Genomic DNA, 72,089 nt, shown 5'->3' with positions numbered 1-72,089 from the left:
GATGGAACTCGAAGAAATTCGAAAAAAAACCCGAGATACAAAATAACGACCACACACCTCAAAAACCTTCAATGGACACGCCTATATCTAGGAGATCCGAGAGGACTTCTAGACCTCCTGTTCGATATGGTCTTCTTCTTGAAGGGGATCAAAGTGAACCCGAAATTGGATGTGATCGAAGAAACTTCAAGGAAGAAATTTCTGATGCGGATTCTAATTTATGGTTTGATGCTATGCAGTCGAAAATAGACTCGATGCATACAAACCAAGTTTGGTCTTTAGTAGATCCTCCCGATGGAATTTTTCCAATAGGATGTAAATGGATCTACAAGAGAAAACTTGGGCCGGATGGCAAGGTACTAACCTACAAGGCATGATTGGTAGCAAAAGGTTATACTCAAAGACAAGGAGTTGACTATGATGAAACCTTTTCACCAGTCGTAATGTTCAAGTCCATAAGAATCCTTATTGCCATAGCAGCATGGTATGACTATGAGATATGGCAAATGGATGTGAAGACTGCATTTCTTAATGGAAACATTAAGGAAGAAATCTATATGATGTTGCCCGAGGTATTCGCATCCATGGGAAGCGAGCATAAGGTATGCAAGCTTCAGAGATCAATTTATGGTCTCAAACAAGCATCAAGAAGTTGGAACCAGAAATTTGATGAAACAATAAAGGACTTTGGTTTCATCAAAAACCCGGAGGAACCGTGCGTGTACAAGAAAGTAGTTAAGGATGCGGTGACGTTCTTAGTGCTTTATGTTGATGACATCCTACTCATTGGGAATGACGTAGGGATGTTGCAGTCAACAAAGATATGGTTATCAGGGAGATTCTCGATGAAGGATTTGGGTGAAGCCTCCTATATTCTAGGGATACAGATCTATAGAGATAGATCTAAGAGAATGATAGGACTCACTCAAGCAACCTACATCGACACCATATTGAAAAGGTTTTCTATGGATGAGTCCAAGAGAGGACATCTACCTATGTGTCATGGAGTTTCTCTATCCAAGTCTATGTGTCCCAAGACTGATGAAGAGATAGAGAAAATGACACACATACCATATGCGTCAGCCATAGGTAGTATTATGTATGGGATGATATCTACCAGACCGGATGTAGCCTTTGCTCTGAGTGTCACGAGCAGATATCAGGCCAACCCCGGCCAAATGCATTGAAAAGCCGTGAAGGATATTCTTAAGTATTTGATAAGGACTAAGAATATATTCATGGTTTATGGAGGAAGAGAATTGAAATTGGAAGGCTATACCGACTCTAGCTTCCAAAGCGACGTGGATGACTCGAAGTCAACCTTTGGATTTGTATTTGTGCTCAATGGCGGTGCTGTCTCTTGGAAGAGTTCCAAGCAGGACACCACAGCGGATTCCACCACTGAGGCAGAATACATTGCAGCATCAGCTGCTGCTAAAGAGACCGTTTGGATGAGGAATTTCGTCCAAGAGTTGGGCGTAATTCTTGAAGCTGTTGGTCCAGTTCCGGTGTACTGCGACAACACTGGTGCCGTTGCTCAGGCAAAGGAACCAAGGTCTCATCAAAGATCCAAACACGTACTGAGGAAATACAACATCATCCTGGAGATTGTGGAAAGAGGAGACATCACTGTCGAGAGAGTGGCCTCTACAGACAATATCGCTGATCCACTTACTAAGCCCTTGTCAGGACCATTGTTTGACAAACATCGCGAAGAAATGGGATTGCGTAGTGTGACTAGTTGGCTTAAGGGCAAGTGGGAGATTGAAAGAGTGGGTGCCCGGTTAGCCAACTTGTGGCTAAGGGCTTTTGTGACTCTATGTATAAACAATCTTTGTTTAATATAATTTACATTCATTAATGGCATTTTTTTTGTCTTTCTTCATATTGTTATATTGTGATATACTATTGATGTTTTGATAAGACCTTGAATATACTATAGTGTAAGTAAGATGAGATAGTGAATAAAGCGAGATCGCTATTATGAAACACATCTTATAGTCACTGTATATTCTAAACAGTTCCTAGTCAATTGAGTTGTCTGCTAATAAGGATAAGGATCGCTCGAGATTGAGACTAGCATTTATGATGCCAAGTACCACGTTTCATTGGTAATGGACATGGAGATGTTCAAAGCATGCAAATGGATATTCATATGATGAATGATCGAACTACCCTATTCGGACTTTCCAAGTGGTTATCACTTATCGAGTGGATAAAGTCCGCGGTTTTGGTTGTACACCATTAGTCCTTACTACTTGAAACATTATTGAGACTCTATATGCTAGTACCGTACTTTGACTCGTTTACCGACTCTATTGGGGTCATCAGGTGTCGGGATTAGGTACAGTTACGACACATATAGGAGTCGATGCTTTGTTGTCAAGGATTCACCACATACTTGCGAGTGTGGATATCCTATGCGATCTGAGGAGATATTAGTGTGATGAATCTCTGGCCAGAGTACATGATGTGTTTTAGGTTACTCGGTTTTCCTAGTAACACATGCGATGTCACTATTTGATCTCCAAGACGTAATGCATAGTTATCGAATCTCGAACGACTCTCGATGTACCAATGGTTGTTGATTCGATCGGGATATTTGGATGAAGGGACCGTACTGTACGCTAACCAAAATCTACTGGTTCTTGCAGACACTATCAGTGATACCTAGGGAATAATGGGGCGATGTTGCTAGACGCTCTTACCATGATTCGTTGGGCAAGTCGGAAATTGTTGTTCCGAATCACAAGGAGTTGTGAGCCCACGACTAGCTATATCCCTGAACCATTGAGGGTCACACAAGTAATGGATTACTAAACCCCGTTGAGATAGTTAAATTTAAAGAGTTAAATTTAATGAAAGAGAAGTTGGACTTCTTAACTAAAAGGGAGTGGAATTTCCTAAAATGACATAGGGATGGGCATTTTTGAAAATCACTGAATTCGGATTCAGAAAAATTATCTTGACTTTAAAAGGTGCAGAAATGGTTTCTGTACACATTGGTGAAATCGGTTTATCAATCGGAGTCATGATGAATTTTATATTAATTTCTATAACAACGGGCTTGACTTGTTGGGCTTAAGTTATGGATTGTAGGCCCTAAGGAGTTAGAGTCTTAATACAATTATAACTTAATCTAGTCTAGAAATTATCTATAAATACATGTGTAGTGTTCGAAAATTGACACAATTAATTCTAGCAATTTTCGAAATTCACATAAAATAATTCAAGGGGATTTTCAAAAATCCTCTGTCCCTTTTTGAAAAAATTCGGTCTGTGATTTTTGTGAAAAATTACATTCCGAATTAACAGATCAAATCTGTTTATTCTCTTTGATAAACATCTGATTGATTTTTAGTGCAATCAATCAGAGGGTTTCTGTTTTCTGTTCATGGACCTTATTCCGGTGATTGATCGTGAAGCCATCGGTTCCCGGGATATACAAGAAGAGCAGATTAAATTATGTTGGTGTCCATAATCAAGCCGTTGCTTGAATAGGTAAAAATTTAATTGTGATTTTATTTTTACTTGCATAAATTTAATCGTAAAGTTTTGATACCCAGGATATGGAATCGTTACATATCGAAAAATAAACATTTTTAAACTTCCGCTGCACCGGGTATCAATTTTTAATTGATCTGAACACGATTTCCAACAATGTGTCCCACACTTCAAGAGGAATCTACTGAACAAGTCAATGCAGCAGAAGGATTTCCCGGGCCACCACAGCAGAAGTATGATCCTTACTCGAATACATTCAATCAAGGTTGGAAGGATCATCCCAACTTTAGATATGGAAACTCTCCAATGAATCAGCCTGCACCTCACGTACAACCGAATGCTCAAGCTTATAGGTCACCGTATCCTCCACAACCACAGCGTCCTCAAGTTCCAATGCCTGTTGAGTTTCTAGAAAAGATTGTTAAGGATCTTGCTACTAATACTGTAACTTTTCAACAGGAAACTCGAGCAAGTATCCAACACTTGAACACTCAGGTGGGGCAGTTGGCAACAACAATAAACAGGTTGGAGGCACAAAATTCTAGCAGCTTACCATCACAGACAGTGGTGAATCCAAAGGAGAATGTGAGTGCAATCACCTTGAGGAGTGGAAGAGAGTTGAAGGTCCATGAGGAGGAGGTACAAACACAGGTAAAGAATGAACATGAGGAGAAATCCGAGTTAGAGGAGGAAGAAATAATTCAAGAAGCACCAAAATGTAAGTTTTCCCCCCTTTCTGAGTATAAACCGGTAGCCCCTTTTCCATTAGCATTGAAAGAGTCTAGGAAGGATGAAGGAATCAAGGGATTGTATGAAATTTTTCGTAGATGTGAGGTAAATATTCCTTTGTTAGATGCTATTAAGTAAGTACCTCGTTATGCTAAATTTTTAAAAGAGTTGTGTACTATGAAGAGAAAACAAAAATTGAAGGGATGTCAGAGAGTTGAATTGGGAGAACAGGTTTCTACTGTCATTCAAAGAAAGGTACCCACAAAATGCAAGGATCCAGGTATGTTTTCTATTCCTTGTAAGATAGGAGATATTCAGCTTGATAAAGACATGCTAGACTTAGGAGCGTCGATTAATGTCATGTCATATTCTGTTTATGCTTCCTTAAAACTAGGGCCCTTGAATGAGACTACAATTGTTGTTCAGATGGCTGATAAATCTACTATTTTTCCTAGAGGAGTGATAGAGGATGTTCTTGTACAAGTTGCTAAATTGGTTTTTCCTGTTGATTTTTATGTCCTTGACATGAAAAACAATTATTTGAATAGTCCAATTTTGCTAGGAATACCATTTTTGAAAACTTCAAAGTTTATTTTAGATGTCAATAATGGTACTCTTACTATAAAGTTTGATGGGGAGATTGTTAAGTTTCATATTTTTGATACCCTGAAAATTCCTGGCAGTGAAAGTGTTGTTAATAACATTGATATCAATGATCACTTGTCACAAGAACACACGAAGGATGTGAATGAGGATAAGTTGAAGGAAGTTATTGCACAACCTGCTAAAAATTCTATTGCTGAAATTTTTCTCTCTGATTTGCAGGTACCTAAAATTGGGACAAAACTTCCTCCAAATCGAGCAAAAGGAATGCCTAAGGAAAAAGAAAGAAATCGTCCAGAGATGGAGATACCCAAGAAGAGAAAGCATAGAAAGAAAATAACTGCAAAACTATTCAGATGGGTGAAGGTGGACAAGAAAACCAGATATGAACCTCCATGAGGATCTGAAGCATACAGTCGGGCCGATGACTGTAAACAGAGGCGCTTCTTGGGAGGCAACCCAAGGGGAGTATTTTCTTTCATTCTTAGTTTTTATTTATTTTTGTTTTGCATTTTTGCATACATTGGGGGCAATGTAAGATTTTAAGTATGGGGCAGAGGACTTAGCCAGTCATTGAGAGAATTTAGCCATTTTTATAAGGAAAAAAAAAATTAGAGCTCATAGTTTGTGATGAATTTGACTGTTGAAAATCACTAGCCCATGATGATATCTAATTGATGACGTGAATGCTTTTGAAAATAGATGATTTGCTAACCTTGGAACACTTTGATATCCAATGCAAATTATACTTTGATATGATTCTTGAATATTCTTTAGCACGCATGAGTCATGGCTTGTGAATTGTATATGATATAGTGAAGGTCGTGTGAGACTTGTGATAGTCTTAGGAAGTCGCTAGCCTATCAACCTCCCTTTTGAGCTTAATCAAAAAAAAATAAAATAAAGAAAAACAGCAAAGAATGGAGTTAGTAAAGTGAGGGGAGACATTGGAATGAGGATTGAAATTCTAGTCCTATAAATTCCAAGAGCTAAATTTGGAGGAGACTGTACGGAGTTGAGGATAATCCGGTGCAATTACTCGGACAAGTGAAAAGACTATAAAATTTCTCAATGATTTAATTTGATTTGTTGGTGTGCAACTTGAGCTATTGTGGGGTTTTACATTGAATAGATCTGTGAATTGTGCATGACACTGGCTAATGACCAAACACACACACACGTTCGGGGCTATATGTGTAGTTGAAATGTCTGGATATTGAACTTGTTCCGTTGTTAGCATTTTAACGCCTTTCTTGATCATGCATTGAGTTTATTCCTGAGGCACAAATGTGAAGATCATGGTTATTTTTGTTATGGATTATGAGTTCGAGCTTATTTTTTGTTTTGTGTTACTCGATGGCGAGCAAGGATTAAGTAGGGGGAGTTTGATGTGATTGTATTTTCCTATGTTTGATTGAGTTAATTTGTGATGATTAGGTGTATTTTTATTGGCTAAGTTCATGTTATATTTCATAATCATTGTATGTGATTTGATATAGGAAAAGAGAAGAAATGGAGCTAAAGATGGAAGGAAAGAGCCAGATAAGAGAAGAATTACGAAGCAGCAATGGTCAAAAAATAATTTTTAATTTTAGAAGAACCTAAATCCAATCTTCACTATTCAGAATGAATTTCAAGATATTTTGAAGCAGCTGTTCAAATTTCAGCTCAATCCGATGGTTAGATCTCTGAATATAAATTTTTCAAAATCGCTGCTTGTAGAACATAAGTCGCACTCGATCCGTCAAACTCAACGGATCGAGCGCGAGAAGGAATTTGCAAACAGTAAGTTGGATATTTTTACGCGCTCGATCCATCCAACTCAACGGATCGAGCGCGCCCATGAGAACGCGCAGGCAGTAGGCTCGTATATTTTCTGGCGCTCGATCCTCCCAACTCGCGCGATCGAGCGCGATGACTTTTCTGGGAAATTGTAGTAAATTAGGAAACTTATTTCTTTAGGACTCTCGTCATATTTAAGGGTTTTTTTATCTCGATTTTTTGGGAATTCTGAATCAGATTAGATGGCTTGGAACGTGAGAAACACATTGGCGGCTAGGTTTCTTCTCTCTTTTCTTAGATTTAATTTTTCTTTCATGAATTTTTATGTAGAATTCATGAATATTTTTGGCTAAGTTTTTAGTACTTGGTTGAGGAAGACAAACCCTTGAGTTATTTTATTTGTGAGATTCAGTTTTCTATTGTTTAATTCCAAATTATGTATCAAGAGTTCTTTTGGATTGATTTCCATGCTTGTATGTGAGATTTTAGGATTGATCACCTTAGAATTTTGCTATACAATCTAATGCTAAATTAGAATTCAAATCCGTAATTGTTTGAATCATCTGATTTGTGAAGCAACTATGATTAATATTTTCTACTGTTGAATTTGTTAAATCGTAGGAACAACAATTGACTAGGCTAAATACAATCGTTGGTATTTGTGTTGTCTAGATTTGTCAGTTTTACTCATTTGAATGCTACCGTGGATTTAAATCTAATCGCTGGTATTGAGTTAATTTATGGGGTAAGGGTTAACTTAGAATGCTGGTGTCTAGTTAACTAAAATTAAGGTGAAACTGGAATTAAATTTCCAATGATGAATATTCAATGTGAATTAATTATTTTTAGGAAATCGATGATCGAATGAATAATTTCAAGGGTGTAGTCGACCGATACCAAGTCTCGTTATTTATTTGATCTTTCTTATTTTAATTCTTGCATAGTAGTTAGTAAAATCTCAAAAACCCCTTTATTTTATTTTAGAACACTTTTTAATTTTACTTTCCTCCTGGAAACGATCCCTACTCACACTACTGCATATTTTGTTATCTGATTTGAGTTGGGTAATTTGGGCATGACATGACTAAGCGCTACCAGTGTTTTGTTATGTCTCTTGTTAATCATAGATCTGTTTTGCGTGTAACATGCTATGTTAATTGCCTCTGCCCAAAGTCTTTGAGAGACATTAGAATCAGCAATCATAGTTCTAGCTGCCTCTTAAAGAGTACGATTCCTTCGCTCAGCAATACCATTTTTTTGTGGAGTCCATGCAGCTGATAACTCATGATTGATTCTCTGGTCATCTAGATAGGATCCAAGGGTTTTGTTTAATAACTCAGTGCCTCTATCACTCTTGATCTGATCTATCCCAGTACATTTCTCATTTTGCAAAAGTTTTAGTATTTTAATCAAGTGAGTAGCTGTTTGATCTTTATAGGACAAAAAGATTACCAAGGTAAACCGAGAATAATCGTCCACAATGACTAGAGTATATTTCATTCCCCCTATACTTTTGATTGGTATAGGACCAAATAGATCCATGTGCAATAATTCTAAGCATTTGGACGAAGACATACACCCTTTCATTTTAAAAGTAGCTCTCACTTATTTGCCTAGCTGACAGGCAGAACAGACTTTATCCTTCTTGAAGTCTCCTTTGGGCAAGCCAAGAACCAGTTCATGTTTGCTCAGAAGTTTAATGGACTTAAAATTTAAATGGTTCAAACGCTTGTGTCATAGCCAATGTTTATCACCTTGAGCAACAAAACATGTAGGGAAAGATGGTTGATCACATTGCCCATTTATCATGTATGTGTTTTGTTCTCTTAATCCGGTTAGCATAATTTCACCTTTACTAGATTTGATTGTGCATGTGAGTTTGTGGAATTCAACAATATGACCATTATCACACAATTTACTGATGCTAATCAGATTATAGCATAAATTATCGACAAGTAGCACGTCATTTATAATGATGTTACCATGGGTAATCTTATCCTTACCCACAGTCTTATATTTTGAGTTATCACCAAAAATTATTTTTGGTCCTTTGTAGTATATGATTTCAGATAATAAGTCATTGTTTCCAGTCATGTGTCTCGAATATCCACTGTCGAGATACCATGTTGTCTTTTCTACTATTTTGTTTCTCTCGATCGATTTTACTGATAATACCTGCAAAAAGAAAATATGACTATGGTACCCTTTTCTATTTGGGTTCGAACTGAATTAGTTCTTTCGAGACCCACACCCAAATTACCCTAACGGGCTTACGCGTGTTTGCATCCAAAAAGTGAATCAGTCGAGGGGTCTGATGTGTTTTTGTATGTGATCTAGATACTATCGTGTGTTGTTTGAAATTTTGATCTTTGTTGTTCAATCTGTATCGCTTTTGAACAGGCCTGCAGTTGAAGTACCGGTTCTGTATCACCTGATGATTCATGTAATTAGATTGACTTGGTTCAAAACTTGACAGTTTGAACTTAGATCGATTTCCCTTTCTTTGTTCATTCAGTTTAGGTCTGACCCATGTTTCTCCTTTCCATGGATTCTGAGGTTCCACATATCCCAGCCCTCTGTGCTTAGCCTTGCTCTCATAGCGTATTGGTTGTTCTACATTGATCTCAAGCTCATTGTGTTCATATATCGTACTAGATCGGACAAATCTTATGACATTAGGATTGTCCTTACTAGGATATGATTGAGTACCTTCCTCAGTAAGAGTGCAGTCATTTGAATCATATCCTAGGCCGGTTTTGTCACCTGCCAGTTTCTGGTTCTCATGTATCTTACTTAACGAGGTAGAAGCATTATTCCAAGAGTTGATTGTTTTAAAAAACTTTTGATTTTCATACAAAGTGGCTTGGAATACTCGTCTCATGTTATCATTCTCAGTTGCTAGCAGGTTTAGCTTAGTCTTTAGATTGTCAAGATCCTTTCGATGTGAACAGCTAGATTCTCTTAACTTGGAAATGAGACTTTCTTTTTCGGCATTTACTTCCTTGAATGATATAGAGAGATTTTGATACTCATTTACCATGTCATTAAGTGCTTGTACTAAGTCCTCGCGTGTAAATTCAGATGAGTTAAAGTCAAATACCTCAGTATCGTCATCTCTTAATTGAGATTTGTCCATTAGACACTGAACTTATTCCTTCTCACTTTCTTCAGATGAGCTGTCTGAGTCAGATGACTCAGATTCAGTTTCTGTCCACTTGCTTTTTCCTTCGTCAACAACTAGCACTCTTTGTTCTTTCTTCTTCTTGATAGTTCTTCTTACTTATTTTCCTTTCTTCTTCTCATAGTGCTGTTTCTTCTCATATTTCTTGGGCTTGGTACAATCTGCAATGAAGTGACATTTCTTTCCACATTAAAGCACGAGGGGCCATCGTCTATATGGTCTTATTTGTAGTAAGGTTTATTGAATTTTGGTTGATTCTTACGCATAAACTTACCAAATTTCTTAATGAAGAGAAACATTGTTTCATTGCTCATTTTGTAATGGAGTGGGCTGGCCCAGCCATTCTTGCACTCATGGTCTTCTCCCCCTTGGTGGGGAGTTTTTGCCCTCCCCAGGAATCGAACCTTATACCCCAGACTTAAATACAAACTTTTATGATTCCTGGGGAGGGCAAAAACTCCCCATCAGGGGGGAGAATACCATGAGTGCAAGAATGGCTGGGCCAGCCCAGTCCATTACAAAAAAGGACGCACACCCAGAAATTTGTCACGTAAATTCGCATGCATAACTAGGGGATTTTAATAATTTTAAAAATAAAGTGAAAATGTGTTAAATAGTTTTTTGAATTATTATGTGAATTATGTGATTTATTGGCATATTTTAAATATTGTTTCGGCATTTAAATCGGTATGATATGATTTATGAATTTATTTGATAATGTTTATTTTATGATCGCGTAGGCGGGACCATGGACGGACGAGATATTTTTTTTCACCCAAAATATTTTATGAGATTTTTAGGAGCCTTAAAATATTATTTTAAGCTATAATTTGAAGAAAATTATGGTATTTATATATATGTATATTTAGATATCCGGTTTTACCCAAAATAAGTTATCTTAATGACTTTTATTAAGTTTTAAAAATTCCCTATTTTATTATTTCGAGATTTATTAAGTTTTAACAAATTAGCATGTATTTTTTTTAAAATTTTAAATTATAGTAATTATCTATCCAAAGTATTTATTTAAATATTTAACCTAGACTACCCAAAATATTATCCTAAGATTTTCTACCCTAATCCACCTACCCCTTACCCTACGTAAAATCACCTTTGAGCCGCCTCCATCATTCATCAGAAACCTCCTTCACTTCAGAACACAGCACACACGATTTTCTTGAGGTTTTTTCGGCAAGGTTTTACGAGTCGTTCGTCCCGGCGAGCCCGATACGCGTCGATTTCTTTGTTTTGTCCAAATCTTCAACAAGGCATGTTTGAATCCCTTCTTTTCTCACCGTTTAAATCGTAATACACTGATTTATGCATAAAATATTGGATGTTGCATGTGTATGTGGTTTTAGAATAAAGATCTTCATGTTCATGCCAAGTATTCACGTTTTTATGACATGTTGATTTGTTTATGCATGTTTCTTATCCATGGGCTGTTCGAGGGGCTAACCATCGGTTCAAGGTCTGATCTAGGGTCCTTAGGGTTGGTTTTGGCTAGGTGGTTCAAGGCTAGAAGGGCTGGAACCATGTGAGATTTGGCCATGACAGCAGCTAGACGAGCAGGGTGTTTCTGTCGGGTTTAGGAGCCTTGGCCGAGCCATGCAAGGCTTGGCTCAAGCCAGGGCTGGTCCTGGAGTTGCACCTGGACCCTGGGGTGGTCTAGGTATCGGGGGTCTGGCCATAAGTGGCCGGAACAGATCGGAAAAGGGCAAGGGGAGTGAAGGGTGCTGGGCGCAGGTTGTGTTTGTGAAGTGCCAGCCTTGGCCGAGCCATGCACTGCATGGTGAGGTCCTGTGGGCGGGGCTCTGGTCAGGGGCGGCCTGAGCAAGGCGGGTGAAGGGCTAAGGCGGCAGCTGCCGCATGGGGTTGCGGATTAGTGTAGGGTCGGCAGTTTCGGGATTCCCGAATCGTGTGTCGCTAGGGCGGTGTAGGGATCGGTTCAAGACGAGGCTTGGTTCGTTGGAGCTGCCCAGACGTGGGCTACGTCTGGGCGGTGGAGTTCCGGCCATTCGGCGGCCGGAACTAGCCGGCAGCAGGCCATAAAGCCTGCTGCTACATGGCTTAGAGTAAAGAACATGGGGGGAAGTCTGTACGTACGTTATATGGGTTGGGAAATTGGTTTATTTTTTTTATTAATTATTTCGGGTTATGGGTTTTTAGGCGGGCCGGGCTTGGGTCTTGGGTCCGGGTCCGGGTCGGGTCACATCTTGATTGGTCAAATTAATTTTAGTCCGGGTCTAGATTTTTAATAATTAGACTTGGATATTTTATTTTAATTAATTAAGTGTTTAAGTTAGTAATTTATGGGTTGGGCTTGATTAAATTAATTAATCGGATTAATTTAATGGGCTTAAAGTATGTTTTAAGTGAGCCCATTAGTTTTCATGGGCCTGGGGGGCCCATGAAACTTAATGGGCCAGGTCAGGTTGGATTTTTGGGTTTTTGAGTTTTTGAGTCAGTCTAGGAATTTTTGGGTTTAAGTCAAGGGGTCAGCAGCTCGAACAAGTCATTGGAAAAATAAACGTCCGTAAATATATATTTAATTCATGCATGCATTTTTATTAGATATATAAGTATGATTTTTAAGAAAATAAATTAAATATATATTTACGGGCAAATTTTCATGAGATAAATAAATAAGTGAAAATTTTCAAGTTCATGCATCATGTAAGAATTTTTATGATAAGTTTAAATGCAAGTTAAGAAAAATAAATTTTTCATGGAAGTTGAAGTGAAGGTGGAAAGTGATGTGGTTGAAGGCCGGGATACCTGGGCCCGGTGACCTTCCTAATAATGTTTATGTATGATGAGCTTATGGATCCAGCTGAGAGGGCTGGTGAAGTGGCAGCACAGAGGTGGAAACCTCACCGCCGCGTACGTTGGTTTTTAGATTGATCAATCGCTTAGTATGATGCCACCGACATGGATACGACCTGTTAAAGAAACTAAGAAATCTTGTTAAGTTATTTTATGAGATTTATTAGTATGATGATATATGTTTAGCATGATGATAAATCAGTATAATTATTTTATTTTATGTTTATATGCATAAAATTTTAAGATCATGCACATATATTTATATTCACGTATTTTATATGATGTGTGCTTGTGTGTGATTTTATTTTGTTATGTAAGGATAGAATGTGCTGAGCCTCTAGGCTTGCTAGATTTAAATGGTGCAGGTGAGCAAAATGTCAATAAAGATAATGTGTTCTCGACTGGCGGCGAGGGCGTATGAGTATCCAGGCAGCTAGAACCCGTGGCCATTGCTCTAAAATGAATTTTATGTTGAGACTAGAACGTTTATTTCCGCATATGTTTTATTATTATAGATTTTCAGTATATGCATGAAATTTAGATTTGAGTATTTATTTTCTAAGTTTTCATGAATTTTTGTGAAATAAATATTATTTAGGAATTTTATTATGGCATTCTTATACATTATTATTTAGTAATTAATTTTAAGTATTTAATTGCATGTGTGTACTTTTATTGTATCTTTTGTGTATTTGTATTTTAAATTAAGTAAAGTTATTTTTAAGTATGATATATATATGTATGAGCATATATATATTTATATTCATTATTTTTTTATCAGAGAGTTTTTTTTAAAAAAAAATCAGTAGAAGTTTTAGGGCGTTTCACATTTGCTCAGCTGTCTTTTTTGCTGATGCTTTCTCAATCGGTTGAGGTACGGCAGTTGAGGTCAATGCTTTAGTAGGATTAGAAGTGGATGGTTCTTCTTCAGTTCTGATTCCGAGTTCAAACTCGTAGGCTTTGAGATCAGCAAAAAAATCATGAAGCTCCATTTTGCTTAGGTCTTTTGATTCACTTATGGATGTAGTTTTGACATCCCATTCTCTGGGCAGTGCTCGCATAACTTTCAAAGAAATTTCACGGTTAGAGTAAATCTTGCCAAGAGAAATAATTTCACAGACAATATTACTAAATTTTTCATCAAACTCAGCCATGGTTTCTCCTGGCTTCATCTTGGCATTATCAAACTTCTGAATGGCCACTGTGATCTTGTTCTCTTTGGTTTGGTCATTGTCCTCGCATAGTTGAGTGAGTTCTCCCAGATTTCCTTGGCGGTTGAACAAGTCTTGATCTTGCTGAACATATTTTTGTCCAACGTCTTATATAGAATGTCCTTGGCTACGTTGTCAAGATTTGCTTTCTTCTTGTCTTCAGCACTCCACTATGCTCTAGGTTTCTCAACCATCTGTGGTTCACCACCTGAAATGGCTACAACTGTATTGACTTTGAGGATCTTCATTGGGCCATCAGTGATGATGTACCACATATCATCGTCTTGTGCAAATAGATGTATCTGCATACGTATTTTCCAATCATCATAATCTTCCTTAGAGAACATAGGAATTTTGTTTAGAGAAGTCATGATGCAAGAGTAAAAATCAGTAGCTGAGAAAGAAACCCTCTCTGATACCACTTGTTGGGGATCAGGTGTGTGCATAGAGGAGGGTGAATACACACTTTAAAATTTTTTTACTTAAAATAACTGAGGTTAAATAAATGTTAGTCTATTTAACAGGTTTTCCTCAACTTCCTAGATGAATAAGAGCTACTATAGAATAGTGCGAAAATGGCTCTCACTAAGCTAGGTGATAAAAATGAAAATATGATGCAATGTAGTGATATGAATGTGAACAGAATTGTTTATGGATGTTCAGAGATCAATCTTCTACGTCACCGCTTCATCCTCACGATAAGAATATACTAGAAGACTTTGGCTATTTCAACGTCTTGTAATACACCCAATCCAAATTAGGACTTATCCCTGCCTAAAATGAAACTCTTAGATTTTACACTGATAAGATTCTAAGTTCTTATCAAACTTCTTTGGATGATGATGATGTATATGACCAAGCTTGTAAAAGATCAGATTCTCAAATTCTTGGAGTATGATCAATGCTCTTCAATCAGCAACTTGGATCTGAGTAACCCTTAGAAAAGATATCTTGAAGATCAGATTTGTTTATGCTTAGCGAAGGGTTAAGTGAGCAATAAAATATTGAGAAAGTTCGTGTGCTCGAATGATTTGATAATGTGTTAGCTGTAATTCGTTCTGTTTATTTCTTGCTTCGACTAACTCTGATATATATATATATATATATATCAATCTTCAACGTCTCTTTTTCTTTGACATAAGCACTCCATCTTAGTTTCTTTTGACAATGGTAAGAGATGTCTTTTCAAGCAGATAATTAGCATACTATTTTTCCTCTTTAAGTGGAGTAAAATCTGCTTTAACACTTTATCAGAAAGCTCCTTAAATGCTTGTATTTTTGCATTTAAGTTGTCTTGTCAAAGACTCGTTACTCGGCTCTTGTGGCTTAGAGGATTGGTAGGCAACCATGATAAATATAGTCTTGTATTTCGGTTGACTTCAAAACTTGTAATACATGACTTTGATCGGTTGACGTACGTCTGAGCGGTTGATGCCTTCATATCAGTAGACGTCTTCAATTCGATAGATTTTTACCTGTTAATACATTTGAAAGGCGGCAGTTCTATAACAATGATATATTGTTTTGTTATCATAAAAAGTTAAGATTCAATAAACAGTACTTTCGTACCTCATAATATTAGATAAGCTACACCAGCTCTACTGTTCAAACCTATAATCACCAGATTACTATATCACTAATCGTCATCTAAAAGTCTTAACTAAGCTAATAGATACTCCAAAACTTATTTATAAAAACTCGGATTATACCTTCGTCCGTCATTAGCCCGTTATTGTAGATTGCCCCAAAACTTGGGCACAACTCCGCCACAAATCCGGAGACATCTCGCCAAGGCCCGTCCCTCAACAAAGAAGGATGGAAATCCCCTAAATCACTCAAGAAACAAGAGACTATTTTGGTGAATTATCAAAGAAAATGGGCTCCCGGATGCCCTAGTTATAGGCGGAGATCGGATGATCCGATCCCTACTTCAGACGATCCGACCTTGCATGTAGGCCATGTTGCAGCAATGCACAGTTCGAATGCTCCGATCCCATCTTCGAACGATCCGAACTCCTGCGTATCCAAACAACGATGACACCTCAACAATTTCATGTCCTAACTACGATCGGACAATCCGATCTCGTTCGGACAATCTGAACTCGTTCGTAGCTTCCGAACTGCTTTGTTACCTCCAATCTCTTCGAACCATCCGATCTTTACAGGGCTTGAGTTCAGACCATCCGAACTACCCGAGCCCAAATAAGTCCATTAACCATTTTTGGACATTTTGGATCCGATTTCTAGGTCCGTTTGATCATATAAAAATATCTTAATCAAGTTTTAATCATTCTAAACATGTTTAAATCACTTAATCTAATAAAATGGGACTGGGTGACTAAAGTATCCATCCCAAAATTGAGAGAGCAAACAAAAAAGAAACACAAAAAGATTTCTTGAGTGTTCTCTTGTGTGAGTTAGAGAAATATTTTCTTGATAATACTCGAGGTTTTGGGTTATAAGTGTTCTGTATACACATGTAATATTTTTCCATTTAATAAAGATTTGCAGTAGCTCCGTGAACGTAGCCTGTATTGGGTGAACCACGTAAATTCTTGGTGTTTTTATTGAATATTTTATTCTGTAATTTTATTATCATGATCTATTTGGTATAATCCATAACAATTGGTATCAAAGTTGTTACAGTGTCCGAGAGCCTTGGTGATTTTTTTTTAAAATTCTGAGTATCCTATATGGTTGTAGCTTTGACTGATCTTCCACATCAGAAAAGATTTTTTGAAATTTTATTAAGTTCGAATGAGAAACGTGATGAATCTTGTTTTTGTGCTACACGCACCTTCCAACTGCAAATATCATCTACACATCTTACCGAATAAAGAGTTTTAGTGGACTTTAAAACTCTCATATGAAATGAATCTTTCATTTGAATACTATGCAATTCTCTTTAAACGCTTTTTTTTTTTTTGTTATCAAACTCTTTACCAACTGAAAAATTAGATTCATCGGAAAAATTTTAAAGTACATTCTCACTACCAGAACCAAGCAACAAAAAGTCCTAACTGTCATTGACTACTGCTTCACAATTGTCAAAATTCAACCCAACACTTCTTTTAACTCCATTCTCACTAATATTTGCCTCAATATATTTTTATTTTTTCCCACATCCATCATCATTTACTACAAAATCATCATCAAAATGTGCATCTTGATAAAGTTCAACTTTATTATGATCACCATGGTCATCATATTGATTATCACCACAATCATGCACCACCAAATACAGAATCAAAAGAATCATCACAAGAGTTCTTATCAGAGACCAAATCAAATTTAAGACAATCAAAATCAATACTATCATGTGAACCAAATCCATGAACATTACTGTCAGAAATAATTCGAACTTTGTTCTCTGTTTCCACGTGAAGCAAAGGACTATGATGTACACCAAGTAATAGATATGCCAATAGTTCATTAGTCAAATATATTGGGTCAAAAATATGATCACAACTATGTGTTAAGAAACTGAATTTCAATTCAATCTCACTCTTATCCAATTCACACTTCCTGTATACCTCATCTTTCAGTCTCGATATAGTTGCTCTAGTTTCGCCAAAATTTATGGCTCCCGTTTAACCCCGAATACCACGCAGGTTCTCCTTGTTGATTGTTTGTCCATACTCCATATACCAAAATAGAATAACATTTGCGTCATTTTTCTGTTACAAAAAATATATATGTCTTTGAGTAAAATAAATAGGTCATTGAAAATAAGTTTAACTAAAATTATAAGTTTCGGATTATTAAAATTATGAGTTTTATGTATTTATGCAATCTATTCAATTAAATAGAATTTAAATAAAATTAAAAACCATCATTTAATGTATGTTTAACAAAAAAATTTATTTCACTCAAAGCAAGCAGAAATGGAGAATTTGTTCATACAATTTTTATTGAATTTTAAATAAATTAATAAATCTAATGGTAGGCATATGATTGAGATTTGAGCTCACACACTTCACTTTCTTTCACAATTTATTTGCATCATTAATCCCTTAATTTATTAGAATGTCAGTTCTTCACACAATTTTAAAACAAAGGAATAGACACCAAAAATTAAAAAAAAATAAAAGAATAAAAATTAAATAAATATAAAAAACAAAAAAAACAAAAGTATGTACAATGACTGTAGCACTGAGTGGATGATTCGGAATGTAGTTTTTTTTTTTTTTTTTGTCTTGGAAATGGAGAAAATGGAAAATGACAGAATTTTAAGAGAGAAAAATATATAAATAAAAAACTAAAAAAACAAACAAATAAAGAAAAAAATAAGGTGAAAACAATGCTGAGGAGGGAAAACTAGGGATTTGGGTGAGTAGTCCAAGTGGATTAAATACTAAATAGCATAAAGAGTAGTTTGGACATATTTAAATTAAAACTCATTTAGAAGGTTAGTTTACAAAATAAAATATTAAAAAGGTTAAAATTCTAAGTAAAGAGTAAAAGATGGTTAATTTCAAATTATCCCATGAAATAATAAATCAAATTCTAAATTCATACAATACTTATTTACACATTAGTTACGTAATAGAATAAATTTCAAATAACATAATTTTTTATGGATTTGAAATTCACCCTAATTAAACATGAAAATAGTGGATTTGAAATTTATAATGTTACTTCTCTAACCAACAAAAATACATATAAATATATTTGAAATTTATGAATTTAAAATCATTTTATCTAAGCACATTAAGTCCCGACTCTTCGTGTTGAACAGCAGCACCACTCTTCAATCTTACGGGAAAGTTGTATCTAATTCTAAACGTGTCCCACATAGATTTAATCTAAGAGTCAATTATGAATAAATCCCCAAACCCAAACCTTTCTTTCTCCCAACTCCCTCCCTTAAAGATTCTTTCTTTGCACTCCCTAAGGAGCACAAAACTTGATTATTTTAATATTTAATTCTTGTACTCAATATGGGTTGTTTTGTACTTAGATCTGAAGGTTTTATACTTATATCTAAAAATCTATGTGCTTATATCTCATGTTTTAATGCTTATTTTGGTACAAAGAATTATGTGCAAAAAATGGTATCAGAGCTTTAGGTTAAATATTCAGACTTAATATTATTCGTTAACTCATACTTTTCTTTGTTGAGGAGAAGATTTTTTACAAAAGATAACTTCAAACGAAGGTTTGAATCAAGAGGATTTTATTTATATGAAATCCTATAAACAAGTTAATCTGTTCACAATAGATTACTTACGACAGAAAGATGATTTCTAACTCTCAATTTTTAGAAATTACCCCAGATTCCTCTAAACTCTCCGGAGATCTTAGAAAAATTCAAAAGACGGTACAATATTACAACAATCAGCTGTATGAAATACCTTGACAGATTGAAGGAATCCTTAAGAAACAAGAAGAAATATTTGTAACCCTAAAGGATCTTCAAACTAAAATCACAAATCTAGAACAAACTTCAGGTTCTAGAAAAGGAAATACAGGATGAAGGTTACCACTCTCGTTTGGTACCGAACCGTTGTTACATCAGAAAGGTAAAACCAAAATGGTTCAAAAACCTTTAACTGATGATGAAAGGATGATTAATCTTATAAAAGCAGTATCAGAGAAAAACACTATCTGATGACTACTTTAGAGAGATTAAATCTCGAGGATCTACAAGATCTCGCGGATTCTTTTGCGACTCTCAAAGTAGTAGATCTAAAAATGAACTCTCCTGAGGGTGAACAACCCATAGGGAATCCCCCAAGATATGCGGTTAAAACAGAAGAACCACATAGTGAGTTTCAGGTTGGAGAAAATTCACATCCAGCAGGAACCAGATCAAGAAGGAGTAAAATCCCACTCCATCAAACTCCTTACGGAAAAACTGTTTTAGATCCAATACATCCTTACGGGGTTATGTTAAACCTTGATGTTTTGGACTTCAAAAACAGAGAAGATCTTATAGATGATTGGACGTCAGCTATGAGAATTGCATCCGGGACATTAGATCTCAATAAAGAAGGATTCATTAAACTTATAGAAATGAGTCTAATGGGATCTGTCAAGATTTCTTGGGAGATGACTATGCCAGATACGAAGGAATCAATCTTAGCAGGAGAATCCCTCAGCGAAATTGGAGAAAGAATGGCCACCCTATTTAAAGCACAATTAATAGGGGTAGACTATTTCAACAATCAAGATACAGAGAAAAATAGAAGATATACTCAAGCTCTGTATAGCCTCGAGTTACATGATATCTGTTTAGTTGATGAATACATTATGTTATTCACTAAATACAGATGGAATTCAGGAGTCGAAGAAAATTTAGCTATTCAGCTATTTTTCGCAAAAATGCCAAGTCCCTGGAGAGAAATGCTGATTAAAGAATACGTTCCAGGTCATCTTGACACTTTGGCAAGACGCGCGTCCTTTTTGAAAGGAAAATTGGCAGAATGGTGCCATATGGCAGCATTACAGAAGAACTACAAAAAAATAAGGGGTATAAATAAACGTACACCTTTATGTTGTAAAGATAATGATCTTCCAACGATCATTGGAAACAGATCATAGGGATTTAAAAGAAAGAAATTCAGAAGTAATCCCTACAATAAAAGAATGAGAAGTTCTTGGAAACCAAGAACATTTTGGTCCAAACAAAAGGCCAGATCTTATAGGTCAGGAAGAAGAAGTGGACCTACAAGAACATCCCCAGTAACAAGCTCATCACAAAGCAGGGGAAGAACACCATCAAGAAGAACTTTCAGAAGAACTCATACAAGAGCAAGTGAAAGTTTCAAGGATTGCAACTGCTGGACATGTGGAGCAAAAGGACATATATCTACAAATTGTCCAGAAAACAAGAAAAAAGGAGTTAAACTCTTTGAAGCAACACCAGATATGGATGATGTGGTCTTCTTTCAAGATCTAGTCCAAGTATATCAATTTGAGGATATCCCCTCAGATGAAAGCATATACGAAGAAGAGATATTGTTTAGTCAAGAAGATTCTGAGGATGGATCAGAATCAGAATCAGAATAAAGAAGAAGTGTTTCGGCATGAAACACATGAAAGTTTGGCTGGATTCTTTAGCCAAACCACGATATCTCATAATATGGTCCAAAGGATTATGAGAGAAAATCCAACGTCACAAAAGTACCAGGGATTTTCGGCAGGACAAGTAGAAAGAGTCTTAGGCAACCTAGGGCTTAGACAAAGAAGACATAATTTGATTTACAAAGTATCCAGAAGGGAAATGGCAATCCCCATGGAGTTAACAAGTAATCAAATAGAGATGCAGTTAATTCCTTTTGAAGAAATAAGAGAGAAATTGCAAAAGTTGAAAGGTGAGGTAGCAAGGAAGATGTCTTGGATTCATATTGGAGCAATCCAAATAATGATCAAGGCAACTTTTAAAGAAGGAATAGATTCACCCATAGATATCGTAGTATGCGATAAAAGAATGGGGAATATTCAAGATGTTGTCATGGGTACTATCTCAGGAAATCTTTGTGCAGGAAAAATTGTAGGAGTTATCTATCCAAGAATAGCCTACAATTTAGCTGACAGAGACTTTAGTCGAGCCTTGACGTTGCATCAAAACTTCAAGGAAAAGAGACTAATGAAGGAAGGTAATAGACCATATTCTATTACATATCAAATTTCATATGCTCTTTCTAATACTCATCATTCTGAATTATTTATTAGAAATGAGTTCATTGAAATTCCAGAGATCTTTGGGAAAGTTGCTCATGCAATATACCCAGAAAGAATCGAGTTTCCTTTAATTCAGGAAACAGACATTCAAATTCAAGACAGATCGGTTCTATACAGAGACCTTAAAATAGAACCTCGAAGGTTATCTTTTCAAGGAAACCGAATGACAAGTAGGAGATGGGACAAATCTCCTATTCAAGAAATTCCACCAGAAGAAAAAGAGTTTTCTATAATAGGAAAACTTAGATCTCCAGAAGGATGGAAAGAAGTAAAAATAGTATTCGATATTACAAATCATCGGAACCAGTTCCCTTGTAACTCGATTTACTATTTGGAACAACATGAAAAAGGAACTTACCAAGGATTGATAAATATTGGAGAATTGGAAGTTCAAATATGTGGAATTCCAGGAAAAGAAGTGGATCAGCTCATTCTTGGCCTAGAGTTTCTGGAAGACCATAAACCATGGAAACGCCTTGAAAAAGGAATAGAGTTCATGGCAGAAGAAAAGACTTGGAGGATTCAATAAGAATTCTACGAGATGGAAAACCAAGAGAATTGGAGAAGGGACAATCCCTTAATCAGATTCGAGAACTCTGTTTACAAACATAGGAAGAAGCAGCTGTTGAAATTAGTAAGTCATGAACATGATTTACTAGATCGCATTGAAGAGGTAGAAAGGAGTAACCATACTCTACCTTCTGAAGCCTTAGGAAGACTAAAGGTGAATAGTCTTAATCGGATTACTGAGTTACAACACAGTCTGAAGCCTTTCTCCATATACATTCCGATAGGGATGTTGTACGAACAATATAAGGCTGAATACTTTGCAGCTTATATTGATTCGGGAGCAGGAATTTGTACAGCAAAAAGAGGAGTCTTCCCTGAAAAATGTGAAGAAGATTTGCCAAAAATTGCTGGACGAGATTTCTCTCGAAGAATTTTAATTCTTTGCAAAGGAATAAAACAAGCAGAGATCCTTATAGGAGGAGCAGGTCAGACACCTTGGTACAAGGTAAAGACACCACCAATCTATTTCCATGATACAGGAGCTGATATCCTGTTAGGAAATAACTTCTTACAAATGTTTAAGAAGTACACACAAGACAATGAGTCAAGAAGACTTATGTTCACTACAATTTGTGATCATAAAATTATCGTTCAAAGACTCAAAGTTGCTTTTTATCGACAATTGCCGATAACATTTCGCAGCCAGCGTGGTGATAAGGGACAACTTTTTCACCCAAAAATGAAAGATCCAAGAAGGTTTGGAGAAACCATGTTGAAAATAACAACAGAACAAGAACTCCAAACAGAGGATATGGAGCTTCTCAAGGTAACTCTAAATCATAGAGATATAGAGTTAGAAAATAAGGTATCCCTTGAAGATGTCAAAAAGAGGCTCAAAGAAAGTTATAATGAGCATCCTTTGGCATGGTGGGATAGAAATCAACTCAAAGCCAGTCTTACTCTAAAGGAAGGCAAAGAGTATGAATTCGTCAGATATAAGCCTATCCCGATGAACATAACAGATCAAAGGGAAATGAGAATGATTATCAAGGAACATTTGGACCTTGGTCTAATCAAAGAAGGAGTTTCACCATATAGTAGCCCAGGTTTTCTGGTCAGAAATCATGGTGAAATAAAAAGAGGAAAACCCAGGTTAGTTATTAACTACCAAGGTATTAATAAAATCCTGGAGTTTGGCGGGTACTTCATACCTAGTAGAGAACATCTAATTAGTTGTGTACGAAATGCTAGAGTGTTCTCAAAATTTGATTGTAAGTCTGGATTCTACCAGATAAGAATGGAAGAAGGCAGTAAGAAATTCACAGCCTTCTCTACTTCACAAGGACACTATATTTGGGAAGTTATGCCTATGGGATTGGCTAATGCACCCCAGATATTTCAAAAAAAGATGGATAACCTTTTTAAAGATTATTTCAACTTTATGTTTGTTTATATTGATGATATTCTTATAGCATCAAAGAATATAGACGAACACGTTAAACACTTAGAGATTTTCTCTAAAATTTGTAAACAAGAAGGACTGGTGTTATCTGAAAAGAAAGCAGTCATAGCAACAAGGAAAATTGAATTCCTCGGTATTGAGATTGATGAAACTGGAATAATTCTACAACCCCATATTGTGGAAAAGGTAAAAAATTTTCCAGATAAACTCAAAGATATAAAACAACTCCAGAGTTTTCTTGGAGTAGTTAATTTTGCAGGGATGTTCATTAACAATCTAGCAATGTACAGAAAGGTGTTCAGTCCTTTGTTAAAAAAGGATGCTAGGTTTATATGGACCGATGACCATACTAAAGGGGTAAACCAATTAAAAGAGATATGTAAGAATCTCCCAAAAATGGCTATACCCGTAGATGAAGATGATCTGGTATTATTTACGGATGCCAGCGACGATTGGTGGGCGGCAGTCCTTACCAAAATCACTCCAGATGGGGAAATACCATGCAGATACTGTAGCGGTCTTTTTTCAGAATCTGAGGCCATTAGATGGCATATCAACGAGAAGGAATTTTATGCGTTTAAAAGGGCTTTTGAAAAATGGCCATTATTTTTACTTGCTAAAAAATTCACTCTGAAGGTTGATAACACCCAGGTAAAAGCTTTCCTAAAGAATAAGATTGAATCTAAACCTGAGAAAGCTAGGTTATTAAGATGGCAAGCATTATGTCAAAATTATATTTTTGATATTGTTATTATTAAATCTCATGAAAATATTCTTGCAGATTTTTTAACAAGAGATGGAAGGCAGTGACGTGGATTCCATCCTGAAAATGCAGAGGCATCTCAGGGAACACCTTGGGTTGCTTCAAAACGAGTTCAACCAGTTAGCCATTAATGCTGAAATGGCCGGCAGGTTACAACAAGCTAATCGGATCAAAGTATCTAATCAAATTACAGGATGTATGCAAGCTCAAACACAACTATGGGCTGCTATTCAAGGGCCAATTGTGAAGGCTATAGAGAAACCATTGGTTTCTCATAAACAAGATATACTAAAACCATTGGTTTTACAAGAACAAGAAATACAACCACCGGTTGTGAAACAAGATGTTGAGGAATCTAAAACTCAAGAAACAAGAGCTAATCTATCATCAGCCTTTGATGATCTGGATGAAGCAACAATTGATGAGGATAACTCATCAAGTCAACCCTCCGCCTCTGGGGTAAAAGAGGAAGAGATCAATCTTAGGCCCAACACTGACAAGGGCAAATCTAAGATTGATACTAATCCATCTATTATTTCTCCATTCCAGGTTTATCAACAGAAGTGGGAGAAATTGAATACAAGGAATGAAATCAACCCGAATACTTGCAGGGTTGATGTTGCAGGAATATATCCAAGGGTTTGGCTAAAAAACAATGTCAATCATAAAGATGTAAAACTCTGGTATGAATTTGGGGCTTTGGCCTCAGTTTATACAATGTCACCAAGCTTTCTGGAGATATCACAATTACCAAAATGGATTCAGGAAGCAGTCCAAGAAACATGGGCAAATAATGATCATTTGTCCAGAGGAGATATGCTTGAGTTATATTTTTTTAGTGCAGCTCCAGAACCAACAGTGAAAGGATCACACGAACCCTTTCATTTTATCAAGCTGAGGAGACCTGATATAAACAGTCATAAATTTATCAAGGATCCTAAAAATGAAGAAATACCCTTGGTGTCCACTTTCGGGAAAAATGAGATCTCAACCAGAAGGGCATGAGGTATTTGGGTCTGTCTTATTGAGATGGACAAAGTCAAGTTTCCATTCAAATTTTATCAGAATTCTGTGAACGGATCGTTCCTGTTGAACACAATGACAGGAAAAACTACAGCATTTGCGGAAGAACTCTTCGAAAAGAAGAGAAATCTTTTGTGGAACAACAAGCTGCCGGGGAGTAAAGAAACTCGCCGAAAATTTTGTAACATGGCTCATATTGGATGATGGTCAGAGAATATCTGCCCAGAATGCCCAAATCAGAAGGAGCCAGAATTTGGAAAAACCTTTAGACCCCGAACGGATCGAAAGGATTTTTTCGAGACAAGCAAAAGTGGACAAGGACCACCAAAGATGCGTTTTCACAGGGGTCTACTTCAAAAGCAAAAGATGCCCCGACAACAATAAAGCAGGCATGTGAGGAGAATAAAGCCAAAAGAAAGTGGCAGGAATGTGATTCCTCCACTAGTAAAAGATGCCATCAATAATGGCATAAAAAATTCAAGACAGCTGCCTCCTACACCAGTAAAAGATGTCATCAATAATGGCATAAAGAAATACAAGACAGCTGTAAGATTCCCTGAAGTAAGATTCCCTGAAGTTTCTCGGTGAAACGAGTGGAACTACAGCTATAAATACATGCATTTGAGGAAGCTGAAGACATCGATCATTTCCTTCAGTTTTCTTACGAATAAAATTGTTGTAATATTTCTCTTTCTATTGTAATAAGTTTGCGTTTATGTATTTCAAGAACGAGGCTACTATGAGTAGCTAAACAAGTTGTCTTCTCCTCTTCAAAGGAGTTGATTTATGTAATAATATTATGTCTGAATAAATTTTCTAAAGTCTCTTGTTCTTTCATGTTCATGTTTTATAATTAAATTTATATACCATACGCCTTAAGGTAGAAAACGAATTAAGGCTGTGCTGGGTGTCGTTGAAGGAGCTTGTGCAGAAACCATCTGTTGCGACTGCGTGGTTGGAGTGTGAGGAGCACTTCGTAAAACTCGGCAGGTATGACCTGACGACATTATGGTCAAAGAGGTATTTAAATTTGATTCACTTTACGGAAGCATTTTGGACCCTAATCTAAAGTATATAGACTGGAAACCTTGCGCAACCAATAGTTCTTCACGACATGAACTGGTTCGATAGGTAAAACAATGCCAAAGTACAAAAGATTAGTTAAATACTTGTTTAATCAAAATTGGGGACCACTAGGGAGTGCAAACTAAAAAATTTGAATGTAGGGAGTTAGGAGAAATTTATGTTTAGGTTTAAGGATTTTAAAATAATTACCCCTTAATCTAATCTCATACCCGAATTTGCTAAAATTCGCTTCTCTTTATTGATTGGTATCTAAGATATCATGGTATACCATTTGGTGCTATGATAAGATGAGTGGAGGATGAATATAACTAGGGGTGCAAACGAACCGAATCGAGCCGAATAATGGTAAAATTTTAAGTTTCGAATTCGGTTCGATAAGAGTATATTCGAGTTCGAGCTCGATTCGAAGCTCGATAATTTCAAATATTTTGGCTCGAGCTCAACTCGAAATGAAGTTCGAGTTCGAGTTTGGCTCAAAACATTCGAACATATTCGTGAACTATAGCTCGAATATTATGGTTCGAAAAGCTCGAAATGTTCGAAAAGGTTCGAAATGTATATATATTTATTATATAATTATATTATATTAATTAAATATTAAGGCTCGCGAACTATCGAACAGAATGATTTTGGCACGAGCTCTGCTCAAAAAAAAGTTCGAACATGTTCGAATTTTGCTCGAGTTCGATAAGTTCGAATACGAATTAAATATTTATCGAGCGGGCTCGTAAAGCTCACGAACCGGCTCGGTTCGTTTGCACCCTTGAATACAACTTTGATTAAAATATAAAAAAAATATGGATGATCAATTTATAGATATGATTATATGTTATTTTGTATGTTTTAAACTTTGTAGAATTGTTGTGTTTATTAATATATAATGTCTTAAATACCCTTTCTAATTGCACGCAATAACCTAATCTTATAACATACCTCATTTGTTATGAAATATATATATATATATATATATATATATATATATATATATATATATATATATATTTAGAATAATCATAAATTTTTAATCGATATAAAATCATCCATGTGAGAGGTAATTTTTCCCCTAAAATAAAGTCCCGGTTTATTCTTATTATATAAAAATACATTTATATACGAATTTGAAGAAAATTTAATACGTGTATCATTTACATGTAAGAAAATAACATATATGATGATGCTCTTTATCCATATATTATCTTGAATAAACTTTGGTAAAAGTGTAAATATTACGAAAAAGTTTTAAATAATGAGTTATTTTTATTGTGATAGTGAAAAATGAAATCGATAATGTCAATGTTTATTCCTTGATTATACTTATATTACAATATTATTATAAGTGAACTTCACAAATGTCGTACGATGCTTTGAAAACCAGTTAAAGTACTGTGTTTGATGAGTTCAAAAAAATATCATATTATTTTTATTTTCTTACTACTATAGTGTTATTTTATTATTAGTACAATAAATTGTGAAACATAGCATATATGGTGACACAACTTTTGTATAAGTGTAAATTTTACTAAAAAAATTAAATGGATAGTTATTTTTATTCTGATAGTGAAAATGGTGTTAATAGTTTCAATAATAATAAAGATTCTATATCAAATATTCATTGATTGCACTTATGCTAAAAAAAATATATGGTTAACTTTATAAATGTAATATAATGTTATTAAAATATATCAAATATTTATTGATTGCACTTATGCTACAAAAGAATATATGGTTAACTTTATAAATGTAATATAGTGTTTATAAAACCAAAAACACAATCACAAGAGTTTTTTTTTTTTTTTTGCCTCTTAATTTACCTCGCATACTTTTACATTTTCCATGATAAAAAAATCATCACAGATAATACTCATAAGTAATAAAATAAGAATGATTTACTTAAAAAATTTAACAACAATATTTTATAAAATAATAGATGGAAGAAATATTTTATATCTATCATTTTTTTCTCATATTTTCTTTAGAATGACTTTAAGAATATGATAAAAATTGATTAAAATATTGTATTCAATGAATCAAAAAATAAACGCACTAATTAAATGAATAAGCAACACATTGAGCCACAAATTGAATATCTCAAAATTGACCCTAAATTTTACATCATTTTTCCACACAATGCCCAGGAAATTAATACATATAATTCATAGTTTTTGAAAATTATAGTAAATACATAATGCAAAAACGTTATCTATCATTCGTAATTTTTATAATCAAAATAGATTTGAGTATTGTAAGAGGCGAAATGAGGGGGTGGTAGGCTTGGGCTGTAGCCCAAGCCTATTTTGGCTCAAACAGCTATCGGTATGCTATAAGATAAAATTATGTGCTTTTGGCCCAAACTATAAAATTCTCATGTCTTCCTCTACATATATAAAAATCAAATCTTCTCTTTTGCTCTTTTCTTATTAATTTTTTTTCTTCCTTTTCTTTTGCTCTTTTCTTTCACTATGTACAAGGCATTAAGTGGGAATTTGCAATGAATATAAATTTAGATTTTATTATTGACGAATATTATGATGTAATACATCTTCGTGCACCGCTTTAATATGTAAAATTGATTTATTATTATTTTATATATTCAATGAAGTTTATTTATACGTTGACGTTTCAAAAATTTTAGTCACTCCTAAATTAATTTCTGGCTCCGCCCCTGAGTATTGTAATAAATATATAATGCAAAAAATTTGTTCATCATTCATATTTTTATACTAGAAATAAATTGTAGTAAAACAACACAAATCCATCATTCATATTTTTATACTATAAATAGATTAGATCAGATTAGATTTAACAAACACAATATATTTGTTCGTGGACATGCACAAAAGTATGGGTATATTTTACGGAAACTTTTTTCAACCAATTTGGTGTTCCAAATACAACTCAAATGTGGACGCAAGGCCAATTCAAAGTCAAGCAATTTAATGTCATTCGTTTTTGGAGAACCCACAAAAGACCTGTTGGGTTGAAACTTAATTGGACAATTTGTTATATTGTTTATACACCAAAAAACTAACAATGGCAAAGCTTACTATAATTTCTATCAGTGTCACTCATTTGATGGAGTTGCTAGCGTTAAGCTTTATGTTCTTGTATTTGGCCGCTACTCCTGCGACTTGCTTGAGCAATGAAACAGATTTTGCAGCTCTGCTGGCTTTCATGAACGCCATAGACGATGATCCATTAGGGGCTCTAAAGTCATGGAATGAAACTGTGCACTTTTGTGATTGGAAAGGAATTTGGTGTAGCGAAACGTATCCAAGACGAGTGGTATCCATCAAGTTGATGTCCCAAAGGCTCGTGGGATCCCTTCCACCCCATTTAGGTAATCTTTCTTTTCTTAGAGAGTTTACTTTAGGAGACAACAGCTTTTATGGCGAAATCCCGAAAGAATTTGGTCTTTTGAGGCGGGTCCAATTTCTTGACTTGAGTAGCAATTCTTTCAATGGACTCATAATCCCTGAGATAGGAAATCTAACCAATCTGTACGTGTTATCTTTGTCCAACTGCGGGTTCGAAGGAGAAATTCCAGGATCACTTGTTCATCTCCGTCAGTTGAGATCTATCAATTTAAGTAACAACAATCTATTGGGGCAAATCTCTCGAGAGATTTTCAGCCTTTCATCCATTTCCATTTCTTTAAACTTGGCCCACAATGCTTTCACGGGTTCTGTTTTAGTAGGATCACCGTGTGATCTCCAAGTCTTGGATTTGTCTCATAACAGATTATCAGGAGTTATATCAAGAGATTTGGGCAACTGTGATCAATTGGGTTGGCTTCACCTCGAAAACAATTTTCTTCAAGGACAAATACCTGATGCACTTGTTAATGCTTCAAAGGGTTTGGATGACTTGGACCTTTCACAAAACAATTTATCAGGGCCCATCCCAAGTTTCCTAGGAAATTATGAGTTGAAGCTCAAGAATTTGAATCTGTCTTTCAATAGGTTGCATGGACAAGTGCCAACGGGAGGCGTTTTTCAGAATGAAAACGCGATTTCGCTGCAAGGAAACGAGAATTTGTGTGGAGGTTTGGCTTTCTTAAGGCTTCCTCCTTGCTCATCTACAACAAATTCCAGGAAGAAAAAATTTTCGAATCTATCGACAATCTTGATCGCTGCGTTGGGTGCAGGAGCCGTATCCCTTGCGCTCTCAACGTGCATCGGCATATTCCTTTGTAGGAGACTAGCATTACAACAAGTTGAACCTTTGGTGCCATCATTTCCAGAATTCTTTTTAAAGGTATCTTATGCAGATCTCGTAAAAGCCACTTATGGATTCTCCAAAGCCGATTTCCTCGGGTCTGGAAGATTCGGCTCTGTTTATAGAGGACTTGTTGCTGGCAAACATGGGTTAGTGGCAGTGAAGGTTCTCAATCTTGAAATCAAAGGAGCTTCCGAAAGCTTCACCTCAGAATGCAATGCAATCAAAGGAATCAGACATAGAAACCTTTTGAATATATTGAGCGTTTGCGAAAGCGTGGACTTCCACGGCAACAGTTTTATGGCATTGGTTTACGAATTTATGGCTAAGGGAAGCTTGGACAAATGGTTGCATAACGAAAGCATCAGAAATCTTAGCATAGCTCAGAAATTGAATATAGCCATGGACGTCGCGACTGCGGTTGAATACTTACATCATGGCACCGATTCCATCATCATTCATGGCGACTTGAAGCCAAGTAACATTCTGTTGGACGAAAATATGACTGCTCACGTGGGCGACTTTGGGTTGGCAAAGGTTGTTTCGAACATATATCCAGTGTATGATGGAAGCAGCAGCTCGGTGGCAATCAAGGGTACCTTAGGTTATATTCCTCCAGGTATGAGTTTTCCTTTTTTAAAAATCTCCCGGCTCCCAAAACAAAGGAAAAACTAAACTTGGATTTGAGTATTTGAGAATATCAGGAGATTACTAGCTGTGAATTTGCTTGTATTCTCTTCTACATAGAGAACCACTCTAAACAACTATAAACACCATGAAAAGTTGTTTATTCTCTCCGATTATCCGAGACACGGATCAAACTATAATACAAGTAACACTTGAAGCTTTGTTGTATATTTTGCAGAGTACGGGATTACCAACTCCATGACAACGCAAGGAGACGTGTATAGTTTCGGAATTCTTGTGCTGGAGATGTTCACAAACATAAGGCCGACAGACGACGTGGCACTTCGCGATCAGCCTAGCCTCCACCATTTGGTTAGCCACGCCTTGCGAAGCCAAGAGATGAATATTGTGGACCAAATCATTCCTCGTGAATATAGGGATAATCCTATAATAAGGAATTGTGTAACCTATCTTCTTGAAGTAGGAGTAGCATGCTCGCAACCATCGCCCAAAGATCGTATGACGATTACTGATGTTGTTAGTGAATTGTACAAGATTCGAATTCGAAATGGAGAGGCTTCTCATTCGAAATTCCAAAAGCTTACACGCAACATGTATACCCAATCGTAAACTATTATAATTATTATTATAATAATCATCGATTACCAAAAGCCACCGAACACACGCGTTGCATGTGTAATATAATACATAAATATTTTATATGTCATGTGTATATATGATTTTATTTAAAAATATTTTGTTTGATCATGGTATTCTGATCTAGTTCTTTTAATTATGAATATACTTGATAGTTAAAATTTATGGTTGATAAGTCATAAGAGAATACTAAATTATGATGGTATTTACACAATATTATGTAACAAAATTTGGACATAAATGATATGTAAAGCTCAAACCTACAGTATATTATAGCATGATTCATACATACATAAAATCAAATGAGATCAAATTTCAAATGAAAAAAACATTGTCTTACATTTAAAATGTATTTACATGTCATCTAATAAGTTCCAAATTATATGATTGCATATTCGTAATGTAAAAGCATGTGCACATATAATTAATTTGAACAGAGTTACATACAAATTTGAAGTGTGAGAAGGAAAAATCTACTGGGTCATAAGAGAGAAAATTTGGAGATACGTACCGACTGCACAAATTGATAGCAACATAGTTTTGTTTTGCACATTTAATCGAACAGGTTGAAAGAAACTTACTTGAGTATACCAAGATGCAAATAATGGATATCACTATCAGTATATGAGATATCACCATCATGTAACTGAAAAATAAAATAAAAAAATAAGGAAATTTAAATTAAAAACCGAAGCAGAAAAATTATCTGTTAACTTGAATGAAATTAAACACATACCTGTACTGAAAATGTCCCACAATCTATCACATCATATCATGCTGAGAAACTCATCTTCTCGTGTCAGCCTTGTGCTCATAATCCTGAACTAAGGGAAGCTTCTATACACATTCTTTCGACAATGCAAATGAGTCTACTGATAAACACATATATTTACCTCCAACCATTGTAGTTCCAGAACGGTTGAACAGAAGAAACGTGGGTTTTAGGTAACACTTTTGGGTCTGTGTTTTTAAGGAAATTTTTAGTTTTTTCTTTTGCAATTTGCATGTAATTATAATTTTTAAATAAGGATAATTTAATCAATACTATAATTTGACTATGACAGTTTTTCTAACATGATTAGCTATTTATTATATAAAAAATAGTAAATATGGTAAAGACATTAAATATTATTTTTATAAGAATTTTTAAAATTTTGCATAAAATGGAAATAACATCGTGAATTTGAGATTTCAACACTCCCTCGTTCCTCTCCTAATTTTCGACCTAATCTGCTCTCAGTTGTCGGGTTTTTTATTAAATAATATAAAATTAAAAAAGATTAACAAAAATAGTGTAAACTGGAGATGCTTTTGTATCTAGTACAATCCGGGACAGACTGTCCCGGATTCTCTGCCATGATAGCTCCGGATTCATAAAGGTGTCATTATGACACCTTTAATTCACGGGTGAACAACTCCTTGCTCCCCTATTCAATGATTCAATATATATATATTGGCACTTTGCTCATTTTCCATGCTATCATTTTGTTTCGCATACCATCTGCTTCCTTTTTTGTATCGTGTTTCTTATTTTTAAGGTAAGTATTTCTAATGTTCATTTTATTTTTGCTTTTTGTTAAAATTTTTAATGTAGTCGTGTGTTTTTATTTTATTTTTAAATAATGTTGCAGTATAATTTAATTCGGGGTTTTATTAAAGGTAAGCACCTATGTTTAATTTTTAGTTTGTTGTAATAATTTTTTTTGTTATGATTTTTATTTCGTTGTATATTTTGTTCTAATTTGTTTAAAAATATTTTCTATTTATTAACATTCAATATTATTATTATTATTTTGAAAGAACATTCATATTATTAATTTTATTATAATATATTTTATTTTAAATTAGAAAAGATTATTAATGACTAGTGTAGTATTATTTCAGATTTATTTCTAATAGATATATTTGAATTAATATACGTAATAAGAGATTTATGTAAAGGTGATTATTTTTTATTTTTGTTATTTTTTATAATTCTGAAATTATAAAAATATCTATTACGTATATTAATTCAAATATATTTATTAAAAATAAATAAATCTGAAAATACTACACTAGTCATGAATAAATTTTTCTAATTTAAATATAAAATATATTATAATAAAATGAATAATTTTGAATGTTAATAATTATTTTGACAAAAATAAGATGTAAATTGATCAATTTTTTTTTTTTTTTTACTAAACTCTAGTGTTTATATTTTTTCGTAATACTATCCTACAAAAAATAGAAGCAAAAGTAGATATTTTTAATATATATGCATATATTAGTCAGTAATATAGTCTTAAAACTATCGGAAATAATTAAAATTTCTAAATTTTATTTGTAAAAAATATTTAAATATTATATTAATTATTAAAATTTAACTAGTTTTAATTTTCAAACCGGAAAAATAACTAAAATTACATATTATATATATATAATAATTAAATTTAATAATAATAATATAAATATGTAGTTATTGTAATTACTAAAATAATAATAATAATTTGAATATTAAATTTAATTTTAAATAAAGTGTAGTAACGATCACAATGTTATTGTTGAATAAATAATATCTTTTAGTATAATGATCAATAATAATTAAAGTACTGTAAATAATAATGAAATTAATTATAAAATTATTTATGTTATAGATCACACAATTAAATATTATTGATTTAATTATTTAAAAAAAATTATGTTATTTATTTAATTATTTTAAATTATATACTACAAGCATTACAAAATAAAAAATAAATAAATTATCAATCATAAAATAATATAATAATAATAATTTGAGTAAGAAGATCTTGAATAATAGTAAATAGTAATTAATAAGCTAGTTATATTATTTGTCAGTATTGTTAATAATAATAAATTATGGTGTAATAATGACTTGAGTTAAATAATTTTTTGATATGATAATCGTCAATTACTCAACATGATAATTTAAAAAACTTGTTAAAAATGATGAGCATCAAATCAAGTTATTGAAATATGATAATTACATATTTTATAAAACGAAAACAACTTTTACTATATTTTTTAACCACTTAAAATCTCACACACACTAATTCATACTAAAATTTGATATTTTTATTAAATTCTTATTATTAATAATATAAATGTATGTATGATGTTTTTATTGAATGTCATCAGTTATTTTTATATATAAAAAATAATATAACTTACATCCATATTTTATTAATTGTAGGATGACGGAAAATGCAGAAAATGTATTGTATTTACAAGATAGACATATTTCGAACAATATCAATGCCGAGAATATGGATTCACTTATACCCCACGTCGTTCCGATCATTCTCTATGAACATTGTATAGTAAAGGAATTCACCATCATGTTCGTCTATGTTTGGCTCGCATGGGTTTTTATGGTATATTACAGTGTGGACCCATAAAATATTATGATAATCACTTGCTTACAGCCATGGTAGAGAGATGACATCGAGAAACACACACGTTCCACCTTCCAGTTGGTTAGACCACGATAACCCTACAGGACGTTGCAATAATTTGGGGTTTGAATATCGATGGCATTCCTATCACTGGTGTAGATACTTCATACACAAAAAATGAGTTGCAGCAACGCTGTTTATATTGGTTGGGTTTTATGCCCGAGGCTAATAAAATCAAAGGTGACCACCTTTCCCTCACCGCTATACGAAAACACTGTTTAGATCATATGATTAATGATGAAAGCACAGATGACGACGTTGTGAAATATTTTCGTTGTGTGGCATTATTGATTATCGGTGGATGTATGTTTTCGGACTCAGAGAGTTCTGCGGTGAAGCTTATGTATTTATCATTTCTTGAGGACATCGATATGGTGAATACGTATAGCTGGGGTTCCGCTGTATTGGTCTATCTCTATCACGAGTTATGCAATACTTATATGGAGCTGTATTTACAAAGTTGTTCTATTTTTATAATTTTTTCAGTTTTTTTAATTTTAAAAATAATATCCTTTTATTAATTTTACTTATGTTCACAAATTAACTTAATTAATTAAATTTTACTAAAATAATTACATAAAACTATAAATCAATACGTAACAAATTTTTTTACATAAATTAAATTCATTTTAAATATTAAATCTCAAAAAATTTGGCAAATGATATAATTTGTTGCAAAGTAATTAAGATAATTACGTGTTAACAGAAAAAAAAAGATTTATCTATACTTAAAATTTATTCTCGGACATTATTTTTAAACAAATTATAACAAAATATAAAACTAAATAAAATATCATTAAAAAAATTTAGTACAACAAACTAAAAATTAAACATAGATGATGATGATGCTTACCTTCAACAAGTACGAAAATAACACGAGAAGAAATCCTAGCAGAGTAGGAGCACGAAAAATTTATAATCTGACAATGTTTTAAAAAAATATTACATCACAATATAACGATTAAAAAATAATATCGTAACAAAAAAATTATTGTAAAAAATAAAATTTAAGTAAGCTTACCTTTAAGAAAATGAAGAAACCGTGAAGAACAAATTAACTATGAGAACGAGAACAAAAATCAATAGGATATATATAATGAGAATGAGAATGAGAATGAGAGCAGCACGACATCAAATATATATAGTCGAAAATAAAATGAAAGAAGGAGTTGAGTTCTTCCGTGAACCACACAATAATTCAATACACAATAATTTCAAACAATAATTCAATTACACAATAACTGATTTCAATAATAAAAAAAAATATACACAATAATTCAATTATTTGGTGTCTTATTGCTCCGGATTCAAAAAGTTGTCTTGTCGGCCACTATTGGCGACAAGACAACTTCATTATATATTTTTTAAAACAAAAATCAGCCTGATTTTTTGTGGCCCAAAATTTTCTTTTTTTATTTTTATTTTTTAAAGGTGAATCCGGGACAGTCTGTCCCTGACGCCTCTGCTGAATCCGAGACAGACTGTCCCGGATTAGTATAGTTTGATAACCTTTTATAAAATGCAATATTTTAATAAATTTTTATTTATTTTATATTATTTAATAAAAAAAAAACCCCTCAGTTGTCCCGGTCCGCCGCCTCGTGCGGTGGCTCCACCTCTCTGCGGTCAAGGGTCTGCATCCTTTGGACGGGTAAATTTTGAATAGAAAAGATATTTTATTTCTCAAGAAATCGTTTCACTCGAATCCCAATTTAAAGAACGCTGGTGGCTTTTGGAACAAATTTTTTTTTGAGAAAATGGCCATTTGGAAGCAGATTTGTAGTATGTAAGCTTGTTTTTTTTTTTTTTGGTATCTTGTAAAATTTATTACTTATTGTCCTTTTGACTTGTTTATAAAAGATCTTATGATTTTGTGTTCGACCTTTGCTAGTGAACAGTAGGTGGAAATTGGCGAAAATAATGTTTGCTTAGCACTTTAGCCGGCTATTTTGCACCAAATTTGTCATTTTATTTGAAATTGCTAGCTACAAGAGGATTTGATTTGCTTCGAATCACAGGAATTGATTTGAGATCGAACTTGAAGTTTGGATTTTAACTGAGACCAATGGTTGGTGCATGTGAAACATCTATTTTTGTCTATACGAACACTTATATTTTAAAGGTATGAAATTGAAATTTTCTTTTTTGTTTCAAATAACTAAATTCAAACGCACCCATATGTTGCACTTGGATTGAATCATTTAATTTTTGGAATGGATTTGGAAGAAATGATTCGTAATGACTGCTAAAGTTGAGAATTTAAAATGCCTTGTTTTGCACTAAAAATTAACTTAAAGTGACTTGAGTGATCTGAATCCATTGATTCAAAAAATACGAAACCGACTTTTTGCCAATCCAGGATATATCATGAAGTTGAGGGATTTGCCCAAACTTTGTTTCAGGATTTATTGTCTTGCCTTTTTTTCAAGAAAATTTGGTTATATCGGCCACTAAGACTTACGCGGTTTATATCGTGCCAATTATATTATTCACGTTTTTTTTTGTTTGTCCTAAATATATAGTTTATATACTATATTTAGTACACTTTTTTACTAATATATCCCTATTAACTACACCTTGAAAAATGTGCAATCATTTTTTAATACATTAAATAAGGATAAAATAGGAAGTTTATATAAAATTTGATTTTCCAATAAATTTTTCTTAATCTGTGTGAAAAATAAAATAAAACAATATAATCAGGATGGAAAGAGTATTTATATGTTTGTAGCTGTGTTTTATTTCTATTTGGGACAAGTAGATTAACGTATCATTGCTGCAGGTTGAGCAGTGCCTTGTGGGTGGTGTTTATAATTGACTAAAGTTGTAGTACCCAATTGTAAATATGATATTCCCTGTGGGTGGTGTTTATAATTGACTAAAGTTGTATTACCCAATTGTAAATATGATATTCCGCATGAACCGCTGATACACATTGTCAGCTCCATCAAAAGTAAATTTCAAACCCCAAATCAGTAGAGCACCAAAAATTCATTTTGAATATGTTTCTGTTACGCAGAAATAATCTCGAAACCATTTATGCCAATAAGATCCCAATTCATAGTTTCCTTCACTTCATCAGAGCCCAAATCCACTCTGATTTAGACTCGCTCTCCCATTCCTCAGCAGCGCCACGTTTGTTTCATGATCCACAGCCAGTTAACACAATTATGAACATAAATTTGAGGCCCTGTTACTATTCTACAAGAGCATACAGAGGGCCCATATCAAGATCGTTGAGAAGAAGAATCAGCAAAAGGGCCAAAGCTGCTGCAAAGCCTACTCTAAATGAAGCCGTGTTTCATCAAGCCATATCCCGACTCCCACACAGATTCACCCCTGAAGAGCTACACGATGTTATAGTGCTACAAGATGACCCTTTAGTGTGTTTGGAGCTTTTCAATTGGGCATCTCACCAGCACAGGTTTAGGCACAATGTCTTTACTTATCACATCACTATAAAGAAACTAGGCGCAGCAAAATGGTACGAGGAAATGGATAATATTGTTAACCAGGTGCTTTCTGTGCCTTCTATTGGTTCTGAGGCTCTTTATAATAGTATGATTTATTATTTCACCGAGGCTAGGAAACTTGTTAGAGCGGTTAATATATATAATCATATGCGCAACAGTCGGAAATTGGATTGTAAGCCATCAGTTAGAACATATAATATATTGCTTACAGCCCTTTTGAGTAGGGGGAAGAATTCCTATATTAATCACTTGTACATGGAAACTATTAGATCTTTGTTCAAGAAAATGGCTGATGATGGAGTTGAGCCTGATATCTTTTGTTTGAATTGTATGATCAAAGGATATGTGCTTTCACTTCATGTAAATGATGCCCTTAGGATTTTTCATCAGATGGGTGTGGTTTATGATTGTCAGCCCAACTCATTTTCATATAACTATTTGATCTATGGGTTGTGTGCCCAAGGACGGACAAATAATGCAAGAGAGCTTTGTGATAAAATGAAGAAAAGTGGCTTTGTGCCTAGTAGTAAATCGTATAACTCCCTAGTAAACTCTTTGGCTCTTCAAGGAGAGATTGATGAAGCTGTGGAATTCTTGTGGGAGATGGCTGAAAGTCAAAGGTCGCCCGACTTTATCACTTACCGAACAGTGCTTGATGAAATGTCTCGGCAGAGAAGTGTTAGGGATGCTATGAGATTGTTGGAGGAGTTGCAAGAGAAGCACCTTGTCAATGGGCAAACATACAGGGAGCTTTTCGATTCAGGTGATGTGATTTTTTTGTCAGGCCTTTTTGAAATATGGTTATCCAAAATTTAAAACTGTACACGTCAGACATACACGCAAGACGTGTATTATAAATATTCAATGATAATGTACAATAATTCAATATTTGTAATTTTTTATGCTATATACCAAAATTACTCTTTCATCTTATAAATGCATGAAAGCGGATAGATGAAAATGAATAGCTATAGTTATTGGCGCATCACAACATTCCAAAGTAACAATAAAACAAAATTAAACCAATATAAAACCAAGCATGCCCTTTGTCAGTATAGTGTAGCAACTTTCTGTCTTATATTTATCACATCTGTGAGTGACAGATTCCATAACAAACGGATAAGTGTGTTTGGGCTGATGAATACAGAATGATGAGTTTCAATATTTGATAATTTGTTGCATGGATATTATTAAAAAAATTTAGCTTTAATCTAATTTTGAAAATGTTTAGATGATGATGTGGACCACAAATCTTCTCAACTTTGGACGGATTGGAACACTTTATTTCATTTTTAGCCTCCAAATGTATATACTCTACTTTCAAAGAAAAAAACATAAGAAAAATAATATATAAATCATTTCACTCATATGTGACCTGAAGGATATTAGGAACTAAGTAGACTGACGGTAATTGGTCATGAGGGTGATATTGTAATAGGCTTAGATAAATTGGGTTAAAGTCTGTATCTAGGCTATGAAAATATGAAAATAATTTTAGAGGGAATCACTTGGGGGAGGGGCAAGGGGGGAATAGAATGGGAGGAAATAGAATAGAGTAAGGCATTCAGTCATATTATTTGTTGGGTGTTTTTACTAGCTTAACTAGGATAAGGTGAAGAGAACACGTACACAGAGGAAACTATAGTTTATATTGTGGTTTCAATATGTATCCAGTTTATAGTATAATTGCATCCTTTTTGCTCTGATCATTAGCATTCCGTTGACAAAATTATTTGAGTGTCACAAAGGAACTAAGCAACATAGTTGGAGGAGATTTGGTTTATTCTCTTTGTCTTACACCATGGTTTAGCCTCCTAGGACCTGACTATGTCGAAAACCTAGTTAAAAATTTTCATTGTTGAGTAAGATTGCTCCATAATGGTTCAGCCTTGAGAATGCTTCAGCATCTTTGGAGTTAAAAAGAATAAAATGTGGATATGATGCGACTTATTTTCTATTGAATTGGTTTGATTGATAGTCCTCTATTGCTTTAAACCTCCCACCGTGATGGATATGGCGTTGGATTAGCTTACCTAATCCAAGAAACCTATGTAAGTTTGTATATTATAACCAGTGACCTACATGCTGCAGATAATTTTCGTATTTGCTGATTAATGATTTTTACAGACTGGCGCGTGGGATGTGAAGACACGTTTTGAGGCTATCTTATGCAGATCTGCTGAAAGCTACTGATGGATTCTCGGAAACCAATTTGCTTGGGTTAGGCCAATTTGTTCTGTCTGCAGGGGAATTGTTGATGACAAACTGCTGTCAATTGTGGTGAAGGTTCTCAATCTTGACATCTGAGGAGCTTGCAAAAACTTTATGCAGAATGCAATGCAATAAAAACAATAAGACAGAGAAACCTTTTGAAAATGCTGAGTGCATGCGAAAGCATAGACTTCCAGGGGATCAAGTTATGGCATTGGTTTATGAATTTATGGAAGTTTGGACAAATGGTTGCGCAATGTTTGTGTAAATACTGAAAGTGACAGCAGCAGTAGAATAACTCAAAAACTGAATATTGTCATCGGCATTGCAGTTGAATATTTACAGCATGGCACCAATTCCATCATCCTTGGTGACTTGAAGCCGAGTAACATTCTGTTGGATGAAAATATGACTTCTCATGTGGGTGACTTTGGATTGGCTAAGGTATTTTCGAACATATATCCAGCATATGATGGAAGCAGCAGTTTGAAGCCATTCAACGGTACCTGCAGTTATGTTCCTCCAGGTATGATGAACTTCATTTTTAAATCTCCCAAAACAAAGGAAAAACTTAGATTCCTGCATTTCAGAATATTAGGAGATTGCTAACTGTGAATAAGTAATTTAGTCAACATTGCAAAATAGGGAAATAGATGGGATTGATTTGTTTCCTATTATATATATCATGAGCGCAGGCTATTTTTTCTAGTATTCTCTTATATATAGAGAACTACTCTAAACAATTGGTTATACAATGAAAAGTTATTTGCTCTTCAATTACCCGAGAGACAGATCAAGGATTATTTCGAAATCAAACCATATATAAGTAATGAGTTGAACCTTTGTTGTATTTGCAGAGTATGGGACGACCAATTCCACAAAAATGCAAGGAGACGTGTATAGTTTTTGAATTCTTGTGCTAGAGAAGTTCCCAAACACAAGGCCAACAGTTGATGTAGCACTTGACATTCAGCCGAGCCTCCACCATTAGTTGGTAATGCCTTGCAAAGCCAAGAGATGAATAATGGATCAAATCATTCCTCTTGAATATAGGCACATTTGTAAGATAAGGAATTGTGTGACCTGTTTTCTTGAAGTTGGAGTAGCCTGTTCAAATCAATCCCGCAAAGATCGAATGACCTGATGTTAGTGAATACAGAGAAGACTCTAAATTCGAAAGGCTTATTAGGCTGAAGGATTCGTTCCAGGGAGTTGAAGAAAATTCTGGTTTGGCATGTCATGTGTCTTTCCTTTGGACACTTGATGATTGCATGTACCATAGGAAATTCAAGTCTTGAGGAGCGTTGAGATATGGGACTCTCAAAGTAGGCCTTCAACCAGACTATAACTAATTCAAAGATTTGTTACACTCTAGGAGTAGTGTGTGGAGCTCAAATGCGATACGTCACAAAATTCACTCTCGCACATTTTGGCTCTGATATGTATAATTTTGCACTCGTAGTATAATTGAGTGATTTTCAATATCATATATAATTCACGTATTATAGTACATACAAAATGTATTTCTAATCGTTAGTTGTTATTATCATTATGATCATCATCATCATCTCGTCTAAAAATTTAATTTATTTTGTATTAGGGATGAACATTTGGTTAATTCTGCCAAAACGAATCGAATTAAAATTGGTTATTCTGGTTGGCGATCTAATTAATTGATTTTTTTACAAAAATTTTTAAAAACACAAGATTTTATAAAATTAATAACTGAAATACGAGATTCATAATAAAACAAATTAATCATAAAAATTTAAAATAAGAAAAATTAAGTATAATATTACATATAAACACATCAAAGAAAATATTATAAATTATATGTAAAACTTAATAAAAAAATTCAAATTTAATTATTTATAATTCGGTCAATGAATTTTTTTTTAATGAAAATCAAATTAATTGATTTGACCGAAATCTTATAATATTAAAATCGAATTTTCAAATCAAATCAACCGAATATTTGAATTCGTTTGGTTCGATCAATTAATTCGGTTTATACATTATAATTTTGACATCTATGTATAGTAAGTAGTAACCACATGCTTTTTGACATGTATAGTAATTAATCAAACTTATTCTATATTTCTCAAAGTATTTTCCTAAAATTAGTTCCCAATTGTACTTATTTTGAAATGGTATATGAATTTAAATACTAAATTTTGTTGTGTGTACAATTAGTTTTTTAGTAATCTTTTCTAATTTTTTTAAAAAATTAAAATTAGGGTGCATAAATTGTTTGGACGGCAAAAAATTAAATTGCACAGGTCATTGTAATTTTTGTTAAAACATTAAATATTCGGTCCATGGATGAGTAACAAAGTGAAGGTCAAGTTGAGGCTGCACAACAACCTTCACATTAAAAAAAAATTATATAAATTAATTTTACGGTTTAATTATATTAATTAGTAATCACCCTTGTGATTTATGACAATTACAAAAAAAATCCAAATAAATTTTAAAATGACAATCATCCCCTTAACATTTTTACCAATCATACATATTGCCCCCTCCATTAAACAATTTATTAAAAAATTGTTTTATTGGTCAAAATTTCCATAACCTTCAAATTTACCCTTTCATAACTCGAATTATTATCACTCCTTCGTTATTTTTTAATTTTTGCATAATTATTTTTTAAGCTTTAATAATTAATAGATTAAATAATTTTTTTAACATTTGACAACTTTGACTTCAAATTATTATCCATTATGAATGTATTTTAATTAATTTTATTTGTGAGACAATATATAAGAAAACAAAACAAAAACAGTACGGTTTTATATATTAAATAAAATAAAATAGAAATATTTACATATAGAAAAAAAAAAATCAAAGATACTCTTGTGATATGACTATTTTCAATTTTTGATTTTCTTTTCATATTTTTATTATTTTCTAATTATCCGAATAGCAAAATCAAATAATAGGCTAATCATAATTTATTTTTTTAGTTATTTTTATGAAATGTTTTAGAATATAATTTGAAGGGAGACAGAGAGCCCGTTTGCTTTCCGTGGATATTTTTTTTAAAAAAAATGTTTTTTAAAGTTAACTTTTAAAAGTGCTTTTTTAAGTAAAAGTTGTGTTGATTTTATGTTTGAATAAAGAGTAGCTCTCTTGTGAGATAAGACGAGTCTTTTATCTATATTTGCAATAAAAAATAATATTTTTGGAATAAAAAATAATACTTTTTCATGAGTTACCCAAATAAGAGATTCGTCTCATAAAAATGACCCATGAGATCGTCTCATAAGAGTTTTTGTCTTGAATAAATTGATAAAAAAACACTTTTTTAATTAATGAAAAGCTAAAAAAAGCTCTAAATTTGTGCTTTTTCAAAGAGCTCTATTTTCTAGCTTAAAAAAAAAACATTTTTTTAAGCTTAGCTACCTAAACCAAACGGGCCGAGAATTAGATTTTTTTTAATACTAGAAAACTTTTAGCAAGTCGACGAAATTAACCTAATCTTATCAGACTTCTTATTTAATTCTAATTTTAGATGATTAATTGATATCATTATTTGAATAAAATTTTGATAAAATCGAAATAATTTCGTGAATTCAGAGATTCCCACTCTCCCCTCCCCTAATTTCCAGACCCAACCTGGCTCGGTCCGCCGCCTCGAGCGGTGGCTCCACCACTTCGAGGTCTTGGGTCTGCATTATTTGATGGATTCTCCGGCTAAGTTAATGCTTCGGAGCTCTCAATTGTGAAATTAGATATTTTATTTCTCAAGAAATCATCCAACTCGATCCCAATTTTTAAAGAATGGTGGTGGCTTCTGGAAATGCCTTTTCCAAGGAAATGGCCATTCGGAAACGGATTGCCAGCATGTAAGCTTGTTGGTTTGGTAGCTTGATTATGCTTCGAACCTATTACGTATTGTCTTTTTTAACTTGTTTAAAAGAGATTTTTTATGATTTTGATTTCGACTTTTGCTGGTGAAACAGTAGGTGGAAATTGGTCAAAACAATGTTAGCTTAGCACTTTAACCGGCTATTTTGTATCAAATATGTCGTTTTATTGGAAATTGCCAGCAACAAGAGGATCTGGTTTCCTTTGAATCAAAGGATTTGATTTGAGAATGAAGTTGAAGTTTGGATTTTTACTGAGACCAATGGTTGGTGCATTTGAAAACAACTATATCTGTTTAGTGTTTATACAAATACTTAAATTTTCAAGGTGTGAAATCGAAATCTTTTTTTATGTCAAATAGCTCAATTCAAATGCACCCATATGCTGCACTTGGATCGAATCATTTAGTTTTTGGAATGAATTTGGAAGAAATTATTCGAAATGATTGCTAAAGTTGAGAATTTAAATTTGCCTTGTTTTGTATTAAAAATAACTTAAAATTGAAGTTGAGGGATCTGAATCCATGGATTAAAAAATCACATGAGGATTTGGAATCAAAACATGTGAAATCATTCCATCCACATGTAGCTCTACCGAAATGAGAATGATTATACGGCGAATGATTCAAAACAGGAGAGGGTATTTTTTTTTTAAAAGTTTTCCTAGAATAAGATTTACTTGATCGAAATTCTGTCATAATTTTTCTGAATGGGTTTAATGATCAGTCATTAATATACATGTGTATAAGAATATTTTGTGGGCATTTTGAGATGTGAAAAGTACTAGTCAATTGGTATATAGATTTATTTGAGAAAATTAGAATATCAAAGAATCACTTTTGGGTGAATCATTGGGCTTCTATCTCGATGTTACTTCTAAATTTGTATACATGACAATGTCCCACTTGAAATCAAAGTATCAAAGCGTTAATAATTTAAAGAATCTAATATTTCTTTTGCAAAAGGGTGTGAGAGTGTGTTCCTTCTCTGAATTGTATGCGTATGTTGTATAATTTCTGTGAAATTATTTTTTTATCTTCTTCTCTCAACTTATGGTTTTACCATAATTTGCTTGATTGTTTTATTTTGTGTAAACAAGGGCATCGATGCATATCTTATTTTTCGCCCAACCATCCTTTATTGGCTTACTACATGTGTATATGTGTAACATCTCAAACTAACAGATACAACAAAAGAGTTGAAGATTTCTCATCATTAAGAGAGTACAATGATTACCTGGAGGAAGTAGAGGACATGGGTAAGTGTACCTGTATATTGTGGGATGCTCTGTGTCAGCATTCATCTGAAAATATTTGCTTGCAGTTGTAAATTTATCTGATGGAATAGATGTTCCCGCTATTGAAGTGAGAATTGCTCAGTACCAGAGAGAGAATGCTGAACAGATCATGAATGCTCAAGCTCGCAAGGTTTCGTCAATTTTTTGTTGTATTAAGTGGTGCTCTTAGGATAATAATTGTGGTTAAAGAAATGTTTTATCGACTATTGGTGTTTCTTTGGTCAAGTAGGCCGAGGAATATGCAGCAGCTCTGGCAGCCAGCAGGGGGCAGCTTGTGCAGACTGGTGTTGATGTGGTAGGTTAATTTTATTGCATTTTGAATGACTTAGCATTTGTCGGCGTAGTTTTGCTGTTGGATTTGTAAATTTGTACAATACCTTCATTCACCTTTCACCGTCATCATCAAGTCAAATAGTGGCTCTTTTCCTATCATCTTTTCATGGCTTTCTTTTGTTTCATCTCATGAGTAATAATGCTATTACCCTGAATGTTGCTTTACCTTTTGGAGGAAAGGATTGTGGTTTTTTTTCTCGTAATAGCCACGAATTCAATTAGCATAACAACTACGGTACCTTCATGAATGCTGTACATCTGTTCCTCTTTGTTGACTTATTTCACTTCTGGCATTGTTATTTCTATCCTGTGTAACTTTCTAAATCCATGAATTTCAACAGTCAAGTGAAACTTATTATTAAATGGTTTCTCATTTGCTGTATTTATTTTCATTCGATTAAGTGGTTGTAGCTCTCATTCAACAAATATCATACGATAGCACTTCTGCAGAAACAACTAGTTGCAAAGTGGTCTCATGAAGTTAAGTTATGCTCTTTCCGTTGACACGATGAAATTTGCATAAAATAGAATGATTGACCAGAACCAATGGAATGTTATTATCTTTCACGCTAAAACTTGTCATTTGAGATTTTAACCTTTCATTATGTATTGAAAACCCTTCGTTAAGCTACCAATCACGCATTACAACTATGCAGTACATTGGAAATACTTTTCTACTTTTTAACATGAATATGCGGTTTTCTATTCCTTAGCTAGAACAAAATCATTTGTTTGTGATTGTTTCTTTGCCTTCAAACTTTAATCTTACATGCCTTTTTGTTTACCTGCTTTCATTTGTCAAACACCATGTTGCGAATTTTCTGATCTTGTATTTGGATGTAATGATCCGATTTGAAAAAATTGATATGATATATGGATTTCAGATTATACCATTATTGGGTGGATTTTGTACTCTATGGCAATTACTGGTACAGGTGTAAAAAGTTCGATTAAAAAATTCTCGATTTCAAAATTTTCAATGACTCAGATAGTTCTTTGATTTCCTTCAATTAAAAGAAAAATGAATTAGATGAGATCTGACCGTACAATACCAATTGAAACATACGTCTCCCAAGTCTTTGCTTGTCAATGACTTTTTAAATTTTTTTATAGTCTGCTATAATGCAAGCCAGGCCTGTGCTTTCTTATGTTATTATCTCACTCCAAATCTTTGATACGGTTTAGCCTTTGTTTAACTTGTTTTTTGTTCTTACATAATCAATTTAGTCATCAAGCTCCCAAGCTGGAAGCAGCACTGCTACTCAGGGGCATTATGCACCAACGCTGGCCGGGGCCGGGATCGCTCAGCCCCGTCCTACAGGAATGGCTGCACAACCCCTACCTCTGGGTTCTAGTCACGAAATGCTGGGACTCGAGTACGAAGATGGGGAAAAGATGAAACTTCGAGGTGAAAAAGCAGCCAGAGCAGGGGGATGGAGTATAGAGATGACCAGGAAAAGGGCACTTGAAGAAGCTTTTGCTAGCATTTGGATATAGCGTCATTTACATTTTATTAATTACTAGAGACTATATATTAATGTTCCAATCAAAATTTCTTTTTTATGTCCTTGTCCATTCCCGCTCTCATTTGTTAGTGAGGGGGGCGACCAAATACAGTAAAGAGAAAAAATAATCTAGTTGAGGTTTTTTTGTGCGCATCTATTTATAAAAAATTAAAATACTGTGTCAAACTGGAAAACAGATCTTGATTTTTAACACGTAGTTTTATTTAATGTAAATTTTGCATTGATTTTCTAAATTTTGCATTGATTTTCTTACATCAAAACTCTTATTTAATGTTAATTTTGCATTAAACGATCGATTGAGAGAGAATGCGCCAATTTCTGGTGGAGTTTTGAAGATGGCAGACGGAGGATGCACTGGAAATCTTGGGAGTTTCTTTGTAAGTTTAAGTGTTTAGGTGGAATGGGCTTCAGGAAATTGGAAATTTTTAATAAAGCTTTACTGGCTAAACAACTGTGGCGTATTATCCGGAATCCTGATTCATTGATTGCGAAGGTGCTCAAAGCCAGATATTTTAAGCATGTGGATATCATGCATGCTAACATGGGTAGTAATCCGTCTTCCATTTGGAGATCGCTGATGTGGAGCAGAGAGCTTTTGGATTCGGGCCTTTACTGGAGAATTACAAATGGGGAGTCAGTGGACATTCTAAGTGATATATGGGTTCCTTCTCTTAAATCAAATCTTCTGTCATATGGTATTCATTCTCCTGAAGGTGCTACAGTGAGCTCCTGGATTAATAACTTTCGATGGAATGAACAACAGATTCGTAACTTCTGCCCGAATTATATAGCTCAGGATATCCTCAGTATCCCTTTATCGAATTCCTCTCTAAGTAATTCAAGATTCTGGATTTTTGATCCAAAGGGTAACTATTCGGTGAAGAGTGGATATCGGGTGGGGATAGGTCTTCATAATCCTCCTGACAATCAGTCCGATAACTCCTTGTTGAAAAAAGGATGGCGTTTCATTTGGGCATTATCTATTCCTCCAAAACTTCGTATTTTCTGGTGGGAGTATCTCTTGATATTATTCCGACGAATTCTAATTTGTCCAGGCATCATGTGCCGGTGGGTGGTAGTTGTCCTCTATGTAACTCTCCCACAGATTCGACTTGCCATGGTCTGTTTTACTGTCGTATGGTGCGACATTTATGGCATAATAATGAAGCTTGGAGGAAGATTAAGGGAGTAGGGAGCCATGACACTCAACAGGTATGTATGTGGCTTATGTCTCATTTAAACCGTACTGACTTTGAGGAGTTTGTAGGCATGGCTTGGTTGATTTGGAGTGCTAGGTGTAAAGCAATTCATGATCCTGACAGTAAGATTGTGCGAGCCCCAGCTCTGAATCTTAAATCCTTTCTGAAGGAATATCGCAGGGCTCGCATGATATTTGCCTTGACTCCTCTTGTTCGTTCATGTTCTTCGGCCTCAAGCTGGACGGTCCCTCCAATTGGTTGTATTAGAATTGATGTTGACGCAGGTTTTCAGGATTGCTCAAATCGATGTGGCGTTGGGGGCATCCTTCGTAACCATGAGGGCCAGGCTTTGGTTGCCTTCGGTCGATTATTTCCGATGCCGATCTCTATAGTCTTGGGTGAGTTATTGGCAATTCGAGTAGGTATTCAAGTTGCTCTTGAAAGAGGTTTTCGTCGGGTTCTTGTCTTTTCTGACTCAATGCTGGCCGTGCAAGCAGTCTCGGATCCTAGTAGTGAGTTGGACTATGTTGGACTTCTTGCTCTGGACATTTTATCGTTGTCTTCTAATTTTGAGTGTGCTTCATTTTCCCATGTTCGGAGATCGGCTAATGCCGTAGCTCATTCCTTAGCGAAATTTGTTGTTTCTTCCCTTGCATCCTTGCATCTTTTTCTTGGGTGCCTGGGAATTTTCCTTTTTGGCTTCAAAGGCTTGTAATGAATGATCTTAATTCTCTTCAATAAAGTTACAAAGTTTTTATCGTCAAAAAAAAAATGTTAATTTTGCATTGATTTTCTAAATTTTGCATTGATTTTCTTACATTAAAACTCTTACGAGAGAATCACATGAGTTAATCTTGTGCGACAATTTTTATTCAATTAGCTTATGAAAAAATATTAATTTTATTTTTTTTTATTGTAAATATGAATTGAATCCACATCTATCATAAACCTAATAATTTTCTTATTATCCGAGAGGTTACTTAAAATGTTATAAACCTTACCAAGGAATAGCACAAAGCAAAGTGCCCGCTGAGAACTGAGCAAGTCTCAAAACAACAAATTCCTGGCCTTTGTCTACACAAGACAGCTAAACAGTCTTCGTTATTGAAAGGAATGAAGGATTGCCCAGAACATTTAGACTGAGCCAGTCTTTCTCTGCTGAAAGATGACAGCATAGATAGGGACACCAACACCGATACTGAACGCGGCAAAAACACCAAGAGTCATTGTCAGCTTCTGATTTTTCATCCTGTCCAAGTTGTACATGTGCTTTGCATGAAGATAGAAAGGCTCATCATGACCATGCCCTCCTCCCATCTTTTTTACGCTAGTCGAGTGAATGCCCCTATTCACTGTCATAGAATGACAGATTTTCATGTTATCTTAAGACGACATGTAGAAGAAAAACGTAGAAAAAGCCTAATCATGCAAATAATACCCAGAATTACGTTCAACTAGAGATTGGTCTAGAAATGCCAAACTTTGGTTTTTACAAGCACAAAAAATTCTGATCGTGGGGTTGGCCAAGCTTCGCTTGGAATTGGGGCAGGTCGGGGGTAGCCGGGTAGGGAGGGGTGAAGCAGGTAATATTGGTTGCTAGTTGTGGCACAAGTTTTAATACAAGGGGGAGAAATAGTGTTACCTATGTCATAAAAAAAATTTCCAAGATATGACTATATCATAAATTTTTGTAAGCAAAAGAAATTCATTAATACAACAAATATAAATGTACATGTAGACGATAAGACACCCTTCTTATCAAACTTCTGAAACTATACATACACAGCCCAGTCAGGATATATAGTCTCCATACAAAAAAATACCCAATTGATATTCAGGCCGATATTGGTTGCCACCCAATAAATAATGAACGAGATGGATTTTTTGAGGTATCCATCTACTTAAGCCCAAACTCAGTATACCTTCAAATATCTGTTTGTTACTGTTTCTCCAAAGCTCCAAAGGAGAAGCCATTATCACCGATGCTATAATAACTCTGGGCATAACAAACTCTTTCTTTTCAATTAAATGTCTATCCCATTATCCTTGCGACAAAGATTTCATTCTCTTGTAAGTAAAAAATTCTATACTGGATGAGATTTTACGCTTGTGAACAGTGGACAAGTAAAACTTCAAAAGATTAGGGAATTGAAATAAACAATGTTTACATATTTTCAAACTTTACTTCATTTCTTATTTTGATTTGAGCACGTAAGACTGGAAGATGTTTCGCCAAGATACCTTAGTGACCCCCTAATACATTTTATTTCTAAAACAACTCAGTTCTATTTTATGGGCGTGTTTGTTCATTTAACCATGGTAAGGTTTATAAGCCTCGTAGCGCTTAGGCACAAGGTGTGGTGCATGCTTCATTGAAGTAAAGTGCACGAAACTAATATCTGAAGAAATTTCATCACATCTAATGCAATATATACTTTACAAATCATTAAAGAACCACAAACCAAATTCATTAGTATATATAAACACACAATGATACTCCCTCCGTCCCAATTATATTGTCCACATTTTCTTTTTTGTTTGTCCCAAATATATAGTCATATACCATATTTATTAATATTTTTTTACATTTCTTTACTAATATATCCCTATTAACTACACCTTGAAAATTGTGCAATCATTTTTTAATACATTGAATAGGGATAAAATAGGAAGTTCATATAAAATTTGCTTTCCCAATACATTTTTCTTAATCTGTGTGAAAATCCAAATAGGACAAGATATATATGGGACGGAGGGAGTAGTTATTAGCATGCATTTCATCACTTATTTACTATCTTCATATTGAAGTCACGTTTAAAAGTGGCATGGATCCTTAAAAGTACATTTGGCTATTACAGTTCAGGTGTGGGCGTTATTAAGGACAACGCCTTTACCTTTTGATTGTCTTGAGTTTGAGATCATCATAATTTTATTTGCATCAATAACTTCCAATTATTTTATCACTTCTAAACATGTAACCGATTTCCTAACTAGGAGAAGCCATCATCTAAGGCTTATTCATTGTACAACATCATGGATATTCAATTTTTTAAGCAATAAAATCCCGGTTGGATCGTTGTATAGAGACAAAAAAAGAGGTTTGCATTAAAAACTACATGTCAAACCCTGCTATCCATCAAATCCCTGCATTTCTGGCTCTAGCATGTTCTAAGACAAGTGACAAGGACTCTAACTCCTCCTCGTCCATCAAGGAAACCCCCCTCCAAACAACGACTTTGCACTAAGATACATAATGTTCAGGTCCATGATATTATTAGGTCACACATACAAAGAAACTAGGAATTGGTTCATTTCGATGGTTCTTTAGAAGCATCCCTGGGATAGAAAACCAAGCTGACCATACCAATGAAATGAAAAAACACCCATTTGAAGGTCAGGTTCACCACGCAAGGTAGATGACTTGGCTGCTCAAAACACAAACGAACACACAACAGCACAAAACATCTGACATAATACTAAACCCATACAACAACAATGACATGGAATCAATTAAATGACACAACGAACCCTTTTCCATATTGCATTCCTCAAGTAATTTCCATGACCCAAACACTTGAGAAAACAAGATGTATTTTTGCAAAACAAAACACCATCGAATCATGGTCAAATATGAAACCTGCTAGATAGTTAATTTTCAAGAAAGAGTTGCCACACAAGCCGACCCAGCACAATTCATTAATATAAACCAATATATATATATATATATATATATATATATATATATATATATAAAACTAACAGCTCAATGTTTACTAGATTATGCAGGAACAAGAACAAACACGTGTCAATGCATAATACAAACGTTCACATAGGCTTATTCATCATTGAACATGAAATGCAGTAAATTAGGTCAACAATCGGGAAATAGATTCGCAGCTTAAATTGAGTAAAAATAAGTGAAAGAAAACAAAATATCGAAAGTGAAACCTGAATTGAGGGGAGCAGAATTGAGTAGCTTGGAAGCACAGGATCTGAATCCGTTGTTCATCGCCATGCGTGCACAGGAAAACAAAATCTCTCCAGCCAAGAAGACTTGTTGGCTTCGAAGAATTAGGCCGTTTTATTTTGGTATTTTTAAATTATTTATTTGGGAAAAACTTGTCATTTTTTATCTCGAAAATTTTGACTCTGTTTATAACTAATAATAGAAATTATTTACGTAAATTATGTTATTAGAATCCTTCAAAAATTTATAAATGTTTAAAACTAAATCTAGATAGCTGAAACATTTGAAACCAAATGAAATCGGACCAAATATTTTATATTAAACCGGATTTTTTTGTTAATTTTAATTTTGATGGAACGATGCAAATTTTCGAAATATTTAGAACTAAACTAAAAACGTTGAAAAAAACATTTGAGACCAAATAATAAGAAAGAAAAAAAATCAAATATATGGGATTGAACCTAATCTTCCTACATTTGTTTTAGGTTCGATTTGATTTTCTCATCATCATTATTTTTTAAAGACTTGGAACTAAACTGAGAACGCATGAGAGCAAATCGGGTGAGGAGAAAAAGTCAAATATATGGGATTGAATTGAACCTAATCTTCCTACATTTGTTTGAGGTTCAATCTGATTTTCTCATCATTATTAAATTTTAAAAAATGATAAAATTATTATTATTATTTTTTTTCAAAATCAAACAATGCCGCTTTCTTGGTGATTATTATTAGATTTGAGATCAAATAATGAGAAAAAAAATCAAATATATGGGATTGAACCTAATCTTCCTACATTTGTTTTAGGTTCGATTTGATTTTCTCATCATCATTAATTTTTGGACACTTGGAACTAAACTGAGAACACAAATTGAGGTTCAATTTGATTTTCTCATCATTATTAAAATTTGAAAAATGATAAAATGATTTTCTTTTTCTTTTTTCAAAATCAAACAATTCCGCTTTCTTGGTGATTATTATTAGATTATGTTTTTTTTTTTCGGTGTTTCAATTTCATCACTACTCAATGGAAGGGATATGTACTAATAATTATAGATTATATCGAAGCAATCATGAAGATAATAAAAATTACGGAATAAAATAATCAACAAGAACACCAAACATTTACGTGGTTAACTCAATATAGGCTATGTTTACGGAGCTATTGCAAATATTTATTTCAGGAAGAAATATTACAGGTGTATACAAAACATTATTTCTCATATTATCCTAACCCCCGAGTATAACCGAAAAAATATTTCTCTAACTCACTGATAAGTGCATTTTGTATGCATTAGTTTGTGATATTTTTATGTCTATTTTGTGTGCATTCATATTGTTTTTATGTGTGTTTATATGTTTTAGTGCATGTGTGTGTATTTCACTCTCCCGGTTAATTTTGTAGGAAAATGAATTTTTGAAGAGTGAATTACGAAGCAGCTTTGGTCGAAAAATTATTTTTTATTTTAGAGAGATCAAATCCGATCTTCATGTTCAGAATAAAGTTCAAGATGTTTTAAAGTTTTTCTCAAAATTTTAGCTCAATCCGACGGTTAGATTGTGAGATATAATTTTTTGAAAATTGTCGTGCGCTGCAGAAAATAAAATGCGAGAATAACAGTTTTGGGGCATAAATTTTCACGCCATGGCGTGAAGAGAGGATTTTGAAGAAGTGAAAACAGAGCTTTTCACGCTATGGCGTGACGGTTCTGCGCCATAGCGCGACGCGGACTGGAAAAAATATTAATTTTCTAACATTAAAAGTTGCGAGTTTTTTGGGCTTTATTTGATGGGCTTTCAACCACATATAAAAGGGACATATCAGACGTGATAAAGTGGGAGAGTTGGAGATTGCAAAATTTGGAGAGCAAGTCAACGTGGGAGGCGGTTACTACTGCTTGGGAGAGAAGATTTTTTCTGTTTTTCTTCTTTTCATTTGTTTATTCATGATTAAAACTTTGTTTGAATTATGAATTTGATTAGTGAGTAGTTTTTTCTTTCGATCAAGACCACGTGATTGGGCCAGACAATTTATGTAGAAAACTTGATGGTTTATTCAAGAATTTTCAGACTTTATTTTATTTTATTGATTATCGAATTTATATTTGTCTTGTGATTTCCTGACCAGTTATTTGCTTGCATGTTAATTGATTTCAATTCGACAGAGGAGGTTTCGATTTTGATCACTTCGATATTCAACATATTGTAAAACCAACTAGAAATAGAATTTGATTTCATTATGCGGTTTGGGTGTAAACTGAATTTTCACAGTTCGTCATGCATTCAAATTTGATTAGAATTATGAAAGATTAATCCGTCAATATTTGAATAGGTTTGATTGTTCTAGAAATATTCCTTTGAACAAATTAGAAAAATTCCCGTGAATAAAGATTAAGTCTGATGTCTTAGATCGACTGCTTGTTACATGAATTGTCTGATACCTACGTGTGTCCTTGATCGAATTCTTTCCAATTTGAATTTTAATCTAAAATTTTCTGTTGCGTTTTTATTGAGTTAAATTTTATTTGCTATTTAACTTCTTAGTTTAAAATTCTAAAAATCGCTCTTTTTGATTAGTCTAGATTAAATAGAAGTAAATATATTTTGGCAAGCGTACCAGGTCAAGTTATAATAAAGTGGATAAAGGTCCAGATTTCGAACCCACATGGACTGTATAATTATGAATACCAGTATATATTTACTTCTACTTAATCTAGACTAATAAAAAAGAGCGATTTTTATAATTTTAAACTAAGAAATTAAATAGAAAATAAAATTTAACTCAATAAAAAAGCAACAGAAAATTTTAGATTAAAATTCAAATTGGAAAGAATTCGATCAAGGACACACGTAGTACCAGATAATTCATGTAACAAGCAGTCGATCTAAGATATCAGACTTAATCTTAATTCACGGAAATTTTCCTAATTTGTTCAAAGGACTATTTCTAGAACAATCAAACCTATTCAAATATTGACGGATTAATCTTTCATAATTCTAATCAAATTTGAATGCATGACGAACTGTGAAAATTCAGTTTACACCCAAATCGCATAATGAAACCAAATTCTAGTTCTAGTTGGTTTTACAATATGTTGAATATCGAAGTGATCAAAATCGAAACCTCCTCTGTCGAATTGGAATCAATTAACATGCAAGCAAATAACTGGCCAGGAAATTCACAAGACAAATATAAATTCGATAATCAATAAAATAAATAAAGTCTGAAAATTCTTGAATAAACCATCAAGTTTTCTACATAAATTGTATGGCTCAATCACGTGGCCTTGATCGAAAGAGAAAACTACTCACTAATCAAATTCATAATTCAAACAAAGTTTTAATCATGAATAAACAAACGAAAATAAGAAAAGAAGAAGAAATCTTCTCTCCCAAGCAGTAGTAGCCGCCTCCCACGTTGACTTGCTCTCCAAATTCTGCAATCTCCAACTCTCCCACTTTATCACGCCTGATATGTCTCTTTTATATGTGGTTGAAAGCCCATCAAATAAAGCCCAAAAAAATCGTAACTTTTAATGTTAGAAAATTAATATTTTTTCCAGTCCGCGTCGCGCCATGGCGCAGAACCGTCACGCCATAGCGTGAAAAGCTCTGTTTTCACTTCTTCAAAATCCTCGCTTCACGCCATGTCTCAGAACATATCACGCCATGGCGTGAAAAATTCTTCCCCAAAACTGTTATTCTCGCATTTGATTTTTTGCAGCGCGTAACAATTTTAAAAAAATCATATCTCACAATCTAACCGTCGGATTGAGCTAAAATTTTGAGAAAAACTTTAAAACATCTTGAACTTTATTCGAAACGGTGAAGATAGGATTTGGACCCATTAAAATAAAAAATAATTTTTCGACCAAAGCTGCTCCGTAATTCACTCTTCAAAAATTCATTTTCCTACAAAATTAACCGGAAGAGTGAAATACACACACATGCACTAAAACACATAAACACACATAAAAATAATATGAATGCACACAAAATAGACATAAAAATATCACAAACTAATGCATACAAAATGCACTTATCACACCCCCATACTTAAACCTTGCTCGCCCTCGAGTAAGACATGCAAAAAACAATATGCACACAAAAACATAAGTAAGGACGACTCATGAGAGTGCACAACCTCCGAGAAGTTCAATCACAAAACAAAAACACACACGCTCTCAACTTTCCATAATACACCTTTGGTTTAACATGAACGTGCGTGTGTGAACTGTCATTCCAGTTTCATACAACTTAGACCGAATTCGTTTCAAAACTGCTTAGTGACCTATGAAAAATCAGTGCAAGTTTCACTCTTAAAGTGTTCATTTCTTCCAACGACCTCTAGACTAAACCCACCTCCCTTGAGATAATGAATTACACACGTTCGGATTTTTCACCCGGTATTGCTTTAGCCCCAATAATTACCCGCTGACTTAGCTATAACTGGCTAGGATACAAAAAATTATTTCTTTTTTAATCCCCTCGTCTATAGCCCTGATGGAGCATCAACCCCATTTAATCCGCATACTTAGTCATGAATTTAATCTTTTAGGATTTCAATCCTTTCAAGGCCCGGATGGAGTTGTAAATTTTTTTTTTTTAGGTGCGCCCAAGATCATAAGTGTAAACTAGAGCCTCATCAAAATTCATAGAACACAATCAAGATCCACAAACCACCTATTGTCGTGCAATGGTCAAACAGATAGAAACTTCATCAAATCTTTCGTTACACTCCACTGGTCTAACACAAGTGCTTATAAATATCACGGTTCAACCTACAATTTCTCATGTCAAGTCAAGAGAAATTTTTTTCAAAAATCCAATTTTTTCCAAATAAACTTCATCACCATTGGCTACCATGACTCATCCTACTCATACAAGACAAAACAAAATGAGATGCATGATTACGAACTATATGCAACTAACGAAAAAAAATGAATGCAACAGAATGATAAACAAAACAAAGCTAATCTATCCCCCCATACTTATCCAAAGCATTGCCCTCAATGCTTCAAAAATAATGAACATAATGCATGAACAAACACACAAATGCAAGACGAACAAAAACACAATGAAAACAAAATAACACTCCCCTAATTTTCGATTCATCCTCTTCCTTCTTGACAGCATCCGGTGGACGGTAGCAGCAAACTAAGCATAGCAGTCAGCAGGAATGAAAAACTGGCATGGGAAAGAAACAAAAATCAAATAAAGATAAAAATAAAAAAAAATGCAAAAAGAAACTAAAAAGCAAAATAAAAAGCACTGGGTTGCCTCCCAGTCAGCGCTAAATTTATAGTCTATAGCCCGACTACATCCCTCTTAAGTGGCGACATTCAAGGTGGTTTATCCACCGTCTCTGAAAAACTCAGATTAGTCCTGCACTTGCATGCTCCACCTCTATAGAAATTTTGCAATGGACTAATTCCTGCAGAAAGCTGAACCTGCAGATATTCATCACCATAGTCATGAATGACATCGATAAATTTGACATCAGAGCAAGATTTTAAAGTTGGGCTCTCAGTAGCCGACTTAAGCATATTAAAAATCACTTGCTCATCATTCATTCTCAATATTAACACTCACTTCTCAACATCAACTAATGCTCTACTAGCAGCAAGAAAAGGACGCCCTAGAATCAGCGGAACCTCACAATCCTCAGCCATGTCAAGAATAATAAAATCTACAGGATAAATCAATTTGTCTATCTTGACTAGGACATTCTCTACTATCCCTCTCGGATATTTAATAGATCCATCAGTAAATTTGAGAGAGATAGAGACAGGTTCAATATTTTCTATACCTATTTTTTGAGCAAGTGAATAAGGTATTAAATTTATGCTCGATCCTAAATCACACAGAACATTCTTCAATGATAAATTTCCAATTTGGCAAGGTGTAGAGAAACTCCCTAGATCTTGCAGTTTTTGTGGAAGCCTATTATGCAGCACTGCCGAGCACTCCTCATTCATTGTTTCTTGCGCCAGATCATTCAGCTTCTTTTTATTCTTCAGCAAGTCCTTCAGAAATTTTGCATAGTTCGGCATCTGAGCTAATGCGTCTGCAAAAGGTATGTTAATATGTAGTTCCTTGAAAATTTCAAGAAACTTTTTAAATTAAGAATCAAATAACAGTTGCTTAGCTCTATGAGGGAATGGTAAAGTAGAAATATCAATATCATTAATAACTTCAAATTTTGAAGTTTTACCTTTCTTATCTGCCGTTGAGGAATTTTCAGCACGCATATCCTCCTTGGAATTTGAATTTTTTGGCCCCTCCATCATCTTTTCTTCGTTCCTATGCTGCTCCTCAGACTGTGCTCGAGTCACGATCATGATAGCATTCTCGCCTCTGGGGTTTGTTTTAGTGTTACTTGCTAAAGCTCCAGCAGGGCGAGTTGACAATTGGGTTGCGATATGACCCATCTGAATTTCTAACTTCTGCAACATACTTTCCTGATTCTGTAAGCGAGCCTCAGTACCAGCCACATATTTCATCATGATCTCCTCAAAACTCGGCTTCTTCTTCTCTTGCTTGGCTGCCAGTTCTGATTATAGTTGTTGTTGTAGGAGTTGTACGACTGTCATCCTTGATTTCCTGCAAAATTAACCGCTTTAACTTCAAACAACTGTTGCTCGTCTTGCAGATTACCTTGTACATGATTTACTGGCGCTGCTTCATAAGTTCCACTTGGTGTGTCAGAGCATCGATCTTAGCATTCATGGCCATTAAAGCATCGACCTCTAGAACTCCAGCCTTCTTTTCCTTCTTCACATCTGGCCACCCAATGTTACTCTCTGCCATATTACCTATGATCTCCCATGCTTCTGCTGGCGTCTTCCTGAATAAGCATCCATTAGCAGCTGCATCCAACATAGATCGAACCGACTGATCGGCTCCATTGTAGAACGTCTGAGTCTTCTGGCTTTGAGAGAGATTATGCTGAGGACACATCCTCAACATCTTCTTGAATCTGATCCATGCCGCATGTAAAGATTCACCCTCCTTTTGCTTGAAAGATATAATATCTGAAAACAATTTTGCCATCTTCATAGGAGGAAAATACTTGTCCAAGAAGATTTGAACAAGCTTAGTCCAGGTGGTGATAGAACATGTAGGTAGATCATCGAGCCACTCAGTCGCTTCACCTTGTAGAGAGAATGGTAATAACCGCAGTCTCACTGCATCAGAGGTTACCCCATTAAATTTGAACGTGTCGCAGATCGACAGAAATCGCTCCAGATGAGCGTAAGGATCATCAATAGAAGTGCCTCCAAAACGTGCTTGAAGTTGGATCATCTGAATAGTAGAGGGTTTCAGCTCAAAATTGTTTGCCTCAACAGCGGGGCGAACGATGCTAGATCCATATCCTTCAACAGGAGGCCTAATTAGATCCCAAACAGTACGGTTGTCCTCCATATCTTTGTCTACCAGATGAGTACCTGAAAATTTCAAAGAAAAAAAAAGATTTCAGAATTTAATAAAATAAATTAAAATACAGTCTAATCTCAAGAGAAACAAAAATTCTGATATCACAAATAGTCCCCGGCAACGGCGCCAAAAACTTGACCGGCTAAATCGGTGTGAATAAATTCTACTGCCAAGCGTACCAGATCAAGTTATAATAAAGTGGACAAAGGTTCAGATGTCGAACCCACAGAGACTGTATAATTATGACTAAAAAAATATATTTACTTCTACTTAATCTAGACTAATCAAAAAGAGCGATTTTTAGAATTTTAAACTAAGAAATTAAATAGCAAATAAAATTTAACTCAATAAAAATGCAATATAAAATTTTAGATTAAAATTCAAATTGAAAAGAATTCGATCAAGGACACAGTAGGTACCAGACAATTCATGTAACAAGCAGTCGATCTAAGACATCAGACTTAATCTTAATTCACGGGAATTTTTCTAATTTGTTCAAAGGACTATTTCTAGAACAATCAAAACTATTCAAATATTGACGGATTAATATTTCGTAATTCTAATCAAATTTGAATGCATGACGAACTGTGAAAATTCAGTTTACACTCAAACCGCATAATAAAACCAAATTCTATTTCTAGTTGGTTTTACAATATGTTGAATATCGAAGTGATCAAAATCGAAACCTCCTCTGTAAAATTGGAATCAATTAACATGCAAGAAAATAACTGGCCAGGAAATTCACAAGACAAATATAAATTCGATAATTAATAAAATAAAATAAAGTCTGAAAATTCTTGAATAAAACATCAAGTTTTCTACATAAATTGTCTGGCTCAATCACGTGGCCTTGATCGAAAGAGAAAACTACTCACTAATCAAATTCATAATTCAAACAAAGTTTTAATCATGAATAAACAAACGAAAATAAGAAAGGAAGAAGAAATCTTATCTCCCAAGCAGTAGTAGCCGCCTCCCACGTTGACTTGCTCTCCAAATTCTGCAATCTCCAAATCTCCCACTTTATCACATCTGATATGTCCCTTTTATACGTGATTGAAAGCCCATCAAATAAAGCCCAAAAAAAATCGCAACTTTTAATGTTAGAAAATTAATATTTTTTCCAGTCCGCGTCGCTCCATGGCGCAGAACCCTCACGCCATAGCGTGAAAAGCTCTGTTTTCACTTCTTCCAAAAGAACTTTTCACGCCATGGCTCAGAAAATATCACGCCATGGCGTGAAAAGTTCTTCCCCAAAACTGTTATTCTCGCATTTGATTTTCTACAGCGCGCGACAATTTTTAGAAAATAATATCTCACAATCTAACTGTCGGATTGAGCTGAAATTTTGAGAGAAACTTTAAAAAATATTGATATTTATTCTGAACGGTGAAGATCGGATTTGGATATCTCTAAAATAAAAAATGATTTTTCGACCAAAGCTGCTCCGTAATTCACTCTTCAAAAATTCATTTTCCTACAAAATTAACTGGGAGAGTGAAATACACACACATGCACTAAAACACATAAATACACATAAAAACAATATGAATGCGCACAAAATAGATATAAAAATATCACAAACTAATGCATACAAAATGCACTTATCACTCTCACAATAGAACACTCAAGAAAACCCAAAAAACTCTTTTGTTTCTTTTTCTTTTGCTATCGATTTTGGGATGAATCAAATGAAGCAAGAAGCTGCCTATTTATAGGTAAATTGCATGGTCTGAACCAAATAATAGTTTCCATAAAATATGGTAGTTTGGTCAAGAAGTAATAACTACATGCCTTAATTGATTTTTCTCACCAACCATGTCATAATCATTCACTTAACATTTTTCCTACTTAAAAACTTGATTTCAATCATGTCTTCACACATAATCAATGTAATGGCTCATGCCTCCTCTCTTATACTTACAGTCAACACAACTTCAGTTTGTCAATGGTTGCCGTCTTTGTTAGCATATCAGCTGGATTTTTATTTCCAGGAATCTTCTCAATCATCAAGATTGCATATTCCAAAACTGATATGATGAAATAGTACCGAACCTGTATATGTTTTGTCCTAGCATGATAAACAAAATTCTTTGCTAAATGAATAACACTCTGGCTGTCACAGTGCAATGTGTTATCCTTAAGCTTCTGATCCAATTCCTCAAGAAATGATCGTAACCAAATCTTCTCCTTGCTTGCTTCCGTTACTGCCACGTACTCAGCTTTAGTAGTTGAAAGTGCGACTATATTTTTCAGTTTAGACACCCAGTTTACTGTCGTACCACCTAATGTGAACACATACCCAGTAGTACTTTTCCTGGCATCTAGTCACCACCCATATTGGCATAGACATATCCTTTTAAGTCCTGATTAGGCCTCTTTAATCATAAAGATAAACCAGCAGTACTTTTCAAGTACCTGAGAATTCATTTCACTACTTCCCAGTGTTGTTTTCCTGGATTGCTCATAAACCTGCTCACAACTCCCACAACATGTGCTATATCTGATCTTGTGCGCACCATTGCATACATGAGGCTTTCGGCAACAGAAACATAAGAAACCTTGTTCATATAAGCCTGCTCCTGCTCCGTCGATGGTGATTGGGCTTTGGTTAGTTTGAAATGACTAGCCAAATAAGTACTCACAACATTAGCTTCATGCATATTAAATCTGCTAACAAATATTTTCACGTACTCTTCTTGAGATAACTTCAAGATTCCATTCACTCGATCTCTTAAGATCCTCATTCCAAGAATTTGATTTGCAGCCCTCAAATCCTTCATAGCAAATTTTTTTTTGATAAATCTCTCTTGAGCTAATCAGTCTCCTCCATACAAGATCCTGCTATGAACATATCATCTACATATAATAGTAGTATGATATAAGAACCGCCAAACTTTTTCACATAACAGTAGTGATCGGCCTGAAACCTCAAAAACCATTGTTGCTCATGAATCCATCAAACTTCTTGTACCAATGTCTTGGATCTTGTTTGAGACCGTACAAGCTCTTTTGAAGTTTGCATACCAATTTTTTCTTTTCGTCGTATTTCTGTAGTAACCCAAATTTCATTTTAAGATAAAATATGTTAAACATGATTAAGGGTTGGTAATTAACCAATTCCAGGGTTCAATCGGAGTTCAGATCTAAGAATTGGGCTTCCATAGTTTGGCCGGTTCGGATGGTCCGAAGAGGAATTCGGACGATCCGAACTCAGCAAACTGGGGGCTCCGAAGTAGGGCTTGTTTACTTCGGAGTTAAGGTATGTTCGAACGGTCCGAACCAGGATCGGACGGCCCGAACTTTCTTATGCCAACCAGGCAGGATTACTCAGCCATGGATTTTGACAAGTGTCAAGCATTGGACACTTCGGACGGCCCAAAGTGACGATCGGACGGTCAGAACTCGACGTGTTTCGCATGCAGCAGTGAGTTGGATCGGACGATCCGAACCAGAGTTCGGAGGGCCCGAACTTGACCGAAAATTTTCCTATAAATAGGGCTCATTCGGATTCATTTTTGAATTACAAATTCCGAGTTTCCTTCTTCAGTTATATAGTGTGAGATATACACTTAAGGGCCCTATCGATTTATAGTAAGGTTCTGGAATAACCAAGGAGTGGTTATAGTCATCCGGGAATAGCGACTTCAAAGGGCTATCGACGGACGAAGGTATGGTCCGGGAATCTATTTAAGTTTTGGGAGTATTTATTAGCTTATTTAAGGCTTATAGAACTTGTGTAGTGATACGATGAAATTTTGAATATAGGCTTGGAACCTAGGATTCTACTAGACTTGAACTAGCCTAGAGGTACGTACACATTGACTGAGATTGCCAGCGAGTATACATGTTTATGTGTTGCATTTATTTGGCATTATTATATGGCATGATATATGATTTATTGCTTTTCATATTCATATGTCATGTGCATATACACGTTGAGCCTATACCTTGTTATACCTGATTATAGAGCCGCTCTGCTTTATACTTGTTAGTCCGTCACTGAGAGTACTGCGATGGCGGGAACATGTATGTCTGACTACTCTAGTGTACTAGACGAGTGTGGTTGTACCCAGAGGTTGATCCGTGAGGTTACAACACTCATGTGGCACCTGTACTGAGCATGATTTATCAGATGACCCTTTACCAGTCATCACGGTTGCATGCATCATATACATATGTTTACTCATGTTTATGTACTGGGCATTAGCGCTCACATCCTAGTTGTTATCTTGGACACCCTATTCCACGGGGCAGATCGCAGGATGGACGGAGTTGGGAGTTCGAGGTAGGACTAGGGATCAGGAGCTTTGAGAAGTTATACAACATGATTTGTTATAGCTGTATAATGTTTACTTTAAGCTTTTCAATTTGGTTGTATCACTACAGTAATAATTCTGGATATGTTTTTTCTAAGCTGATATGTACATTATGGATTTAGTTTCCGCACGTTTTACTCTATTAAGCATTCTTGCTTTACTAAGTTTAATGCATGTTATTAGTTTCCAGTTAGTAGGTGATTAAATGCAGGGTCACTACAATTTCAAATCCCTATGGTTGTTTCATATAAATTTATTCATCAAGGTCACCATGAAGAAATGCTGTATTTACATCTAACTGTTCCAGATGTAAGTCTTCCATTTCTACTAGTCCAAGTACAGTTCTAATAGTGGTTAACTTCACCACTGGGGAGAAAATTTATGTGTAATCAATGTCTTCATGTCGTTGAAACCTTTTACAACAAGTCTCACATTGTACCGCTTGCTACCGCCATGTTCTTCTTTTAACTGGTACACCCACTTGTTGTGTAATGTCTTTTTGTCTTTTAAAAGTTCCGTCAACTCCCACGTCCGATTGGATGACAGTGAATTCATCTCATCTTTCATGGATAACTCCCACTTGGTTGAATAATTATTTTGCATTGTTTCTTCAGAGGTTTTTGGTTCACCTTTAGCTGTCAGCAAAATATAATGAAGTGCAGAGGAGTATCTCTTAGGTGGTCTTATTGTTCTCGAAGATCTCCTGAATTCGATCACCGGAGTTTGTGGGTTAAATTCTTGTGTAGTTTCTTCTTCTTAGTTACTATCCTCCGACATTCATAGAAATATCTATCAATGACACTTCATTTTTCTTCTTGACTTCAGGACATTTATCTCTAGCTGCAATGTCTGACCTTTCCTTGTACAATACTTGCTCATTGAAAATGACATCTCTGCTCCGAATGATCTTCCGATTTTGGTCTTCCCAGAACCAATAACCAAACTCATTATCTCCATAACCAATAAAGAAACACTTCTTTGATTTCGGATCAAGTTTCATTCTGTTAGCTGAATCAATATGAATATAAGAGAGACAACCAAACACTTTCAAGAAAGAAAGGTTTATTCCTTTGCCGCTCCAGACCTCCTCTGGTATTCTGCAATTAAGTGGTACCGAAGGTCCTTTGTTGATTATATACGCTACAGTGTTAACTACATCAGCACAGAATGATTTCGGCAGTCCATCATGAAATCTCATGCTCTTGGCACATTCATTCAGGGTTTTGTTCATTCTTTTAGCCACACCATTCTCTTGAGGTGTACCAAAAATAGTTTTCTCCATCTTGATCCTGTTCTGTGCACAATACTTCTTGAAATCAACATCTTCATATTCTCCACCATCTTCAGACCGTAAGCATTTCACTTTTAAATTGGTCTATATTTTCAACCATGGCTTTCTACCTTTTAAAGGTCTCAAAAACATCAGATTTATTTTTCAGAAAATAAATCCAAACTTTTCTGCTTGAGTCGTTAATAGACGTGACGTAGTATCTTGAGCCACCAACGAATGTCACTGGAGATGGTCCCCATACATCAGTATGAATCAACTCTAACTTTGCTACTTTCGGTTCTCTATTGCCTTTTGAGAAGCTCAACTTTTTCTATTTTTCAAGAACACAACTTTCACACATTATGTGTTCGACATTTTTTATTTCTGGTAGCTTTCCTTTTGATATCAGCATTTTCATTCCCTTCTCACTTATATGCCCAAGTCTAAAATTCCATAGAATTAAATTAGCTCCAACATTCACAATTGCTAGCATATCTCTGCAACTGGAAGACATATAAATGGTTTAAGTTTTCTTTCCACGAGCAATAATCATTGCTCCTTTGCTCACTTTCCAAGAGCCATCACCAAAGGCCATTTTACGGCCTTCGTCATCGAGTTGTCTTACTGAGAGAAGATTTTGGATAAAATTTTGTAATGCCCAAAACTATTAAATTTAAGAATTTATGGTATTTTGGATTTAAATTTTGAGTTTTAGAAATTTAGGGACTAAATTGAAGTTTTGAGTTTGACTAAGGGCTAAAGTGCGATTTGTAGTTTTGACCAATTTTTGGGCCAATCAACTTAAAAGATATTGTTGCAATTGTATTCCCATTTCAACATAGAGCCTAGAAGAGAAGAAAATGAGAAAGACGACGCCGTTTTCATTCTTCCAAGCTTCGATTCGCCTTCATCCGACCGGTGGATTTTAAAGATAACCACATATTTGGAATCTTGACGTCAAAGACTACATTATATGTAAGTTTGGTAAGATTCTACCAAGTTTCAAATTTTGGGTCATGTTAGATTCGAGATTTAAATGTATATATATGTTCTTGACCTTGTAGAGATGGTATATATGGGGACCTTGGGTTGCTATTCTCGTTTTAGGGCAACTAATGATTAATTAAACAATTAATCAAACAATTAAAGAATAATACATCAAGAGCAGAAAAAAAAATTTTAAAATCCCGAGCCTCGCTCGATCGGTTAAAATCATCCGATCGAGCAAGCATCAAAACAAAAGTCTCGGGTCTGTACATATATTGGCCTCGCTCGATAGGTCAAAAGCAGCAGATCGAGCGAGCAAGAAAAATTATCTTTTCTGCCCAACAAAGCAAGCCTCGCTCGATCGGTGATAATCACCCGATCGAGCGAGCTATCTTCTTCAGAAAATTGCAGAATTCTGTTTGCTGATCTATTGCTGTCAAAACTTTAATACAAGGTATATATCATCATCCAAATCAATTCTAAGCATGTTATAAAATCTTAGAACATGCCTACATTCATATACCAAGTTCCTATTATCAACTCATACAATTTAATACATCCAATGAATAGCATAAAAGACATAAATCAACAAGCTACACCAACTCTCAATAGTGAGCTTCTAAACAAGATTTCAATGTCAAGTTCAATGCTATTTACTACCATTATTCAACTTAACCCGAGTCCACACTTGCTACATCTCTCTCCCGAGCTATCAATGTTCTCTCAACCAAGCTCCTGCCCCACCTGTTGCAATGCACACATACAAAACAAAGCAACAGCCGGATAAAATCCGGTGAGAAATCATTCTCAGTATAATTGACATATAAATGCGTTAAATAAATTCATATCAACTCTAAACATATCAACTCAAGAATAGAGTAAAAATAACGCATAAATCGACTCAACTTCAAATCAAAATTTCAATTTATATAGAGCGCTTATCTCAAGAATTGATTCTTATCATTTCATTTCCATCAAGATTTGTAAACGATCTTGACATGGATATCCATATAACGAGTTCGTAAACGACTCGCAAATAAGGTTAACCGCAACCTTGGCATAGAATCAACTCAATATACAATCATATCAAAATCAATAAAGATCCACTACCTTTGATGGATCGACAATAACATAAGTTCTACCTCAAGAACAAGTACTTAAACAAGTATGTGATTTGTTTGGGATAACTCAAGAATAGTCGTTCTTGAGTTTCAAAGTCCCTGACTCGCGATGTCGTCATTATACCTTTCATTCTCGAGTTGACGATGTTCCACATCTGAATAGAAAGTACAACAACAACGCCTACAAGAATCTGATCATTCAAACATCAATCATCTTCACTCACATTCGCTTCCATCTTGATCACTTCTTCTTCGGTTTCAAGTTAAGATTCTTGATTCAATAGTCTCCTATTAAACTCTGAAACATATCATCAAAAACATGCAAATCAAACCTCATTCTATTCAATCATTTCAGAATTGAATCAAACTCATCAATATAGATTCAATCAACATCATTTCAAACTTCAACTTCTTCTTATTTGATATAACTTGGAGTCTTGCATCGTTCATCTTTCAAACGTGACTGAAACTGAGAAATAAAAATGCTATATCATCGCTAACATTTCACTCACATCTCAATTCAATCTTTGGTTATCAAAACTGATCCTAAAACATCAACCGGTGTTGTAGCGATTGAAAATTGGGAACCGACTCGGTACCAAATTCTTTTCTAATCAATTCAATCATTCGTATCACTTATATTAGCTGAATTCATCATTAAATTCATCATATCAGCAGCTAAATATATCAAATGTAAGCTGGACATCATAACAAGTTCATTCCTTAGTTCATTTTCAATCCAGCTTCGATATATAACGGCATACGAATTCAAGAACACAAACATCAAGTCATAATCTGATCTCTGCCAAATTTCGTTCTTCAAAACATGCCAAGATAACAAAATACTTACATCAAATCGAAGGCCTCGTTGCAAGGATTCCAGAACATCTTTCGGAATCGAAATCGGACGAGCAGAACAAAAGTTATCGACGTTTGAAAATCGAAAAGCAAAGGAAATGGAAGAGGGTTCGAGCTCCTCTGTTCTCATTTCTGAATCTGATATTGACATACACGTATCAAGGCTGAGTAAGCTTCAGAAAATCGGATATGTATTGCATATTTGCAATTTAGTCCCTCAAGTATTCATTAATTGCAATTCAGTCATCGGCCTTCTTTTTAATTCAATTTCAATCCAAAATAATTTAAGAATATTAGAATTAAAATCGAAACTCTAAATATTCCCAAATTAAATATACTCGGATTAAAATAAATTAAATTTGAATTAATTAAATAATCCCGACCGTTTGCACTTTAGTCCTTGCAACTTCGATATTTTCAAATCAGTCTCTGATCGGGTTGTATCTTCAAAATTAATCTTCGTTAATTCCAGAAACATGGAATTTAATCTTAAATCCCATAAATATTCAAATCGAATATTTATTCTTTTAATTTAAGAATTCTCGGAATTTAATTCTCAAAATCCATAAATTCTCAAATTAAATATTTTCGGCTTGGAAATTAAATCTATCATTTCCATAACTTCTCAAATCAATATTAGCCCTTAATATGGAATTTAATTCTCAAATTCCATAATTAATAATTTAATATTTTCGGGCCTTACAGTATATCTAACACGGTTTAAGAAAATACCATCGTTTAGGCATCTTTATTATTATTCGAAAATTCCAGCTTATTTGAGGAATGGGATTTTGAAATTGTGGTTTTTAAAAATGATGTTTTTGAGTTGATTGTGGCATACTATTGATGTTTAGATTTTGGATATATCCAATTTTTAGCCATTATGCTGTCATATTGATTTTGAAAGAGTTTATTCCAATTGGATTGAGTCGAGGAATTTAGAAATGATATTGTGCAATTTTATTATCCATTCAGATTTGATTTGGATTTGATTCGGTTCAAAGTCGCAAGAGTTTTATTTTTGAAGAATTCGGTCGAGGTTGGTTTTGTTTTATTTGTTTTAGAATGTCGGGTCGATCGAATAGAATTTTTTAATTGATTAGGTTAAATCGTTTCAGGGATTTGAGCTTTAGAAGATTGAAGGTATGAGCAAACAGTAAATTTTGGGAGATGGTTCTGAGTCTCGAGCCCCTAAACCACACACTTGCTTGCTTATATATTATTTGACTGTGCGATTAATTTGTTATGTTAGCATGAATTATGTTTATTTTCTTTTAGCTCGATGATTATCGATATTGACATTCATGCTATTTACATGATTTGAATGAGATGCTTATATTTATCAGACATTTTGATATATTTGAATTGCATAATCTAATTCATATTGAGCCAGATTTCCCTGAGCTTTGATGACCGATTTGCCTTTGTTGCAGCGGAATTTTGGGTCTATATTTGTGTTGCCAAAATACTCTATATAATATGCCAAAGTCCGGGGTTGAGAATCTCAACCACCCATCTCGATTGGGAGAGTAGGTGGTGTTGTTATGTTTTTTTTCCCGTGGGATCCCTATATCCGAGATTCAAATGGAATCCGAGTTTTGAAATCCCTCATTTTATTGAGCATGCATTTCATTTGAGTATCAATCATTTTAGAGTATTTATGAATTCAAATTTTGAATTGAAAATGCTTAAATGTTTATATATGCTCTTGTCTTTCATACATAAATTATCCTCAATGGTTTTTTGGTTGTTGCTTTGTCTTGTGTGTGTACATTGCAACAGGTGGCCAGGGGTGGAGCCAGAGAGGACATTGAGGGTATGAGATTGAGAGTAGAAGTGGAGCTCGGGATTAGCAATCGAGTTTTTTTTGAACTCGTTTTGAAATATATCGCACATTGTAATGTCGAAAATCTTTATTGTTGAACACATTGCATTTTTATGGTGTTTCATGTATTTTGGACCCCTGAATAGTTGCAAGACCGAATTTATATCGCAAGGCCCATTTCTTAAATTCGAAATTTATTGTTTCTGTTTTCCAGCGGGTTTCGCGCTCGAGTGCAGCTTTTTGCCGCTCGAGCGCAAACTATTCTTGGCGCTACAGTAGAACAGAGGGTTTCGCGCAGTTGCCGCTCGAGCGTGGTCCTGTTTTAATTTTTTTTTATTCCGGTTTGTTTGCCTCATCGTGTTGTAGTTTGAGTCTCCACAACTTTAGTACATGTCTTACTTTGCTGATTTTTTAGATAGATCCATTTTATATTTAGAAACGAACATCACCGTACCAGATATTTTCAAAGATTTTCCATCTGTCAGGAAAACTTTTCCGTAATTATCAACAATGTAATTACTGAATACTTCACGATCACCGGTGGTATGAAACGAAGCTCTCGAATCCATAACCCAAGAATCAATCGGGCTTTTTGTGGATAGTAACAAAGCATCGTGTGTGTAGTGACCCGCACCGTAATCACCTACTGATCAAGAGCTTACACATGCATATAACTTAATCAAATAATAATAAAAAAATAACAGTGGAAACCATGAATCAACAGCTAAAATCCTCAAGGAAACATAACTATTGTTATACAATCATATCGAACAAAATGTATTAATCCAAATACATTACAACTGAAAGCTTAAACAATCAACTCTACTGGTCATCCAAAGCCTAAATCCTCCTGGAACCACTCGTCTCATCCAACTTGAAACCTGTCCCATGAAATAGGGTGTCCAAAAACAACATTACGAGGACGTGAGCATAAAACACTCAGTAAGAAAGTATGAGCATACGATATTATATGTGTATGTATGGAAGTGTACTATTTACCAAAACTCTCAGGTCAAGAAACAAGCTCATAGACCGGGTCCACGGTATATAGCATGCTGCGCTGTCGTATCAAGAGGT

The 72,089-nt window shown here is 34.5% G+C and overlaps 6 protein-coding genes across 13 annotated transcripts; 4 read left to right on the top strand and 2 right to left on the bottom strand.

Annotated features, from left to right (window-relative positions):
- The first annotated feature begins 3,660 nt into the window (after positions 1-3,660).
- Positions 3,661-5,235, top strand: LOC140878823 (uncharacterized). Its single transcript, XM_073282451.1, has 3 exons — positions 3,661-3,903; positions 3,964-4,338; positions 4,417-5,235. Exons 1-3 carry the CDS (start codon positions 3,661-3,663, stop codon positions 5,233-5,235), a joined length of 1,437 nt encoding a protein of 478 aa, XP_073138552.1.
- An 8,214-nt stretch (positions 5,236-13,449) lies between these two features.
- Positions 13,450-14,144, bottom strand: LOC140878822 (uncharacterized). Its single transcript, XM_073282449.1, has 2 exons — positions 14,028-14,144; positions 13,450-13,920 (listed from the first exon to the last, which is right to left on the bottom strand). The coding sequence occupies exons 1-2, from the start codon at positions 14,142-14,144 to the stop codon at positions 13,450-13,452; spliced, it is 588 nt and encodes a 195-aa protein (XP_073138550.1).
- Positions 14,145-29,396: 15,252 nt separating this feature from the next.
- On the top strand, positions 29,397-31,838 carry LOC140878821 (putative receptor-like protein kinase At3g47110). The gene is made up of 2 exons (XM_073282448.1): positions 29,397-31,200; positions 31,447-31,838. The coding sequence occupies exons 1-2, from the start codon at positions 29,397-29,399 to the stop codon at positions 31,836-31,838; spliced, it is 2,196 nt and encodes a 731-aa protein (XP_073138549.1).
- A 5,061-nt stretch (positions 31,839-36,899) lies between these two features.
- LOC140880654 (pentatricopeptide repeat-containing protein At2g27800, mitochondrial-like) lies at positions 36,900-42,506 on the top strand. 7 transcript variants are annotated; one of them, XM_073285277.1, is made up of 6 exons: positions 36,900-36,974; positions 37,342-37,445; positions 38,106-39,559; positions 40,775-40,847; positions 40,924-41,533; positions 41,865-42,506. In XM_073285277.1, the coding sequence occupies exons 3-4, from the start codon at positions 38,326-38,328 to the stop codon at positions 40,822-40,824; spliced, it is 1,284 nt and encodes a 427-aa protein (XP_073141378.1). In that variant the 5' UTR covers positions 36,900-36,974; positions 37,342-37,445; positions 38,106-38,325; the 3' UTR covers positions 40,825-40,847; positions 40,924-41,533; positions 41,865-42,506. The 7 variants fall into 7 exon arrangements, with proteins under 7 accessions (XP_073141378.1, XP_073141383.1, XP_073141381.1 ...); XM_073285280.1 differs by having other exon boundaries at positions 36,930-37,105; XM_073285282.1 differs by lacking the exon at positions 37,342-37,445.
- A 2,031-nt stretch (positions 42,507-44,537) lies between these two features.
- On the top strand, positions 44,538-48,236 carry LOC140882269 (uncharacterized). 2 transcript variants are annotated; one of them, XM_073288179.1, is made up of 5 exons: positions 44,538-44,855; positions 46,061-46,134; positions 46,224-46,303; positions 46,403-46,468; positions 47,734-48,236. In XM_073288179.1, exons 1-5 carry the CDS (start codon positions 44,791-44,793, stop codon positions 48,001-48,003), a joined length of 555 nt encoding a protein of 184 aa, XP_073144280.1. In that variant the 5' UTR covers positions 44,538-44,790; the 3' UTR covers positions 48,004-48,236. The 2 variants fall into 2 exon arrangements, with proteins under 2 accessions (XP_073144280.1, XP_073144279.1); XM_073288178.1 differs by having other exon boundaries at positions 44,540-44,855; positions 46,200-46,303.
- A 1,939-nt stretch (positions 48,237-50,175) lies between these two features.
- Positions 50,176-53,336, bottom strand: LOC140884406 (uncharacterized). The gene is made up of 2 exons (XM_073291154.1): positions 53,180-53,336; positions 50,176-50,583 (listed from the first exon to the last, which is right to left on the bottom strand). The coding sequence occupies exons 1-2, from the start codon at positions 53,244-53,246 to the stop codon at positions 50,366-50,368; spliced, it is 285 nt and encodes a 94-aa protein (XP_073147255.1). The 5' UTR covers positions 53,247-53,336; the 3' UTR covers positions 50,176-50,365.
- Between the last annotated feature and the right edge of the window lie 18,753 nt (positions 53,337-72,089).

Source organism: Henckelia pumila, chromosome 2 (assembly GCF_033568475.1).
Source record: "Henckelia pumila isolate YLH828 chromosome 2, ASM3356847v2, whole genome shotgun sequence".
NCBI classification, from domain to species: domain Eukaryota; kingdom Viridiplantae; phylum Streptophyta; class Magnoliopsida; order Lamiales; family Gesneriaceae; genus Henckelia; species Henckelia pumila.
The sequence above is the reverse complement of the archived record's forward strand: the minus strand, read 5'-3'. Positions and strand labels throughout refer to the sequence as shown.

Bases quoted from the DNA above. Each gene is read 5' to 3' on its own strand.
- LOC140878823 (XM_073282451.1), top strand. From the start codon at position 3,661: ATGTGTCCCACACTTCAAGAGGAATCTACTGAACAAGTCAATGCAGCA. The intron at 3,904-3,963 runs GTTGAGTTTCTA...ACTTTTCAACAG, and splicing joins GTCCTCAAGTTCCAATGCCT to GAAACTCGAGCAAGTATCCA. The intron at 4,339-4,416 runs GTAAATATTCCT...TGTACTATGAAG, and splicing joins AAATTTTTCGTAGATGTGAG to AGAAAACAAAAATTGAAGGG.
- LOC140878822 (XM_073282449.1), bottom strand. From the start codon at position 14,144: ATGCAGATACATCTATTTGCACAAGACGATGATATGTGGTACATCATC. The intron at 13,921-14,027 runs GTTGAGAAACCT...AAATATGTTCAG, and splicing joins CAGGTGGTGAACCACAGATG to CAAGATCAAGACTTGTTCAA.
- LOC140878821 (XM_073282448.1), top strand. From the start codon at position 29,397: ATGGCAAAGCTTACTATAATTTCTATCAGTGTCACTCATTTGATGGAG. The intron at 31,201-31,446 runs GTATGAGTTTTC...TATATTTTGCAG, and splicing joins CTTAGGTTATATTCCTCCAG to AGTACGGGATTACCAACTCC.
- LOC140880654 (XM_073285282.1), top strand. From the start codon at position 38,326: ATGTTTCTGTTACGCAGAAATAATCTCGAAACCATTTATGCCAATAAG. The intron at 39,560-40,774 runs GTGATGTGATTT...TTTGATTGATAG, and splicing joins CAGGGAGCTTTTCGATTCAG to TCCTCTATTGCTTTAAACCT.
- LOC140882269 (XM_073288178.1), top strand. From the start codon at position 44,791: ATGGTGGTGGCTTCTGGAAATGCCTTTTCCAAGGAAATGGCCATTCGG. The intron at 44,856-46,060 runs GTAAGCTTGTTG...TCAAACTAACAG, and splicing joins CGGAAACGGATTGCCAGCAT to ATACAACAAAAGAGTTGAAG. The intron at 46,304-46,402 runs GTTTCGTCAATT...TTGGTCAAGTAG, and splicing joins TGAATGCTCAAGCTCGCAAG to GCCGAGGAATATGCAGCAGC.
- LOC140884406 (XM_073291154.1), bottom strand. From the start codon at position 53,246: ATGGCGATGAACAACGGATTCAGATCCTGTGCTTCCAAGCTACTCAAT. The intron at 50,584-53,179 runs GTTTCACTTTCG...ATTCTATGACAG, and splicing joins TTCTGCTCCCCTCAATTCAG to TGAATAGGGGCATTCACTCG.